The 72,089-nt window shown below is 36.2% G+C and overlaps 2 protein-coding genes, 1 long non-coding RNA gene and 1 pseudogene across 3 annotated transcripts; 2 read left to right on the forward strand and 2 right to left on the reverse strand.

The window, feature by feature from the left end:
- Window positions 1-26,969: 26,969 nt before the first annotated feature.
- On the reverse strand, window positions 26,970-30,618 carry LOC116130353 (annotated as a pseudogene).
- Window positions 30,619-30,864: 246 nt separating this feature from the next.
- On the forward strand, window positions 30,865-33,027 carry LOC116130407. Its single transcript, XR_004128041.1, has 3 exons — window positions 30,865-31,014; window positions 31,889-31,956; window positions 32,397-33,027. It is a non-coding gene; the product is annotated as an uncharacterized LOC116130407 (long non-coding RNA).
- A 9,751-nt stretch (window positions 33,028-42,778) lies between these two features.
- LOC116130354 lies at window positions 42,779-46,033 on the forward strand. Its single transcript, XM_031416103.1, has 4 exons — window positions 42,779-43,057; window positions 43,139-44,128; window positions 44,233-44,253; window positions 45,734-46,033. Exons 1-4 carry the CDS (start codon window positions 42,779-42,781, stop codon window positions 46,031-46,033), a joined length of 1,590 nt encoding a protein of 529 aa, XP_031271963.1.
- Window positions 46,034-52,221: 6,188 nt separating this feature from the next.
- LOC116130405 lies at window positions 52,222-53,142 on the reverse strand. Its single transcript, XM_031416160.1, has 2 exons — window positions 52,940-53,142; window positions 52,222-52,835 (listed from the first exon to the last, which is right to left on the reverse strand). The coding sequence occupies exons 1-2, from the start codon at window positions 53,123-53,125 to the stop codon at window positions 52,269-52,271; spliced, it is 753 nt and encodes a 250-aa protein (XP_031272020.1). The 5' UTR covers window positions 53,126-53,142; the 3' UTR covers window positions 52,222-52,268.
- Between the last annotated feature and the right edge of the window lie 18,947 nt (window positions 53,143-72,089).

The raw sequence follows: 72,089 nt of genomic DNA on the forward strand, positions 1-72,089 counted from the left end.
TAACCATATCGTTGACAGGTAGCTACTTTGCTGAATCCGAATCTATCGGGTGGCCATGATGCCTTGCTAGGGGCCAATCTTGGTCTGTGTATTAGTGAGACGATTAATTGGTGTTAATCGCAATACTATACACTGCCGATATGATGAGGAGCCTAAGGGTCACACACATAGAAGACAATTTAAGATGCAAGAAGAAAGAAGGGCGTTTTCGTCTTTTAAGGCGAAAGGGTATTTTGGTAATTTCACAGTGCAATTAAATTTGCTGAGGTCGTAGCCTTTATTTAATTTGTTAGAAAAATTAAATAAGTGAAATTACGTTTAAATATGTGTTTGCACATATTTAAATATATTATCATTATTGTTAAATGTTAATATATATTAAATATATATTAATTGATTTTAATTGAGATAATGATGGAAAATAAAATATCAAATTGGGAGTGTTTGGTAACATGGGGTGTTTGGGTTGGAGCCCAAGCCTATTCCATATAGGAATAGGGCAACTTAATTTACTATAAAAAGAAAAGTGTGTGTTAATTGAAATGAAATTGATTTCTCTTTAAAATAAAAACACACAGCAGCCCCTCTCATTCTCTCCCACGGCAAAAACACTTTTTGCCTAAAATCAAATCAATTTGATTTCCTTTCTTCTTAGTCTTAAAGTCAAAGAGGATCTAGCAAATCCCTCTTTGGTTCTTTTGTGATTGTCTTCGTGTGGACTACGTGGGTTCGATCCTACGCTTGGGTCGGTAGCAAAACGTTCAAAGACAAACGTGGTGGAGCCTCCAAACGTGCGTATGGTTATAAACTCATAAATAACCTTTTGTGCAGATTTTACTTTAATATAAATTGTAAACTTATACCCTTGATCTTGGCTCATGTAAACGATCCTTATATTATATTTTGTTTCCGCTGCGTATATGGGACTGTTTACTAACAGACAATACTCAATCCAATTAGATCACATTCATCCATACAAAGAATATAGTACTAGTGATAATGTAAATGAGTATAAACGATCAATAAATTAATTAAATATCAATTTACGTAACTTATACCTTCTTTTTTATGGTTGTAGTAGCAGTGGTGCCCACACTCTTCTTAGCCTCGGTCTTCAAGTCAACTTTAAGATTCTCAAATACCTTAGTTAAAACAAAATAATTAGGTTATAATTTTATAATTTATCAAGAATATGTCATTTTCCTTATATGAAAAGAAATACCACAGTCTAAATTTTAAGTGAATGCATTACAAGTCAATTAAGTACATTATGGTTCTGATAGAAACCCAAGGTTTCCCCCCAAGTTCACTCACAGACCATCACTCAGAATACTACAGCAATCTTAAAGCTAAATGCTACACAATATTAAAACCAGAACCATGTTGAGGCAACCACAAAATCCTTTTTGGTTTAGTGTTCATCGTAGAAGATATATTTAAGAATAAAATTGGCATATTTTATAAAAATAAAGATGAACATAAGTGAAGGAAACATTCAGTGCTGAAAGCTAATGATTTGAGGTAAATTGGCAACATGCAATTACTGAAAAAAACCACTTACTCTAGAGAAGGGCACAGCTGAAATGAGATAATGGGCAAATAAAATAATCTGAGATATGGCATCTTTTGATGATGACTTAAAGTCCTTTACATATGTTAGCATGTGTGCCACTACCACATGTGGCAATAAATGAATTAGCAAGCAATGGCTAAAATTGAAGTCAAAGGTAGCCTAAAAACAAGCAACAGGGCTAAAAGATAAGGAAGATAAGTTTATAATTCAGAGGATATGGCCTTGGATTAACTTGACAGACACAACCACCAAAAACAAGAAAAAAGAAAGGACTTGGCAGTCTTGCAGCGAAACCAAGAATTCAATACAAGGCTTTAATGAAGTGGGCCGATAAATGGAGTAATAAGGGTGTAAAGATGATAGGATAGCAGAAAATAATCTAAAATGTGAAGTACATATTCAACTACAAACGTATATTTCTTGTATATTATAAAGGAGCCACAAAAGTTTTATCCTAAAACTGTGATCATCAATACAATTTGAAAGAAGAGCCAAAAATTGCCCAAAAATTAAGAAAAGCAAGAAGCCAATATCACTAAATTAAAGTCCTCTCAGATCAAATCCAACATTCATCTTGTTCTCAATGCCGCTAACAAAGCATGATGCCTTGGAATATATGTTCCATGCTATATGAATGTGGTTCGTTTAAAAGAGTTAAAACATAGCTCCATAACAGAAAACATGATGGGACCCTGTGCCTCACTCCATTTTGCTGACCAACCCACCCTGTCTTGCATTGAGTGTGTGACAAAATTTGGTATAAAACTCTTTTATGCAAGTAGGGAAGCGGTTTTCCCTTGACCGCTCCTAGCCTTTAAATAAATGACTAGCAAGTGCATGTGTGCTTTTGAGAGAGACATTGCCAAGATCAACAAGGAGTATGACTAGCCTTCAGCAACCAAAAGGAAATTAACTATAAAGTTGCAGAACATCAATCAACTTAGTAGCGCGTAGACCAAACTCAAAATGTTGCTAAAGTTGACACAATTGGAGGAAAAACCTTAATCAAATCTTAGTTTAGGAGCCCTATATATTCTCCTTAGAAAAATAGCAAAAGTGCCCCATTCATTCACATAACGGGAAACTCAACATTAATATTACCAAAAAAATTTAAAAAAAATGAAAAAAACTAATCAACTACACAAATTACTGTAAACAAGAAAACAGTATGAAAAGCACATCTTCTTTCTCAAAATCACCTATAATTGTACATTACTAGTTTCCTAACACAATACATACCAAGTCTGACATGGTCCATCAATCCATCAAACGAGCGCCAACTCAAACTTCTTCTATTGGAGAAATAGCTAGGGATTTGCATGGAGAAGAGAAGAGCTAGGTAAGGTTATGAGATTGAGAATTTGGGGAAATAGCTAGGGAACTAATAATTTGGGGGGAACATGAATTTTTCAACTTAAATTGGCAACTAAACCAAATTTAGTTTCTATATATAATTTTTTGCAACTATTGTTAATATGAACACAAACATTTATTGCTAAAAATACCTTGGGGCCCTTGTAATTATTGTCCAAATATGGGATATTTTGGTAATTTCATTTTTCTGTAACTAATCATAATAGTTACTAATAAATTCCTAATTATTTGCAACTAATTTAGCTACTAACGGGTAGTTGCAAAAAAAGTTTTTTTGTAACCAATAATGTAGATGCAAAATATAATATTTTAGATGCAAATTGTCAAATTATGGAGGGAAAAATTGCCCGCCAAAAATTGCAACTAAATTTATTAGTCATTAAAGCAACCTGTTCTGCGACTAACAAAATAGTCACTGAACATTAACTTTAGATGCCAAAAGTTGGAACATGTGGACCCTGAAATTTTAATCCTCTTTTTCTGACCACTGGCAATTTAGTTGGTAAATGTAGCAACTAAAAAAATTGGTTGCTAAAAAATTGGTTGTAGAATGTAGTTTTTCTTGTAGTGGATCAAAAGGTTAGATTCATTTACGCAAGAAAGAGTACTATATAATTAAGGATTTCTTACTCAACAATATAGTGCCACGTCAACCAACAAGGAGCTGACCCATGTTTGTCCAAATAAGGAAAGTATTCCTTCTTTTGGTTTGGACCACAAAACAAATTAGGAAATATAACTTTATTCCCTAAGACCACTTAAGGAAAATATGGCACATGTAAAAAGGTCCTAAATATTAACAGACAAAGATAAACATAATCTTTTTCTCTTTATCAGATATGCAACTTGTGTCAGGTTGCAAAAAGTCTAAAGCGAGAGTGTAAGCACAGACTGTTGTGCACACACACTCGAGATGAAATAAGCCAAGACACATGTCTTGCAAACTGTGTGCACTAAGAATTGATGTGCACACACACAACAGATGAGACAAGTCAAATAAAAAGATTAGTAGCAAGTGTGCACACATAACTATTGTGCACACACTCAATTCATAAGTTTGACAAAAATAAATATTCTACATTCTCCCCTTTTATCAAATTTATGAATAAAGAACATAATAAAAGAGATCAAGTGTAATCCTATCTAAATCAACCATTTAAGACCTATAGATTTGCACACACAAACATGAAAACAAGATAACCAAAACAACACAAATGTAAACACATGGTTAGTAAATAAAACTGATAAAAACATCAAAGCAAGATAATTAAGAAGTTTTAAAAGGTAACCAAAAAAAAAAAAAAAAAAATAATAACAAACTCCCCCATGGAGAGATAACACAAGATTCTAAAATTTTCCTATAGTCATAACAAGAACACAAAAACATAAATAAAACTATAAACTCTACCCCCCATGCTTCTTACTCCCTCTCTTTGTTCATAAGTCTTGACGACTTTCGGGAGGGCAGAGAAGAGCGACCAGCTTTTCTCTTGGTTCTGCGTTGTGGAGAGGCAATGATGGTGACATGTGAGTCCTCCACTTGAACTTCTGGAAAGACAGCAGGATCAGTGCACACAAGAGAATCTGTTTGAGCAGCTGCACCTTCAGGAGGTTCTTGATGATCATCATTAGCACATTTTTCTTGTTCTTCATCACCAACCTGTTCTTCTTCTTCATCAACAGCCTCATTTTGAACAGTTTTCTCTTTCTTCTTTTTCTTATTTTTCGTATCAGCCTCCATTTTGTCCATTCGTGAGCAGAGAGAAGTGTGATTTCCTTCACATATTGAAGGATAGACTCTAGACTCCATTGAAGTCTCCAAATCTTGCATGGCAACAAGAAGGTTGGATTGCCAAGTGTTAGTCCTAGCGTGATCAGTTGAGGAAGATGGTGACAAGTGCCCTGTAGGTTGTCTAAAAAACTTCTTGGTGACAGTCTTTATCTTCAAAACAGGTTCCATTCTATAGGATTTAGGCTTGTAAGTGGAAATGATTTTGTAAAGTAAGGAAGGAAAGCACAAAATCTATAGAGAGTGAGTTGATTGCGCTACAACTCTAATACTGGTGAAAATCAACTCAACCAAGTCAATATTTTTCCTTTAAGCAATTCCATAAAGGAGTTGTGCTCGTTTAGGTCTGACAGTCAAATTGTCCATTGAAGGGGACCATTTTGTCAGTGAGATTTTAAACAGTAATTTGTAAAACATTGTGAGCACATCAGGCTGAAAAACACCAGTTCTTGACCAAACAGCAACTGATCCACTAGTGATGACTTTGATAATTTTGTCTAAATGGAAGCATTTCAAATCAAAATTCTTTTTGCTCTTCTTCAAACCAAGAGCATCTCTCATTGCATTTTTCATAAACAAGACCCAATGTCCTCTAACATAAACTCTATCATCATGTTTTAATTTTTATTTTGAGGAAGCACTGTCAAACCCAAAATTTGCATAAAACTCTTGGACAAGAGTTTTTACAGATGCAGTCAAACTAGAGACAGTTCCTAACCAGTTTCTTTCTTTCATCAAAGCATGGAATTCATCAAAATCTTCTAGTCTAACTTTTGCTTCACTCACAATTGTCTTCTTGACAATGTGGCTCCTAAATCTATTCTCAGCAGCAGGTAAAACAAAAGGTGAGATTTTACTAGAAGAAGGTTCCTCTATGACGGCTTTTCCTTTCTTTTTTGCTAACTCTGCAGGAGTCGGAGACTTTGAAGACATGACCTTCGATGAACCTTCTATAACACCCACATCAAGGTACGTAGCTTTATTCATGCCCTAATACCATTAGTTGAATTTTGTTAAAGTTATCTTGAACAAGTGTGAAGAATATTTTTTAAAATGTTATTAGGGGTAAAATGGTCATTTCATTCATATTTGGATGAAAGAGTGGGAAGTGAAAAGAAATAGAATAACATGGAGAAGATAATAAAAGTGAGGGCATTCTTGTAATTGACTAAGGGACATAGATGGAAATTTTAGAAATGCAAGGGTAAAATGGGAAACTATATATATATTATGTAATAAGAGTTCAAGAGGAGAAACCCTAGCCACTCTACCCCTCCATTCATGCCATTTCTCTACCCAAATTCTCTCAAATTTCTTCACTAAATTTCCAAGGAAATTCATAGGATTTTGGCTAGATTTTGATAGATTTTCAATTCTAAGCATCCAAAGGTGAGATTCTTGCACCAAGAGGTGAGATTAAATTTTAAAGTTTTGAATTCTTGTGGTTGTATATGCTTAGGGTTTAAGAGGAAAGGGAATTCTACCAAAGAGAGATTATAATGTTGGAGTTGCTTAAATTCAAGGTAAGTAAATCCAACTTTAGCCTTGATTTAATCACAAATTGTGTAGAGAAATTTATTTTATGTTGTATGTGTGTTTGGATGATGAGAAATTATGGATTGAAAATTGAGGTTGTTTGATATGTGAATTTCATGACCATGAGAAGTAATTTATTAGTATATGATGGGAAGTGAATTAGTAGTATGTGATGAAAAATTGCTTCATTAGTATGTGTAGAGAATTGATTTATTAGTATGGGATGAGAATTGATTTATTAATATGTGATGAGAATTGATGTATTTGTATGTGTTGAGTTGACAGAATTTTGGATGAAAAATGAAAGTATGGATGTGGAAAGGTGGACGATGCATTTCAGCTAGGTTGATGGTTGGCTTTAGGGAGTTCTTACTCCTATTTTGGTGGCTTGAGAAAGATGTGGAAGTGTAGCCAACTTAGTATTTGCATGTGCATATGAATTGTTTGATGAAAATCCTAAAAGAAAACATGTTACCATGGTTTCCCTATCAAATCTGTGGCCTTCTGAGTAATTTTTTAGCATCTTACATATCTAACTGGGGTGAGACCTACATAAAAGTTGTAGCCCTTTCTCTAAGCTTTAAAATAAGACCAAGATCATAGAAATCTGATGTGTATAACTCGAGATATGCCTCCTTGAATAAGACCCATGCAGAGTGACTACCTCAAAAGTGCTTCCAATTTATTAGTTTATTTTTAGTCTAATAATCTATGATTGATTTCAAGTATGGGAATATTGTTGGTAGAGAATACTAGTTCCCTAATGATATCTTTATATGCCATAATGCATTCTCACATTCTTACATTTGCATTTAGAAAGAATAGCAAAGAATGAGCATATTTCCATGCAAATACACATGTAGGAGAATATTAAAGAATAAAGAGAAAGAAAACAAAAAAAATTGTAGAATCATCCTCTAAAGAATATAATTAAAGAAGTTCAAATCTGAAATTTTATTTAAAGAAATGTAAAAAGATAAGAGAAGAGAAGGTTGTTGTGATGGGAGCCCGTGAGTGACTGAGAAAAAGAATAGCCCACATGCACGCTGCCTTTAGTGAGCGGCCTCAGAATAAGAAAGAAGAATTTGTACAGTCCGTTAGAAGTGCATGTGGATGAGGACTGCACCCAGCAGAGCATAGCTACATGCACACCGCCTTAAGTGAGCGGCCAAGAGAGAAGAATTTGTACAGTCCGTTAGAAATGCATATAGATGAGGACTGTACCCGCTCGCACGGCCAAGGTTCTGAATCCATGCCTAAACCGAGTCCGATCGGCAAACAAGAATAGAAAAGAAAAGAAAGAAAAGAATAGAATAGAAAAGAAAAGAAAGAAAAGAATAGAAAAGAAAGAATAGAAAAGCAAGAAAAACATAAAAGAAAGAATAGAAACACAAAAGAAAGAAGAGAAACACAAAAGAAGAATAAAAACACACACAAAAAAAAGAAAGAAAACAGAATAAGAAAACAAAAAAACAAAAAAGAAAATGCAATGCATAGAAAAAGTTTATGCATTTGTGCATATGCATCATGCCATTTCGACTATCCCAAGTTAGTTTTCCTATTTGTGCTTACATATCGGTAAGTGAAAAACTAGAATCTTATAAAGGGCAGAGAAGAATTGAGAAGTTTTGTGTAAGGAAAGAAAATCCAGGATCTGAGTAACGGAGAAAGAATAGAAGTATTGTGGGTTTACTTATTAAGCAATCAGTGCTCACCCTATTGATTTCAGTGTTTTTTGCAAGTAGTACATGAGATGCGGTCGAATCAGATGTCAAGTAGCGGAGGAGAAAGGCAACACTGTCTGACTATATTTTGAGTTTATTTTTGTGACTATTGTTCTTGATGTAGAGATTTGTATATAAAAGTAATGCTATCTTATACTTATGTATATATATGTTTTCTATAACATATTTAGTGATTTCATAATATATTTTCCCAAATTATACTAGCTAGAGAGAGTTATTACACCTTCTTTGCGAGATTTCAGACCAGCAATTAGCATGTTTTCTAAGGAGTTGTTTGACTCCGAAGAGAATTTGTCAGACGTCTTCTTCGTTGAGGCAAAGGCAAACTCACTCTATGAGCGTTCCGAGGTTCGGTGGTCACTGGAAGTCGAACCAGAGGAGGTTGAGTGATTTGATTCATTCTATTGACTTCCCTCTTCAGAATCTGAATCGTTTGCTAGAGGAGAAAGGGTTTTTCGGTAGCATTTGACTCCGTAATCTAGCTTTCTTCATAGTCAGGAATCCCTTTCTCAATGATTCGTCTTTTCTTATAAGGTCTTCCATTGCTTTCTTCCTTGATTCCATGTGAGAACCAAAAAAAAAAAAAAAAAAAAAATGAAAAAAATTTTGAGAGAAAAATCGTAAGGAACAGAGGAAGTTGTTGGCGCTATTAGGGTTTTAGAAAAAAAAAAAAAAAGAAAAAAGAAAACTGACGCAATGAATAAAATGGGTAGCACAATTAAGGCAAGCGGTGATTTTGATATCCTGAAAAAGAATTTTACCAAAAATAGGACTCTATCCTAGATGAGTATACTTATGCAATCGTGTGAACACACAACATCCCAAAAGAACATTAGAAATTTTCAAAAGACTAGACTTTATTGAGAAAAAAAATAAAATTAAAGAGCATAAAATTAGAATTATGAAATGCTTCACATGAATTTTTGAAGGTCAAGACAGTCAATCTGTGTAATTCATCCTAATAAATCAAAATTTTCAATCTTAAAAAGGCACAAAAAAAGCACCAAAANGTTGGCGCTATTAGGGTTTTAGAAAAAAAAAAAAAAAAAAGAAAGAAAGAAAATTGACGCAATGAATAAAAGGGGTAGCACAATTAAGGCAAGCGGCGATTCTGATATCCTAAAAAAGAATTTTACCAAAAATAGGACTCTATCCTAGATGAGTATACTTATGCAATCGTGTGAGCACACAACATCCCAAAAGAACATTAGAAATTTTCAAAAGACTAGACTTTATTGAGAAAATAAATAATTAAAGAGCGTAAAATTAGAATTATGAAATGCTTCACATGAATTTTTGGAGGTCAAGATAGTCAATCTGTGCAATTCATCCTAATAAATCAAAATTTTCAATCTTAAAAAGGCACAAAAAAAGCACTAAAAAAAACAAAAAAACAAAAACTCATAAGGAAGTTGTCAACATTATACAATCAAATAACACTTCCTCAATCACACACAAGTGAGTTAAATTTCCAAGAGCTTTTTTTAGTGTGGGATAGTGTCCTCAAGGGGGTAAAATGACACATTAGTCAATTTTAGATTTTTGCAAGAGGAGCTCCCCCTTCCCTCATGCCTTACAATATTTTGTATTTTTCTTTATCAGCAAAGAAGATAAAGGTTTTTCTTTTCATTTTTGATTAAAGGGCAAATAACTCTCATAAACATAACCAAAATGTAGCTTTCACACTTGCATGAAGGTAGTCCTCTTAATGGTAGATGTTCCAAAATATAGGGATCTATACAAATTAGAAAATTACTCAAAACAACTTTCACACTTCATGCAAGGTAGCTCTTTCATGATGGTGACAAGAATGGACAATCAACTCATGATGCAATAAGGTCATGTTATAGAGAGAGTCTCAGTGGACACAACATACCAAAGTTAGGACACAGATAAGAGAAAATAAATGACAATTAGAATGCTAGCACAGATCAAGGAGACTTAACAAACAAAAATAAAAGTAGCATGTTCATGCTTTATTCATCAACTAAAATGAAAACTATTCAAGTTGAAGTAGTCCAATGCACTTCCTTAACAAAACAAAAGTATCATAGTCAAGTACTTTTGTAAATAAATCAGCCAATTGGGATTTCGTGTTCACATGAGCAAGTGCAATGATATTCTCCTGAACTAACTCTCTAATGAAATGATGTCTTATGTTAATGTGCTTAGTCCTAGAATGTTGGACTGGATTCTTAGAGATGTTAATGGCACTTGTGTTATCACAAAAAATAGTCACACAATCTTGATCAACACCATAATCATTCAACATTTGCTTTAACCATAAAACTTGAGTGCAATAACTCCCTACGGAAATGTACTCAACATCAATAGTGGATAAGGAGATTTCATTTTTCTTCTTGTTGTACCATGTGACCAGATTGTTTCCAAGATAGAAACATCCACCTAAAGTACTCTTCCTATCATCCAAACTTCCTGTCCAATCCGCATCAGTATATCCAACCAAACAACTGTTAGAATCAAATGAGTACCAAAGGCCCAAATCACACGTACCTGAAACATATTTCATGATTCTTTTCACTTCATTCAAGTGCAACTCAGATGGGTCACTTTGAAACCTAGCACAAACACCAACACTAAAACAAATATCATGCCGACTTGCAGTTAAGTATAGAAGACTTCCAATGATGCTTCAATACAACTTATTGTCTACCTTTTTACCATGTTCATCTTTTCACAACATAAGGGTAGCACTCATAGGAGTTCTAACATGCTTTGCATTCTCAAGACAGAATCTTTTTAACATGTTTCTAGCATACTTTGATTGGGAAACAAACATTCCATTATTCATTTGTTTAATTTGAAGACCAAGAAACATATTCAATTCCCCTACCATACTCATCTCAAACTCATTTTTCATTAGACTAATGAATTCAAGAGCATGTGAATGAGATGTAAAACCAAAAACAATATCGTCAAAGTAAATTTGTTCACATATGATTTCATTGTTAGCACGCTTAATGAAAAGGGTTTTGTCGGCATTACCTCGTTCATAGTTATGCTAAAGAAGGAAAGTTGTCAACCTTTCATACCAGGCCTGTGAGGCTTGTTTCAAACCATAGAGAGCTTTCTTCAATCTAAATACATAATCAGGTTTGTGGGGGTCTTCAAAGCCAATAGGTTGTTTAACATACATTTCTTCGGTGAACATTCCATTCAAGAAGGCGCTTTTGACATCCATTTGGAATAATTTGATCTTGACGTAGCAGGCAACAGAAAGTAGCAACTGGATTGATTCAAATCAAGCAACTGGGGCAAAGGTTTTATCAAAGTCTACTCCTTCAACTTGAGTGTATCCTTGAGCTACAAGCCTAGCTTTGTTCATAACAACATTACCAAACTCATCAGTTTTAGAGTAGGTACCCTAGAGCCAATCAATTATTGTAAGATTGACTCTATAATAAATGTTTATTCATCAATAAAAGGCATATTCTTCTATATCGTGTAAATCATAGTTATATGTAATGATATATGTCCTTAGGATGGTAGAACCGTGACGAGGGTATCAAGTGTTTCAAATCTTGATAGTGAGAACCATATGATCACGTATGGTGGCCATTCTCGAAACATCCATAGCCGCAGTATTATTCTGATCAAGGACACAAATAATACAATAAGGCTATCATAGCGTTGAACGACCTTGTCGAAAGGCAGTGATTGATTTCACTTGTAAAGGTTGTTTGCCAACAACCTAGTGCAACGCATGGGTGCTTGTTGGAGGCAAGTTCACTGGACAGACCTACCAGAGGATTCCATATGGATGGTAACCCTAGTGTCTATGGAATGATTCCTCTAACGAATGGTGGTGCATGTGATCCTTAAACTTGAGATCACCAGAGTGTCTTATGCACCAATTGGTGTAGTTTGACACTAGCCCAACGTAGTTCTATTCAGAGCTATCAATATGGTAGTGATTGGCTACATTGAGAAGTGTATCGAGACTATGGTAGATCAACAAAGGATTCATCACTTCCACGTACGGGAGAAGTTATCTCACTGGGTAATTTAGTAAATGGCAATGACACTAAATTTGTGGCCATAGTGGGATTGAGTTATTGTTCAATCCAATTTAATATTCTTGTCAGTGGTCCAATAACTGAATACAAACATGTCGAGGATATCTGAGGTTGACACTATTTTTGTACCTCAGCCTCGATGAGATAACGGATAATGAAAGGATTTGATTGCACAGTAACCATATTGTTGACAGGTTACGATTTTGCTGAATCCGAATCTATCGGGTGGCCATGATGCCTTGCTAGGGGCCAATCTTAACTGTGTGTAGTGAGACAATTAATTGGAGTTAATCGCGATACTACTTATTGTCGATATGATGAGGAGCCTACGGGTCACACACTTAGAAGACAATTTAAGAATCAGTCAATGAGAGGGGTATTTTAGTCTTTTGTAACAAAAGGGTATTTTGGTAATCTCACAGTGTAATTAAATTTGCTGAGTTGTTGCCTATGTTTAATTTTAATATCAATATTAAAATTAATGAGATTATATTTGAATGTATATTTAAATGAATTATTATTAATTAAATGTTAATGTGTGTGTGTGTGTGTGTGTGTGTGTGTGTATTAATTGATTTTAATGATAATAATTATTTAAATTTAAAATACTAATTATAGGGTGTTTGGTTGCAAGGGTGAGTTTGTGTTGGTGCACATGGCTATTCCTTAACGGAATACAGTTTAAATTAGTTGCACTATATAAGTGCAACTTAAATGAAAACATTATAAGAACTTTAAAAAAAAAAGAAAACCCTAGCCACCCAAAGCTCTCTCTCACGTTTTCACTCTTTAGTGGAAGAGAAAAAAATTCTTTTTCTCTTGATCTTCCTTGATTCTTGAAGCCCTTGGTTATTCTAGCAAAATAATCAAGGGTTCTACGGATTGTCTTTGTGTGGATAGCGTGAATGCGTTTCTATGTTGAATCAAGTAGCAAAATCAGATCCAAAGATATTTGGAGAAGCCTCCAAACATCCGTAAGTGCTCTAGATCCCTGTATGGGTTGTTTATTTTACACAGATTAGTTTTTATACGTTTTTAAGTTTATGTATGTAAACAATATAATATGTGCCTGGATTTTGGGATGTGTAAGTGATCTTTTTCATTTTAAAATATGTTTTTTCCACTATGCGAAGACGGTCACTTACCAACAGAAAATTCAAGAACTATGCCCTAGAATTCACAAAAATTAGCAAAACCAGCATTCTCAAATTCCTTTCCATGGTCCGAAAAGAAATTATTTAGCCTTGACAAGTCTTATTTGGCTGAGCTTGATCCTGATGCCACTTAGGAAGTAAAGGATACTTACCAAAAGTTCCTTGATGATGTTGAAATCGTTCAATGTCTCATGTTAGTATTAATGACACTTGAGCTACAAAAGCCGCATGAGAATATGGACACTACTGCTATAATTCTGCACCTCAATGAGCTTTTCGAAGGAAACGCTCGACATGAGAGGTATAAGGTGTCGAGTGCATTGTTTAGAAGTCATATGACTGAGGGAGCCCAAGTTGGTCCTCATGTGCTCAAGATGATAGGGTACATAGAGAGGCTTGAGACTTTGGGGTTTGGTGTGGATGCAGACTTACAAGTGCATTTAATTCTGCAGTCACTACCAGATTCTTTTTCATCGTTCATAATGAACTTCAATATGAACACAATGGTGAAATCCCTGTCAAAGCTTCTGAACATACTGAGGACTGTAAGCAGCAAATAAAAAAGTTCAAGCCTGTTTTACTGGTTGCTGCCAGTAAAGGAAAGGGTAAGGGCAAAGGAAAGGCCAAGGCCAATCCCAAGCCCAAGCCGAAAAGACAGGATGCTCTTAAGCTTGAGGGTGGCGTTAGGAAAGGTGGGAAGGTAGTCTGTTTCTATTGTGGCAAGCCTGGCCACAAGAGGAAACTCTGTAAGGCTTTCCTCGTGAACAAGTTAAAGTTAGACGCTTCAACTTTAGGCATGTACATGATTGAGATTAACTTCTTTCCTTCAACATCTTGGGTCATTGACACAACGTGTGGTAATCACATTTGTACTGATGTGTAGGGACTAAGGCAAAGTACATTACTCGCCAAGGGAGAAGTGGACCTATGAGTTGGAAATGGAGCACATGTGGCTGCATTAGCTGTAAGGAATTATTGTTTATCTTTGCCTACAGGCTTATTATTAGAACTCAAAGATTGTTATTTTGTACCTGCAATTTCTAGAAACATTATTTCAGTATCCGCTTTAGATAATATAGGATATCATTTTGAGATTTCTAATGGATTGTTGTCCTTTAGTTTGAATGGTATTCTATTTAGAATTGCAAGGTTATATAACAGATTATATGTTCTTGATTTAAACAATAAGGATATTCTCAACGTTGAAACTAAGAAAGCCAAACATAGCGATCAAAACCATACATACCTTTGGCATTGTAGATTGGGTCATGTTAATCAGACCCGCATTACAAAACTTCAGAGGGATGGAGTTTTGGACCCTTTGACTTTCTGTCATTTGAGGTATGCGAGTCATGCCTTTTAGGCAAGATGACCAAGTCGCCTTTCACAAGACAAAGTGAAAGGGCTACTAAACTGTCTGGCATCATCCATAGTGATGTATGTGGTTTACTAACAATTGAAGTCAGAGGTGGATATTCCTACTTCATCACATTTACTGTTGATTTCAGTAGATATGAATATGTTTATCTTATGAGATATAAATCTAAAGCCTTTGATAAATTCAAAGAATTCAGGAATGAAGTACATAATATGTTGGGCAAAAGTATTAAGGCTATTCGGTCAAATCGAGGAGGTGAATACTTGAGCTCAACGTTTTCTGAATACCTAAAGGAATGTGAGATAGTTTCACAACTCACCCCTCCGTACACACCCCAACACAATGGTGTGTCTGAAAGGAGGAATAGGATCTTACTTGATATGGTTAGGTCCATGATGAGTTTTAGTGATCTACCGGCATCATTCTGAGGTTATGCCCTAGAGACTGCGACTCACGTACTGAACTGTGTGTCATCAAAGTCTGTAGATAAGATTCCATATAAACTATGGAGTGGGCAAAAGCCCAACTTGTCTTATCTAAGGATTTGGGGTTGTGAAGCTTATGTCAAGAAGTTGACTTCGAACAAGCTAAGCCTGAAATCTGACAAATGTATCTTTGTGGGGTATCCTAAGGAGACCAAAGGGTACTATTTCTTCCATCTAGAAGAGTGCAAATTTTTTGTCGCTCGTACTGGTATCTTCTTAGAGAAGGAATTTCTTTTAAGAGGTACTAGTGGGAGAAAAGTATAACCCGATGAAGTTCTAGAACTGCAAGATACATTAGACCAAGGATGGGAAGATGTCCTACAAGAGGTGGTTGAACATCTTGATGAGGTTACTCCACAGTCCGTGGATCAAAGTGAACCACCTCAAGTAGCACAGAGCTGCGTAGGTCTGGGAGAGTACATCATGAGCCCGAGAGATATGGTTTTCTCGTAACTTAACATGGTAATGTACTGGTCTACCAAGACAATGAACCTAAAACCTATGAAGGCGTTATATCGGATCTAGATTCTGTTAAATGGCTTGAAGCCATGAAATCTAAGATGGACTCCATGTACCAGAACCAAGTATGGTCTTTGGTGGATCCACCTGAAGGGTAAAATCCATAGGGTGTAAATGGGTCTTCAAGAAGAAGACTAACCTGGATGGCAAGCTGTACACTTATAAGGCACGATTGGTTGCCAAAGGTTTCAAACAAATTCATGGTATAGACTATGAAGAAACCCTTTTGCCAGTTGCCATGATTAAGTCCGTCCAAATTATGCTTGCGATTGTTGCATATCATGACTATGAAATTTGGCAAATGGATGTCAAAACAGCTTTCCTGAATGGAAACCTTGAAGAGGATGTGTATATGATACAACCTGATGGTTTCGTTCTTGATGGTCAAGCTAACAAGGTATGCAAGTTGCAAAGGTCCATTTGTGGACTCAAGCAAGCTTCAAAGAGTTAGAACATTCGTTTTGATGAAGCTGTAAAAGAATTTGGTTTTATCAAGAATGAAGATGAGCCATGTGTTTACAAAAAGGTAAGGGGGAGCGCAGTGGCATTCCTAGTGTTATATGTCGACGACATACTTCTGATCGGGAATGATATACCGAACTTACAGTCAGTAAAGAATTGGTTTCCAAGTGCTTCTCCATGAAAGACTTAGGAGAAGCAGCCTACTTCTTCAAAATAAAGATCTACTGAGATAGATCACGTAGGTTGCTTAGCCTAAGTCAGAGTACATACATTAACAAGGTACTGAAGAGATTCAGTATGGAAGAATCCAAGAAAATATTTCTTTCGATGTCACATGGTGTCTATCTCTCTAAGGATATGTGTCCTAAAACACACAGTGAGAGAGATAGAATGAAAAAGATCACGTATGCATCAACAATTGGATCCATCATCTATGCCATGTTGTGTACTCAGATTGATGTCTCATGTGTGTTAAGCACTTGTAGTAGACATCAATCGGATCCAGGTGAGTGCACTAGATAGCTGTCAAGAACATCCTTAAGTACTTAAAGAGGACTAAGGACATGTTCTTGGTTTATAGAGGGGAAGATGAGCTCACTGCAAGAGGATACAATGATGCTAGTTTCCAAACAGACAAAGATGATTATCGTTTGCAATCTGGGTTTGTATTTTGTCTCAATGGTGCTGCGATGAGCTGGAAGAGCTCCAAGCAAAACACCGTAGCGAACTTTACAATGGAGGCTGAGTATATCGCATTATCAGATGTGGCCAAGGAGGCAGTCTAGATTAAGAAGTTCATCTCTAAACTTGGTGTGGTCTCCACGATTGTTGATCCAATAGATGTCTATTGCAACAACAATAGAGCAATAGCTCAAGCAAAGGAACCATAGTCTCACTAGAAGTCCAGACACATACTCAAACGGTTTCATCTCATCAGAGAAATAGTTGAGAGCAAAGATATACATATCAGTAAAGTGCATACTGATGATAATCTCGCCGATCCACTGACGAAGCCTCTGTCACAATAAAAGCATGAAAAACACTTAAGGTCATTCAGTAGTAAATACATGAATGATTGGCTATAGTGCAAGTGGGAGATTGTTAGAGTAGGTGCCCTAGAGCCAATCAATTATTGCAAGATTGACTCTATAATAAATGTTTATTCATCAATAAAAGACATATTCTTCTATATCGTGTAAATCATAGTTATATGTAATGATATATGTCCTTAGGATGGTAGAACCGTGACAAGAGTATCAAGTGTTTCAAATCTTGATAGTGAGAACCATATGATCACGTATAGTGGCCATTCTAGAAACGTCCATAGCCCCAGTATTATTTCAATCAAGGACACAGATAGTACTGTAAGGCTATCATAGCGTTGAACGACCCTGTCGAAAGGCAATGACTAATCTCATTTGTCAAGGTTGTTTGTTGACAACTTGATGCAACACATGGGTGCTTGTTGGAGGCAAGTTCACTGGACAAACCCACTAGAGGAATCCATATGGATGGTAACCCCAGTGTCTATGGAATAATTCGTCTAATGGATGGTGGTGCATGCGATCCTTAGACTTGAGATCACCAGAGTGCCTTGTGCACCAATTGGTGTAGTTTGACACTAGCCCAACGTAGTTCTATTCAGAGCTATTAATACGGTAGTGATTGGCTACATTGAGAAGTGTATCGAGACTATGGTGGATCGACAAAGGATTCATCACTCTTGGGTACGGGAGAAGTTATGTCACTGGGTAATTCAGTAAATGGCAATGACACTAAATCTGTGGCCACAGTAGGATTGAGTTGTTGCTCAATCCAATTTAATATTCCTGTCATTGGTCCAATAACTGAATACAAACATGTCGAGGATATCTGAGGTTGACACAATTTCTGTACCTCAGCCTCAATAAGATAACGAATGATGAAAGGATTTGATTGCATGGTAACCATACTATTGATAGGCTACGATTTCGCTAAATCTAAATCTATCAGGTGGCCATGATGCCTTGCTAAGAGCCAATCTTGGTTGTGTGTAGTGAGACAATTAATTGGAGTTAATCGTGATACTACTCACTGTCGATAGGATGAGGAGCCTACAGGTCACGCACTTAGAAGACAATTTAAGAATCAGTCTATGAGAGGGGTATTTTAGTCTTTTAGGATGAAAGGGTATTTTGGTAATCTCACAGTACAATTAAATTTGTTGAGGTTGTTGCCTATGTTTAATTTTAATATCAATATTAAAATTAGTGAGATTATATTTGAATGTATATTAATATGTATATTTAAATGAATTATTATTAATTAAATGTTAATGTGTGTGTGTGTGTGTGTGTGTGTGTGTGTGTGTGTGTGTGTGTGTGTATTAATTGATTTTAATAATAATTATTATTTAAATTTAAAATACCAATTATAGAGTGTTTGGTTGTGAGGGTGAGTTCGTGTTGGTGCACATGGCTATTCCTTAATGGAATATAGTTTTAATTAGTTTCACTATATAAGTGCAACTTAAATTAAAGCATTATAAGAACTTTTAAAAAAAGAGAAAACCCTAGCCACCCAAAGCTCTTTCACACATTTTCATTCTTTAGTGTAAGAGAAAAAAATTCTTTTTTTCTTGAGCTTCCTTGATTCTTGAAGCTCTTGGCTATTCTAGCAAAATAATCAAGGGTTCTACAGATTGTCTTTGTGTGGACAGTGTGAGTGCATTTCTAAGTTGAATCGAGTAGCGAAATCAGATCCAGAGATATTTGGAGATGCCTCCAAACATGCATAAGTGTTTTTGATCCCTGTATGGGTTGTTTATTTTATGCAGATCAGTTTTTATACGTTTTATGTTTATGCATGTAAACAATATAATATGTACCTGGATTTTGGGATGTGTAAGTGATCTTTTTCATTTTAAAATACATTTTTTCCGCTATGCGAAGACAGTAACTTACCAATAGAAAATTCATGAAATATGCCCTACAATTCACAAAAATTAGCAAAACCAACATTCTCAAATTCCTTTCCATGGTCACTCATAATTCTTACTATCTTTGTAGCTTTAGAACTCTTCTTAACAAGCAACTTTTTTGCCAACTTCTGAAATGCATTGAAAGAATCAAATTTCTCACGCAAAAATCAACCCAAGCATACCTTGAAAAATCATCAACACAAACAAACACATACCTCTTACCTCCCAAACTCTCCCCTTAGATCCATATGGAGCAACTCCAAAACACATGAGGTATTGAGATTTGACAAAGCTTTATGAGATATTTTGGTTTGCTTACCTTGGTGACATGGACCACACACATTAGCTTTTGGAAGTTCAAGTTTTGGTAGTCCTTTAACTACTTCTTTCTTTGAGAGTCTTACCAAGTCCTTGAAATTCATGTGACCAAGCTTCTCATGCCACAAGTTAGTGGAATTTATTTTTCAACTGAAAGATGACAGACGGTTAGAAAGCAAGTAACAATTGTCATTTGACCTTTTTCCCTCAAATAGAGAAACACTTTTACCATTCAAGATTTGACACTTGTTCTTTGAGAATTGAACCACAAAATCTTTGTCACAAATTTGGCTAATACTAATCAAATTAGCTTTCAAACCATCAACAAGTTAGACATCATTCAAAACTAGAAAATCAGGAAGCACAATTGATTCTTTGCCAAGAATTTTACCTTTCTTCCCATCTCCATAAGTGACATGTCCACTATCAACCGATTCAAGTTCAGTCAAGAGAGATTTATTACCTATCATATGCCTTGAACAACCACTATCTAGATACCAAAGATCATCTTGAAATGCAAGCAGAGAAGTATGAGACACGAAATAGTTCACATCAGCCTTAGGTTTCCAAACTTTCTTAGAAGAAAGACTATTGTTAGTATTATGATTTATACTAGCAACAAAACTATGGTTTTTAAAAACTTTCTTCAAATAAGCAATGAATCTAAAGCATTTGGGTCTGATGTGACCTGTCCTATTACAAAAATGGCATATAGGAATGAATTTTGATACCTTTGTAAGCTATCTCACAGTAGTTCCTTCAGTAGGGGTTTCGGTAACTTTCACAAACATGTTAGCACCGACTTTCGATGTGATAGCACCAAGACTGAAGCCCAAACTACACCGATCTCCAAAGGATATTCCTTGACCAAGCATTTCATCAAGCTTAAGAGAACCTGCATTCAACTTATCAATGATGGCCTTAACCTCAGTTAGTTTAGCAGTAAGCACAACAATTTTTTCAGACAAGACTTTTTTTTGTTTCAACAAGGAAGCATTCTCAATACCAAGAGATTGTAACTTTTTCACAGCCTTTAGCCATTGGTCATACATCTTATCATATGCTTCTTGTTGCCTAGCATAGATATCTTCAGTGTCGTCCGAAACTTCACTCTTACCATCTTCTTGATTCATAGTGAAAGCTAAAACATTCTCATCATCACTTGAATCATCATCATCACTCTTACCATGCTCACTCTTACTCAAAGTGACAGCCATGGCTTTACCTTTCTGCTTTTTCAATGTGTTAGCACACTCAGATTATATGTGCCAAAAACCCTCGCATTCAAAACACTTGATATCTTTATTTTTCTTTTCTTTATCTTTTGATGGTCATAAGGCTTTTTCACAAAAGGTTTTCAGCCATAATCACTATTATGAGACTTTTTCATGTTTTTCTTTAAAACCTTTGAAAAATTCTTTGCAAGTAAAGATCAATTTTCATCATCCAAAGAGCTTAAATCACAGTCATCAAAAGGATCAGAATCAATGTCATGTTTGAGAGCCAAACCTTTGCTCGGTTTCTGTTTTTCCTATCGTTGCATATTCAACTCATAAGTTTAGAGAGAGCCAATAAGTTCATCAATGTCCATAGCATCCAAATCTCGGCATTCTTCAATGGTAGTGACCTTTGACATAAATATTTAAAAGTGATAGTATACTGTTAAAGTAGAACACAGAGAAATAGTTCGCATTTATAATAAGATAATGAAAATAAATATATTGTTATTTTCAGATACTATGTTTAATAATAATACATACATACATACATACATTTCTCAAACTATAAGAACACGAGAACATTATGTTCAACGCTGGAAGCTTTCTTTCTATAGCAACAGCTTTGGAACTTCAAAACCTCAACATGCAAATTCTTAATGTTCTGCGTCTCCAGGAAATTTACTCTATAGATATGAAACAAATACCATATTCGAAGGAGTCCAGGTCCAAGTGGTCAGGGAGTTTGGTCTTGGCTAGCTTGAAGAAGAAAACATAAGTAAATCAGCACCCTGATCCTTAGACTTCCCAGAGGCATTGGAATCTTCAAAAAGCTAGGCAGTTGGAAGCAGCATCAGACAAATCCTTTGAGTACTTATCCCGCTTCAGAATCATCCGAGCCAGAGTAGAGCCTTTTGTTCATAGCTAAAAGCTTTTTACTCTGAAGCAATAGCTTGGTTCTTCAAAACCTCGTTCTTTACTTCCTTATGAATCAGTTCAGCCTCCAGGAATAGGGCCTTCTGTTCGGAGTTCGAAGCTTTTTTCTCTGAAGCAATAGCTTGGTTCTTCAAAGCCTCATTCTCTGTTTGCTTCTTGATCAGTTCAGCCTCCAAGAATAGAGCCTTCTATTGGGAGTTGGAAGCATTTTGCTTTGAAACAATAGCTTGGTTCTTCAAAACCTCAATCTCCGCTTCCTTATAGATCAGTTCAGCCTCTAGAGATTTAACTTTGGAGTTATGATCCACCTCTGATGATTCAGAACTCTTCAGTTTTGCCTCTGCTTCTACTAACTTACTAGAACATAAGGCAACTTCAGCGCTTAGATTGCATATAAGACTACCCTGTCCTGCGAAAAGGAGAGCATGAAATGGAAAGTTGAAAGAGAAGGGAAAAGACAGAAGAGAATGGACTAAGTATTAACTTGAACAACGGAAACTTCAGAAGGCATAGATGCCATCAACTTATCTAATGAATAATTTCTCAAATCCGTTATTCCTGGAGAGCAGAGCCTTTTAGATAGCTCTAAAGTAGCAGCTGGATTCTCCAATATGTTCTGCAAACCTATCAGTTCCACTTGATGATCAAAATTTTCCCCAAGCCTAATGAGACATATGATGACCTCACTGCGGGACTTGGTGGCCTCCTCAGCTCCCTTCTTTCCAGCAGGAGTTTCTTTTTCAGGTCCTTCAAGCTTCTGAGAGGAACCAAGTAGAGATTAAAATCTGTTTGCATGTTGAAGTAAATAATATTTTGCTGGAAATCTTTTTGCATGCTTGGTTTGAAAGTTTGGCGCTAGTTTTTGAACTAAAAGGGGATGTCTGTCAAGTGCAGTTCCTGTCCATTTTGGAAGTGTATTTGTGTGGTGTTTAGGTGGAGTCAGCCGGTGATTAAGGCCACAAAATCTCAGTGAAATTTGTGTTTGTTAAGGGTAGTTCAAATTGTAGTATATTTAAAGATTATTTATACTGAGAAGTAGTTATAACAGTGATGTATTAGGTCCATATATCTCTCAGTTAGTGAATGAAAAATACAGCCTGTTTTGCATCAGTTTTCACTCTTCTTGTTTAGCTCTCTCTTATGCACGAAAATCCTTCTCTCTTAGCTTTTGAACCCTAAAAAACCTACAATTGGTATCAAAGCTTCTTTGATCTTTCAGAACCAGAATACTAATGCAAGAAAAGCTTCTCCAGGCATCCAGTTCTGCTCCAATCTCTGCTCCAGTTTTCAATGGTGATCAGTACCATGTTTGGGCTGTCAAGATGAAAACATACCTGAGGGGCCATGATGTGTGGCAATATGTGGAGGAGGAGAAGCAAGTTCCCCAACTTGGACCAAACCCGACGTTGAACCAAATGAGAGTTCATGAAGAAGAATCAGCCAAAGCCCCAAGAGCACTGTCTTGTATACATTCAGCCGTGACAGATCAAGTCTTCTCCAGGATCATGGCGTGTGAGACCCCTAAACAAGCCTAGGACACTCTCAAGGATGAGTTTGGAGGGAGTAACCAGACAAGAAATATGCAAGTTCTAAACTTGAGAAGAGAATTTGAAGTACTCAAGATGTAGGAGGCAGAATCTGTCAAGGAATATGTGGACAGGCTTATGGCTGTGGTGAACAAAATCAAACTGCTAGAGGAAGAACTAACCAACTAGAGGGTAGTGGAGAAGGTCCTGGTCAGCTTACCTGAGAGGTTTGAAGCAAAAATTTCGTCCCTAGAAGACTCTAAAGATCTATCTTGAATCAGCTTGGTTGAGCTAGTTCATTCACTTCAAGCCCGGGAACAAAGGAGGCAGCTAAGGCAAGAATACTCAACTTAGGCAGCCATGTTTGTAGGACAAAAAGGAAGAGTACAAGGAAGGGAAGACAAGAAATACGTTGGTGAAAAGAAAGGAAAAGAGAAGAGCAATAATCAAGGAGGGAAATGTGGTGGACCAAGATCATTTCCTCCATGTGTGCACTACAAAAAGAAGAACCATCCAGAATATAAGTGTTGGTTCAGACCTGGCATACAATGCAAGTCATGCAAGCAGTATGGACACATAGAAAAAGTGTGTAAAAGTAAAGGAAATCAGCAGGAGCAGTAGACTGCAGTGGTGAAGGTCCAGCAACCAAATCCAGAAGCAGAACAGCTTTTCATGGCTTCATGCACAAACCACAACATATGTGATGATGTATGGCTGATTGACAGTGGTTGTACAAACCACATGACTCCAAACCTGTCAAGTTTTGTGAGCATTGATAAGCTTTTTCACTCCAAAGTCAAGATTGGTAATGGAGAATTTGTGGAAGTCAAAGGAAAAGGTAAGGTTGCTGTCCCAACTCCATTAGGCACTTAATATATTTCAAATGTCCTTTATGTACCCGAAATTAACCAAAGCTTGCTGAGTTGGGTCAAATGCTATAAAAGAACTACTCCTTGCATTTTCAAAACATGTCTTACATTGTAGTAGATAACTTAGGAAATGAGCTGATGAATGTAAGAATGCTTGGGAAAAGTTTTCTAATAGAATGGAAAAATTCAGCTTTACATGCCTTGTCTGCAAAATGTGTTGAAACTGAAGTTTGGCACAAAAGACTTGGGCATTTTCATTACTCAGGTCTTAAGGAAATGGGGAGGAGAGAACTTGTTCAAAACATGCCCGAAATTGAGGAGAAGGAAGGGGTGTGTCAAGTTTGCCAACTGGGGAAAATCAGTAAGCAACCATTTCCAGCAAATCAATCCTAGAGAGCTGCTGAAAAGCTTCAGCTTATACACACAGATGTGTGTGGTCCCATACAGGTTCCTTCTCTGAATGGCAGCAGGTATTTTCTGTTGTTTATAGACGACTTCACCAGGCTGTGCTGGGTTTACTTCCTAAAACAAAAAGGTAAGGTGGCTGCAATGTTTAATGGGTTTAAGCAAATGGTGGAGAATGAAACTGGTTTGAGTTTGAAGACCATCCGGAGTGACAATGGTTCAGAGTATACCTCAAACCAGTTTCAAGAATTTTGTGCAGGGTCCGGAATAAAGCACCAGCTGAGCACTCCTTACACACCACAACAAAATGGTGTGAGTGAAAGAAAAAACAGAACCGTAATATGGAAATGGCAAGATGTATGTTGTTTGAAAAAAGGCTGCCAAAATTTTTCTGGGCTGAAGCTGTGAATACAGCAATCTACCGTCTCAATAGGCTGCCAACTAAAACCTTGGATAACAAAACACCATTTGAGGCTTGGTATGGAGTAAAGCCAAGCATCAACCACCTTAAAGTATTTGGGAGCATTTGTTATCCTCATATTCCAGGCAACAAGAGGAGTAAGCTGGATGAGAAGGCTGAAACTAGAATTTTTGTTGGGTATAGCAGTGTGTCCAAAGCATATAGGATTTACAATCCTAAGACCAAAAAATTCCTGGTTAACTGAGATGTAAAAATAGATGAAGAAGGGCTGTGGAACTAGGACAGAAATGAAATTGAAGGGAGTAATATGCAGGAACAAGGAGAAGACTTAACAACTAATCATGATGCTTCAGATTGATTCTGAAGCTGATCCTCCAATCAGGGGAACTAGACCTTTGGCCAAAATTTATGACAGATGCAACTTGGCCTTGATGGAACCAACTTGTTATGCTGAAGCAGTCAAAGTTAAAGAATGGAGGACAGCAATGGAAGAAGAACTTGACATGATTGAGAAGAATGCAACCTGGGAATTGGTGACCAGACCTGCCGGAAGAAAGATCATTCAGGTGAAATGGATTTATAAGAAGAAATTGAATCCTGATGGTTCAGTTAATAGACACAAAACAAGGCTTGTAGTGAAGGGTTACAATTGCATCCTCCTTGCAATTGCAGCCCATTTCAAGTGGAAAGTCTTCCAAGTGGATGTAAAATCTGCTTTCTTAAATGGGTGGGTTAATGAAGAGATTTTTGTGGAGCAACCTGAAGGGTATACGGTTGAAGGGCAAGAGGATAAGGCGTATCTCCTTAGGAAGGCTCTTTATGGATTAAAACAGGCCCCTAGGGTCTGGTACAGCAGAATCAATGAGTTCTTGATGAGTTTGGGGTTTGAAAGAAGTCCAAATGAGCACACCTTATATGTTAGAGAAGGTGATGATTAAAGGATATTTGTATCCTTGTATGTTGATGATCTCCTGGTGATAGGGACTGATTCCACTAGGCTGCTGGATTTCAAGAAGGAGCTACATAAGGAATTTGAGATGACCAATTTAGGGGAGATGAGTTTCTTTTTGGGAATGGAGGTGTGGCAGTCCCCTTATGGCATATTTATCTCTCAAGAAAGGTATGTCAATGAATTACTAAAAAAATTTGCAATGGAAAACTGCAAACCTGTCAACACACCTCTGATGCAAAATCTGAAGTTGTGCAAAAATGATGGTGCTGCTAAGGTTGAAGAAACTAAATACAGAAGCATAGTTGGGTGCTTGTTATACTTGACTGCAACAAGGCCGGATATTATGTATGCAGCAAGCTTACTCTCTAGGTTCATGAATGAACCAAGTGAGCTGCATTTGCAAGCAGCAAAAAGAGTCCTTAGGTACATTAGAGGATGTCCAGACCTAGGAATATGGTTTAAAGAAGTTGAAGATTTTAGTTTACATGGCTTCACTGATAGTGATTGGGGTGGCTCCTTGGATGATATGAAAAGCACCTTCGGATATGTCTTCTTCTTTTTCTTTTTTTTTTTTTTTTTTTTTTTTTTTTTTTTTTTTTGTGAATGCAGGTACCATAAGCTGGAATTCAAAAAAGCAAGAGGTGGTAGCACAATCAACTGCTGAAGCTGAATATATTGTTGCTGCTGCTGCAGTAAGCCAGTTGATTTGGCTGAGAAAATTTTTGAAAGACTTAAGGCTGGAATAGATTCAAGGAAATGTGCTGCATTGTGACAACCAATCGGCAATTGGTATGTCCAAGAATCCAGTACTCCATGGTCGCACAAAGCATATCAGAATCAAATATCATGCAGTGAGAGAGGCAGAGCAAAATGGGGAGGTAAAGCTGATACATTGTAAGGGAGAAAAGCAAGTGGCTGACATAATGACTAAATCATTAGGCAGATCCAAGTTTGAAGAATTAAGATTCAGACTTGGAGTTTCCAGCAAAAATATCAAGGAGTGTTGAAGTAAATGATGCTTTGCTGGAAATCTTTTTGCATACTTGGTTTGAAAGTTTGGCGCTAGTTTTTGAACTAAATGGGGTTGTCTGTCAAGTGCAGTTCCTGTCTATTTTGGAAGTGTATTTGTGTGGTGTTTAGGTGGAGTCAGCCGGTGATTAAGGCCACAAAATCTCAGTGAAATTTGTGTTTGTTAAGGGTAGTTCAAATTGTAGTATATTTAAAGATTATTTATACTGAGAAGTAGTTGTAACAGTGATGTATTAGGTCCACATATCTCTCAGTTAGTGAATGAAAAATACAGCCTGTTTTGCATCAGTTTTCACTCTTCTTGTTCAGCTCTCTCTCATGCACGAAAATCCTTCTTTCTCTTAGCTTTTGAACCCTGAAAAACCTACATTGCACGAATAATACCTTGTAAATCTTATGATAGAAAACTTCTAGCAACCCGGGTTCTGCATAAGGATGAGACAACTCCACCTGCTCCAGAAATTTAGAATAAAGTAAAAATGTGAAGCACAAAGCCACAAACAGATTCCACCAAAAAGCAGGAAAAGGTTCAACATCTTTAACAGTAACTTAAGAAATTGATCAGCATACTCACTTCATCCTTGATAGCAGGATGAACTGCTACTTTGCTAGTTTTCAGACATTGTAATTCTGGCAGAGGAACGTCCAATACTTCATAGTACAATATATCAGAAGTCTGTCCAAGAACATGATGAGAAAAAGCATAATATTATATTTTCCATTAAATTTCAACATCCCAGATTAACTACGACCACGACTACTACCTGGTTGCAGTGAATCAGCATCTCCAGCAAATGATCAATGCCATGGTACTTATTAGGTTGAGGTTTGGTTGCTGAGAATAGCACTTACGTGATGTAAGCCTGATTTTGGATGAATCATCCAAATTCAATTTCTGAGCTACTCTTTCTACAATATCATCATACGTAAAAACCTTTGACCTTGACATTCAAAACACAATAGCATTAGATACAATTACCCGGTAATGTATATATACATAAAATAATGCACAATCAACAAAGATAAATCTGCAGTAAAATTACAGAATTCAACTTCATCTAATATTAAGCCTTTACATCTCTAGACAAAAATCATCTTCCTTCGGCTTTTCAAGAGATCGGAAGTGAACAACCACCTATCACACAAAATCATGCAAAATTTAGCGAGGTTAAATGACGAGTTGATGAATACCAGTTAATTATAAAAACCATAAACACAATGTGTAGGGATGACAAGGAAGATGCTCACTACAAAAAAGCAATAATAAAACAAAATGAATATCAAAGAAAAGCTTAGTTTTCTGAATACAATAGGAACCATGGAGGTGTACCCGTCGATTATGCACATAGTCCAAAAATGAAGGAACATCTGGATAGAGATTTTTGAAAGCAAACAATATCTCCATCTTGAAGCTGCAACAGAGACAGTGCCGGAGTTAAACATTATCATAGGGAAAACAAATCACACCATGTCTGCTATGCATAACATTTACCTAGCTAGCTCGAAATGTATATCTATAGTCAATGGGTTCGCACATCACACTGGGCTCAAACATAATTTCCTGAATATCAAAACATGAGTAAGTTACTATCCTCAAAATAATGCATAACCATGCAAATTTAAATATGACATGCTAACTGATTATCAAATAAGCCAACATTCCAATACAACCTCTAGAATGGACTTAAACCACAAAATCCTGTAACTAGAGATCTCAGCTCTCCGACAACTCAACTCTTCATGGTCCACACTTTTAAAGGACAATATTAAAAGTCAACCCTTAATACATCAGTCACACCAAATAACCAAGCATGGAGAGACAGATAAGTGGACCTCAAACGAGTTGCATACCAGCAAGTACCCTACACACTCTAGGGCAGAGAGCACCAAATTATCATAATTTCATGCTCACAGGCAAGGATGACATTGGCTTCAAGTCCAAGCATAACTAAAGGAAATCATCTCCAAAAAATAAGAAAAAATGTAAGTCTCTAAGGGGCCACAAACTATTAGCACACCCAAACTTTAAATTTCATAAAACGGTGTGATTAACTACTCCTAACATATATCATTTTAAGAAACACTGAAGTTGCTTTTTTTTTTTTTTTTAATATAAGGCCATTTTTTCTTGAGAGAATTTTGAGTGCTCGGATCCTTTTTCGTTCCAAATACAGTACTAAATAATTTTGCATTAACTATTGAATAAGTTAAATAGAAAATAAGTGTGAAATACTATAGCAATCCACTCCTTTGTCACAACAATTGAAGAGAAGCCTATCCTTTTTGCAGCTTTACTAATAGAGTAATGGACTAAGAAATTCTTAAACCACTCAGCTTGAGTTCGCCACCGTTCATTTAAGGCTGCTCATGAAAGATAAGCAACAGGAAACAGACCTCATAGAGTTTGATTTCTTCATCAGGATCATAGCCAACCATTTTATTTAGTTTTGCCAAATATTCCATCGGATTACCAGTACTCTTCACAAAAAGCCTCCCAGCATAGCTGTTATCATAGAAAAATAATCTCTAAATCAAATGGAGTTATTCCAGAAGAGAAAAAAAAGAATACACTCACAGACACAAATATACAATAGAAAGCAACAAAGTACCATAGCTCTTCTTTCTCAGGGTCATAAAGCTTGAAAAAAAGTAATATATCTTCCTTTGTCTTGCCAGGTGGAGCAATAGGCCGTAAATCCTGAACATAAAATACAAACGTAAAAAACATTTATTTTGATTGGTAAGCAACTCTAAATTAAATGTTTTTGAGGGCTGTTTAGCTTCAGGTATTTTTGGTATTATCATAACAGTACAGATAGATATAGAAATCAGCATATCGACTTTATACTAGTAGCCTCACAGAGGGATGTTACTATCCTGCTAGTGGACACCTGCCCACATGTATCCACTACTTTTTATCAATATAATTTCCATATTTCTTTAAAAGTAATAGAAATAACATTAATGAGATCACTTAAAATATGATGATAGTTCAAGGAAGAAACCAGAAAGCCTAAATAGGAAGGAAAGAATTACCAGTCCACGCTCTACTTCCAAGAACAACTTCAACTCCGCATTATGAACCTTATTTGATGCTCCCTCAGTTGCCCAACCTAAAATACCAAGATAAAAAAAAAAAAAATGATAACTGGGCAATGCATATCTTCACATCCTCAGGCACTAAAACCACTAAAACAAGTGCCCAATTTATATAGTAAAACCATTTGGAATAATGACCCCCAACGGCAAAATGGAAGGAGACATTGCCAGAGCTGATGACAATTCGATACAATATTGCAGAAATAAAACATAATGCTGGAGATAAGCAACATCAATTATCTCATAACAAATGCATAGCAAAATTAAAATCCATATTTTCATGTAGAAAACCTAAAACATAAAAACTATAGATTTGTGACAGCTACCACAATGTGTTGTACCATTAGCAAGAGCAGAAAAAAATACACTGGATGGGAATTAGCACATACACTGAAACGGATGGTCAAAATCATAATGCTGAATAAATGAAGAACAATGATCATAACAATTCACTGGTTCTTCCAAGGAAACATATGGATATTAATTCACAAGGAAATTACAAATCATAGAGGATTACATATTTGCCTAATATAGACAATTGCAAGCAACATATTAGCAATGGCCCAAAAGAAGAATGTTTGTTATAATTATTACATCACGAGGAGTCCCTTGAACAAACTTTGGCGTTGCCCGAAACTTAAAAAACCTACCAAAAAACTCTTGAAACAGTAACTATAGGCTAGTAATAGCAAGCAGAACTACTTATAGTTTGTGTTTCCTCCAAAGGTGTCAACGGCCGATTAGGGCGGTATGTATGGTTCTGGCGCTTTGCCCAAAGCCAAAACCGCTGAAGTTGCACTGGAATACCAAACTCTTTAGCACCTCTTGCTGCACACACAATCCATCACATCAAGTCTGTAATACCCCGTATTTTTTGTACATAATTTTATTAAATTTTATTTTGTGATTTTGGGGGGTAAAGTGTTATATTTTGAAAGTTTTAGGAGATCAAATAATAGCCGAAACAACTGAGGACTAAAGTGAAATTTATCAGATATTTTGATTAACAGTGATCAATCAAAGAAAAGAAGAAGGGAGAAGAAGGGAACGACGGGGAGAAGAAGAAGAGAAGAAAGAAAAGAGAGGGAAGAGAGAAAGAAGAAAGAAAGGAAGAAGGGAGAGAACGTAGAGAGAGAGGAGTAGAGAACAATGAAGGTGGCTGGAAAAGTGCCCTTCAGCCAACAAAACTCTGATGATCAGAAAGAGTGGAGGAAGATCAAGCATATGTGAGGTGAGTAAAGCTTAAAATTTTCCTCTTTAATGAGTTTTAGTTCAATTAATTTGTGTTGTTCATAATTGAGTATAATGGCATTAGATTGAATTAAAATAGGGAGATTGATTTCAATAATTTTATGTGGGTAGAAGGTACATGCTATTCCTAAACAAATATGGGTTAAAGATATGATTTTTGATATAAGGGTTTATTGTGCAAAATCTGTCCATCTAGGATTCCGAAAATTGTTTACATGTTTTGGGTTTTTGATTGGAGCTGAATTTTGGATATCATGTTGTAGGCTTCTTGAGGAGTGTTAAGAAATTTATTTCATTCAAAGACTCGAAGGATTAAATTTTATATGAATTTTTGAAGTTCTCTTGTCAATTCTGGAATTTTCGTTTTCTGCAGAGCGTGTATTTTCGGAAAATGATTTGATACAACTATTCTTGTCCAAATTGAGTGATTTTAAATTCTAGTGAATTATATATTTGTCTAGTTTAATTCTGGAGAGTTTCGTGAGGTTTATATTAAGGGTTGAATTGTTATTAATTTTACAAGTTAGTAACCTCAATTCTGGAAACAGTTGGCAGATTTGAATCAGTTGAAAGAAAATTGTGTTTTAAATAGTTACTGATTCTAGAATGACTTGAGAAAATTATGGGAATAACTTATGTGTCTCTCAAAGGCCCCATTAAAATTATGGCTTAAAATGATGAACATAATTTTTATGAAAAATCTGAGAGTGACCAATGTTTGATTATGAAACAGTTTTGTTAAAGAAGAAACTAGGTTAATCTTTTGGTGTGTGTGAAGTGTCCAATGAATTTAATAATAGGGTGTTACCTTGGGGGGACTTACGTATGGAGGATTTATTGGATTTTGTATCTAGGGAGGCAAGCGGGGGGCATTGTTAGAGGATTTCAATCTTTAGTGGCTTAAGGGTCAAGCTCCAAAATGGTGAGTAGAAAATCCAAACCCTAACTTTCATTTTTGAAATCATTGTTTGTTATAAACTTCAAATGAGTTGTTTTGGTTTACTATTTGCCATAATTTAGTGATTTACTTTATATAAATATGATTTATTGCTAATGTTATTGGTTTACATGAGAAATTGAGTATTTTTTTTTTTTGGAAAATTGTTGTTGATAATATAAAAATTGGGCTAAGGTGTTATTATGAAATCATGTTGAAAACTTGGATTTTAGCCTTATACTACACATGAGAATTTAATGTCATGTTATATTTTTTCTTGATGAATGAAGGTGTGAGATTTATGTAAAATGGTGAGTTAAAGATATGTATATTGATGAAAGTAGTTTTCAAACCACCAAATATAGTACTCAGCCCCCTCATGACATTGATTTGATTCTACACATACGTATGATATGATTTTACAGGCCCAAGTGGGTCGAAGGCCTGAGCGATGCAGATATCGCTACACAGGATTTTGCCTACCCAAGTGGGTCGAAAGCTCAAGTGAGACAGATATCGCTACACATGATTTTGTCGGCCCAAGTGGGTCGAAGGCCCGAGCGAGGTAGATATTGCTAGACATGATTTTGCCAACCCAAGTGAGTCAAAGGCCTCAACGAGGCAGATATCATTAGACATGATTTTGTCGGCCCAAGTGGGTTGAAGGCTCGAGCGAGATATATATCGCTAGACATGATTTTGCGTGGGTTGAAGGCCTGAGCAAGGCATATATCGCTAAACATAATTTTGCCAGCCCAAGTGGGTCGAAGGCCCGAGTAAAGCAGGTATCGTTAGACAGGATATGATTGTACCGACCCGAGCGATGCATGGTCTCGCTGGGTTGAAGGCTTGAGCGGTGACCGATTCTGCCTAGTAGGATGGATATAGTGGTTCAAACGGTGCGATGTTAGATCTTGTCAGGTTGGACAGATTTATGTCTAGGTACTAGTTGGATAAGAGTTTTCACATGTGATTGAGAAATGGTTTGGGTATGTATATGTATATCATGAATTTATAAATGCAAGTGCTATCTGTATATGAAAACGGTTTTCAGAAAGAAGGTATATTTTTTTATTTTTTTATTTTTTTGCAGTGAGAGATTTTAGCATTGGTTATGAAAGATGGTTTATATTATAAAATGTGTTTATGGAAATGAGATTTTATGAGCATGAATGTTTTATTGTATATTGAAATATTTTATTTCATACTAACATATTCTCCACTCACTGAGCATTATAGCTTACCCCTTGTTTTTAAATGTTTCTTTTCCACCCGCACCAAGCCAAAAGGAGTGAACCTCACTCAAGGTTGAGTCACACGACTTCATTTCATCATATGTGTCATAATTTTGTTTTATTTTCCACTGCAAAGTTTATGTTTCTTTATCATATATTTATTTCATGTTTTGGATGGTAAAAGATATATATAAAAAATATATATATATATGATACTATACATTTTATTTTGTAAAAATTCAGTTGTACTTGTTTATTTACAAATGATGTTATAATTATTTGTGAGAAACAAAAAGGAGTGCTTGTAATTTTTTTTAACTAGCAGAGTTTTATGATGTTTTAATTCATAAATAAGTTTTATAGTTTTCTCACATGCTACGTCTCGATCACCCGAGTCTCATAGGTGTGCCCGAAGCCTTTGGGATAGGGAGGGTCAGGACGGGTCGTGTCAAAGTCACTGATTCAATACATTGAAAAACCACACTAATGCAACATATAGAGATGAGAGAGGTAGAAATGGAGGAGTGTAAATTCACCGAAATAAAAACATCACAATTGCTAGTAGAAACACATTAGATACTCCAAAATGATGGTACCTTGAAGAGGTAAAAATGTATCTGCTTTTGAATACGAAAACTCCTGACTTTGTCATGGTCCACAAGTTCAAAATATATATGCCTTCCAATTTGTTCCACAAGGTCCTCATCTCGTGCTACCTAGAGATATCATATAACTACTAGGAAGATATGCTCAACTAGGTGTTGATTTTAACTATAATCAATAAATTTAGCAGTAACTAAAACAAAGATTGAGAGGACCAACCTTTATAATTCTATAAAGGTGTGCCTCCGCCTTTTCTTTCTTCAACCTCTCCTGGGAAAAATCCATAATGTATGGCAACGTGTTTCGCAGCCGAGACAATGAATTGAAACCAAAAGGAGTAGTTAATTAGATTACACTGAGAGAGAGCAAAGGAGATCACCAGAAGGTGGTCGAAAAATCACGAGACACAAAGAGGTGGAGTCTTTTATTATATTAGTTGGTTCTCATTTAAAAAATGCAGTTGCACCTGGCTGGACGTGCTAATGTTAATGGCCAGCAGTAAATATTAATTGCCTTGGAGAAGAAAATGGTGGCATGAAAGAAACACACAATGATTAGCCATAATAAGTACACTTAAATTATGCCTGATCTCTTATTGCTTCGTAATTTAGATAAATCATGAAATGTTAAAATAATGATCTAATTTTGCTTCGCAAGCTTGGTTTGAAACTGGAGCCCTGCCAAACACTACAATCTTTGAGAAGTGAAAAACAATGGTCTTTGGTCATGTAGGTGACCGTGAGGAGGCTCAATCCCCAAATCTATGAGAACAAATCATATGAACGATCCAGCTAAGCCCTCATGGGTGTCAAGGACTCAACCACAAGCACTATATTTCATTTAAATGGGACTGGAAAATCCATAGCATAGCAGGGTAGATCTTTTAATGTTTCTTATGGTCTATTGCTTATCTGATTTAACACATTCCACTGCTAAGATGAAAAGGAATGATCAAAAAAATTCATGTCTTACAAGAAATAAAAACAGAAATCATAATGAAATTTATGTATGTACATGCGCACAATCTTATTAAAGTTTGAAAGGCAAGAAAGTGAAAATCTCAGTTGAGGAAAATGAACAAATAATTTAATCTTAACAATATATGCAATTGTTTCAATTAATAAAACAAACATATATATAAGAGAGAGTATTTGCATAATTACAATTTCAAGCTGCACATCCAACCTTCAGAATTTTTGTTGCTGCATTACATTCATAGACCAAATATAAAAGCTGAACGAGTCTAATGGTTGAAGCTACAATAACTCTGTTTACTTAAAGTGCCAGCAAACAAATGATTCAACTTACATAGAATTTAAAATGAAATTCTTGAAGAAGATGCTTAAGAATAAAGCATTAATATTCATAAATTGACCCCAACACAAGCAAATAGATCTATATCTAAACTAAAGGTAAATATTCCTAAAGACTAAAGCAATTAATAAAATTCCTGGCAAGAAGGAAAGTATATAATATTCTTAAACCTCTTCTCCACCAAAACATGTATTATTGATCATAAAAGAAAACTTATGCCATATGAATAACTCTTTCAACATTTTGGTATCAATAAATGATAGAAATCTATACATGCTTTCTGTAGGACACAAATGCTGCCTGTATTAAAGTGAATACAAGTAGGAGAAGAATGACAGCAAAACTTGCAGAAATTGCAGTCCATGGGTCTATTGCAATACGCATTCAGATCTTCAACAAGAGAAGAAAACTAGAAATAATAAGAATCAAAAGTAGCATGTTCCACAAGTTTATGAAAAAAGAGTTGACACTCGTTTCACTATCCCCAAGTAGATTTTCAATAATTTCTTGTCGAACAAGCAATTCCACATCCTTGGGAGTGTTAACAAGATAATTCATTAAGATAATATAGTCACATAAGAGATTATCATTACATATGTCATTGGGCTACATATACTGAGTTGTGGAATTTCCAAATATTCCATCACAGAATTTATTAATTTATTTTTAGTTTTTGTAATAAATTTTCAATAAGTATTTATGGAAATTTAGTTATTCATTTTAAAAATTAATTTTAACATAAATTTAAATTTGAGATTAAAAAATTAAACATTAATGAAAAAGAAGCATTTATTAACACTAAGAATATTTAAAAAATAATGTATTCCATGATATTTTGGACTCTTTCTTAAGCACAACCATAATCTTTTTTAAATTTTAGTCCTCTCCTTATGTTTGGCTCTTCTTTTGGGAGAACCTAAAATTTGTCCAACTGCACTCTCCTAAAATTGATAGTTCTTATTTCTTAAAAATATTTTTGTATGATGAAATAAAATTACAAAAAATAATATAAGCGTAAAATTGTTTGAAATATTTAAATTAATTTTCTTGGATTTGTGCATATTATTAATCATATAAATGTTTATATTGAAAAAATGAAGATTATTATAAACACTTACAGGGTCATTTATCTTTTGTTTCTTTGACTTTGGCATGTTGGTGTTTTCACATCCTCCTTTATTATTGTTCGTTTTTTGTGATGCTGGTTATTCAAAGAAGAAGAGAGATAAAACGCAAAAAGCGGATATATATTTTCTTAGACAAAACCTGCATATAACATACTTCAACAAATGTTTAACAACCAGCCGAAACTTTTCCTTATTAAGCTAAGCCACACAAAAGGCTAACAACTCCATTACAAGAGTTGAGTCATTAAACAGAGGATTAACATAAACTACAATATATCTTAAGTTACAAAGAAGAGAAGCACTCCATGCGCTCCATGCAGAGTAGAAAACTTTCCAGGTTTCACAAGCATTTGCCAATCTACTTCCAGCACAGCATCAACCTCAACACTCCACCTTGGTGCTTTGGCTGGAAACACCAAGTTTTAGCCCAAGGCTTCAAACTGGATTTAATAATGCCTTTGTCATGATATCTGCAACCTGGTCTTCTCCTCGGCAATGAACTAAGTTCACTTCTCCATCTTGTTCAGTTCCCTAACAGCATTATTTGATTTTAATATGCTTTGTTCTGCCGTGAAGCACACGGTTTCTTTGCCATTGCTATAGCCGACTGGTTGTCACACAAAAATCAAGGTAGGATCCATTTGTATTTGCGTAAGTCATCAAGCATTCCTAAGCCACACAGCCTGATTCACAGCTGCTGCGGCAGACACATATTCAGCTTCAGCAGTGGACTGAGCCACTGTTTCCTGCTTCCTTGACAGCCAACTAATAGCACCCTCATTCAGGTAGAACACGTAACCAGAGGTGCTCTTGCATCATCTACGGATCACCCCAGTCACTGTCAGGGTACCCCATCAGCTTCAGACTTTCGGATTTCCTGAACAAATGCCTAACATGCAGGTTCCTTTTACATACCTAACACACGTTTGGCAGCTTGGAAGTGCAATTCACTTGGGTTGCTCAAAACCTTGAGAGGTAGCTTGCTGTAAAAATTAGATCAGGTTGGTGGCTGTATAATACAGCAGACTTCCCACAAGGCTTCTGTATTTCCTTCCCACTCTCTCTGCAACATCGTTTTGCTTAACTTCGGGTTGGGAATCAGAGGGGTATTTACTGGTTTGCAATTTCCATTCAAACCTTGAAAGTAGCTCAATTGCATACCTTTGTTGACTAACAAAAATCTTCCCAACACCTTGAGTTATCTCCATGCCAGGAAGTACTTCATCAGTCCCAGTCTGTCATTTCAAATTCAGCTTGCATGTCCAACTTGAACTGGTCCAATTCAACAGGATTACTCCTGTCACCAACAAGTCATCAACGTAACAGGACACCACAGCCTCCTTTTTCAGACTTCCTATGTAGAGAGTGTGGTCATTAGGACTTCTAACATATCCTAGGTGCATATATGGTCATATTCGGCTGTACCAGGCTTAGGCCTGCTTCAATCCGTATAATGTTCCTCAGAAGGTACACATGACCTCCTTTCCTTCAACTGGTAGCTTCGGGTTGTTACATACAAATCCTCTGCAATCCATCCATTCAAGAATGCAGACTTGACATCCAATTGGAAAATTTCCCAGTTGAACTGAGCTGCAAGAGCCACAGAAGTCTGATTGGTCTTGCCTAGCAAAGGGCGAAATGTTTCTGAAAAACAATGCCTGGTTGCTGTGCAAATCCCTTCACACCAGCCTGCTTATGCTTGTAAATTGAGCCATCAGGGTTGATTTTCAGTTTGAAAATCCATTTAACTGAATGACTTTTCTTGTTTCAGGTCTAGGTACCAGTTTCCAGGTTTGGTTCTTATTGATATGCTCAATTCTCTGATGGCAATCCTCCACAACTCAGACTTTGCAGCATCAAAATAGCATCTTGGCTCCACCACTGGTATTACACCTTTCATACACATCAGCCAATGTCTAGTTCCCCTCACAGCATGCTCTTCTTCCTCATCTGAATCTGCCTCTTGAATTAGTGCCTCACTTCCCTCATTCTGACTTGATTCAACCTGCACATCAACTCTTTGTTCTTCCCAATTCCAATACACATTCATCAACCTTAATGGCCCTTGTGATACAATCCTTTTGGACTTAGGAATATAATTCTATAGGCTTTAGAGCTGGCTATAGCCTATAATATCCAATTTCTGCCTTGTCATCTAACTAGACCTTTTGCTGGCTGGGATCATTACATGGTTATACTTCCAAACTCTTTTAGGTTCCCTACTGTTGGCTTGATTCCAGTCCAGCCTCAATTGGTGTTTGATGTTTGACAGCCTTGGTGGGCAGCCTATTTAGCAGGAAAGCTGCTGTATTAACAGCTTCTGCCCAGAACACTTTAGGAAGGCCTTTTCCAGTCATCATGCACTGGCCATTTCCATAAGGTTCGATTTCTTCTCTCAGAGACACCATTTTGTTGAGGGGTGTATGGTGCTGTGAACTGTTGCTGTATTCCAGCTAGGCTGGATATCAACTTGAACTCATTTGAGGTGTAATCAGCCCAGTGCTGCCTCACTGCCTTGATCAAGGTTCCAGCTTCATTCTCCACCATCAACTTGAATTGTTTGAACACAGCAGCCCATCACTTTTCTGTTTCAAGAAATACACCAAGCCACTCTTGAAAATACATCATGAAGAGTACAAAATACCTGCTGCCATTTAGAGATTCTGTCCATAGGGCCACACACATCCGAGTGGATCAATTGCAACGTGTTGACTTGCTTCTAGGCTTGACCGAAGGGAATGGTGGCCTACAAGTTTGCCAAGTTGGCAGGCTGTGCACAAGTTTCTTTCTCTTCTATTCGGGCAGGTCTAATACCATGTCCCTTGTCTTGAGTTCTTTGATTCCAGGGTAATGAAATGTCCTAATCTTCTATGCCATAAATCAGACTCTTCAGCCTTGGTGATTAATGCTAAATTTTCAGGTTTTTTCCAGTCCAACGGAAAGCTTTTGCAAGCATCCTTACACTTAAAAACTCTTTTCCTTTAGTTTTTTATTATGCAAGAATGGTTTTGGAAATGTAAGGTAAAATTTCTCTCTAGCATTTGACCTACACTTAGCAAGTTTTGTGCAATTTCAGGTACATACAAAACATTGGAGATAACTTTAGTACCTGCCTTGGTTTGGACTGCCACATCTCCATCCTCTGCTTCAACATAGTCACCATTTCCAATCCTCACTTTGGAGTGTATGATCTGTCCAGCCTCACAAAGTTCTCCACATTCGCAGCCATGTGGTTAGTACATCCGCTGTCTATCAACCAAACTTCTCCAAAGGTCTGCATTGAGAAGCATGAGGCTACAAATAGTTGTTCTGTCTCATTGGACGGCTGCTGTCATCTGCACTTTGTGCTTGCTGTGGTGGTGTGCAGCCTTGTTCCTGCACACTTCTCAATGTGGCCGAATTGTTTGCATCCCTACATTGAATCCCAGGCCTGAACAGCACTTGCTGTCCGGATGTCCTTTCTTTTTGCAGTGGGAACATGGTGGATAACTTCTTCTCACTCTGTTTTTCCCACTGTACCAGCTCTCTCTTTTCTCTCTTATCCCAGCATACTTTCTATACTCCCCTGCATATTCACTCCCTTTTGAGCAGCCTATAGCACCTTCATTTGAGGCTCCTGTCATCAACCTTCTTTGTTCTTGGGCCTGCAGGGCATGTACCAATTCGTAAGGCTGATTTGGGAGAGGTCCTTTGAGTCTTCTAAAGAAGATATCTTGGACTCAAATCTTCCGGAAGGCTTACTAACACCTTTTCAACTATCATCTTGTCACTCATCTAACCCCCAACAATCTGATTTTGTTCACCACACTCATGAGTCTATCCACATACTCCTTGACCTTCTCAACCTCTTGCATTCTTAGCATTTCAAACTCCCTGCGCAGATTCATAACTTGCATGTTTCGGGTTGTATCACTTCCCATGAATCTCTCTTAGTCTATCCCAAGCCTCCTTCGAAGTTTCAAGCCATTATCCTTGTAAATACAAGGTCTGTTACTGCCGAATGTATATGAGAGAGAGCTTTGGAGCCTTGGACATTTCCTCTTCGTACATTTCATTGGTTCAAGGTTGGGTTTGGACCAAGTTGGGGTGCTGTCTCTTTCCACTACTGCCACAACCCTTGTCCTCTCAGGTAGGCTCTCATTCTAACAGCCCAAATGTGGTACTGGTCCCCATTGAACACTGGAGGTGAGAGTGATGCAGATTGGGAAGCCAGCGAGAACTGGTTGCAGTTTGAAAAGCTTCGGTTTTTCTTGCGTAAGAGTGAAGTTTGATGGTGATTGGATGAGTTTTTGAGTGATCTTTTAGACGTTAGTTAGTTGATTCAGCTCTGATACCATGTTCGTTTTTTGTGATGCTGGTTATTCAAAGAAGAAGAATATACAACGCAAAAGCTGGATATATATTTTCATTAGACAAAACCTGCATATAACATACTTCAACAATTGTTTCAACAACCAGCCGAAACTTTTCCTTAATCTAAGCTAAGCCACACAAAAGGCTAACAACTCCATTACAAGAGTTGAGTCATTAAACAGAGGATTAACATAAACTACAATATATCTTAAGTTACAAAGAAGAGAAGCACTCCCATGCAGTCCATGCAGAGTAGAAACTCTTCCAGGTTTCACACGCATTTGCCAATCTACTTCCAGCACAGCATCAACCTTCAACAATTATGACCCAATTTTCCATATATTCCACTAGTGGTTGTCAATTTCTTTCCTTCATCTTTGTCCTTCTTCAACCATCTACTACCTTTGTCGATCACCCTTTGTACACTATGAGGTATCGAAGTGTTCCATTTTTCAGCCTCAACTCTTCTATCATCAATCCTTTGCATAGTCATGGTCCCTATCATCTCAAGCATGCTCATAATTGGTAAGGTCCTGGATTCATTGAGCCTAGCATTCCAAGATTCTGACATATTGTTAGTCATGTGATCGACCTTCAATTCAGGATTGAATGCATGCTTGGATCACTGTCTTATTGGGATCTTCCTGAGGTAGTTAAATGCATTGATGTTAATGGTCCTTATCCATGGCTTTGTTGAAGTTCAGCATCTAAGGTAGCTGGGGCCACCGTAGCCGGGAGCCTTCTCGTACCATCTTTAGAAGTCGATGAATCCATCTCTGCAGAATACTATGGGGTCGAGATGTTAGTTCAAAAATAAAGAGTTCCTCCGCTGAATACAAGGAGCCTTACCTAATTCTTAACAGTTGAAACAAAATTATCTCAAATCGTTGTTTTAACATTTAACTCACATGGACCAGATAGATAAAACCAAGAGATGGGCAAAGTGAAGTGACTAGAACCAAGATAGATAATCAGATATAAGCTGCATCACACATATAGCATGTGAAGTTACCACTTGACCAAAAAGCATAATCTGATATGTAAGAGTTCGACATTAATATTTAAGTCTAACAAAAACAAATTTAGTATTCTCAACTTCTGAGACTTCCCTAGGAAACAAGCTTGGGATCTAAACTACGGAAAATTTACAAAAAGAAAAGAAGAAACTAAGAGGGATCAAGAAATAAAACAAACAGGAGTAGAACAGATGAATTTTGTTCTGTAAAGCAGAAAAGTGTAAACATCCAGGATTCCCCAAAAGCAAAGGGCCAGAGTACTCACACTTCCATCTCTATCCCAGAACAAACTTATTTTTTCATTAACCCTTGACAAAATTTGAACATTTAATTCCCCAAAATGAGTACCAATCTATGCTCTCTCTAGTCAAAACAGAAGGCCTGCTCCTCATAAAAAGAATTGAAACAAAAAATCTACTCTTAATATGTAAAAATATTCCACTCCATACCCACCCAAAAAAAAAAAAAAAAAAAAAATTGCATTCAACATAGTAATATCTCAAGTTTCTAAAATAAAAGTTAATATCCAAAGCTGGGAAGAGCAAAATCTCTAAAACAAATTATATTCCTAAGAAAGCAAGAACACAAACACCTTAGCTAGAAAGCTAAATTGTAACACTTAACACCTGAGATGTTACATGCACTTGCAACAAATTAATAACTCGTAAATGTTACAAAACATTGCATTGTTACAAAAATGAAAGCACTGAAGAGAGGCAGATAAACCAAAGCTATAATATTTGATGCAGATACCAAAAGCAAACTCAAAAGGCATCAACTTTAAACTAATAATATTGGACAATAATAAACTTGAAAATGAAGATCACATGCAGCTGCAAATCACCACAACGTTACAAAAGGGCCCTCGGCACATTTCAGATGAGAAGGGGTAGTCATGGTCTGCATTGTAATTTAATAGTCAGTTATTTTGTTGCTGAGTTGTACAAAGATTAGTGGTAGAGTTAGTTATTCTTTGTTTCTTCGAGAATCATCTGTACAGAACGCATATTTAGGCTATTTTTTTGTACTCGTTTTACAATACAATACAATATACTCAATTGAGGAATTCTTTAGCCAAACACTGGTATTCTCCTTTCCTGAAGATTTTCTTGTGCCCTATTTTCAATTGTAACATGGTATCAGAGTAGTGAATCCATCCATGGCTTCCGATGATTTTGCTGTTTGCGGTCCACCACCTCCTCCACCAAACCGATTTCTTAATGACCCAACCAACCCTTTTCAACTTGACCATGGGGACAATCCCTCTGTTTCTCTCGTCCCCGACCTCCTCACTATCAACAATTACACCACTTGGTCTGGTGCAATGCAACATGCTCTTCGAGCCAATAACAAATTAGGGTTCGTTAACGGTGAACTCACCAAACCCACAAACCCATCTGACCCTTTACTTCAACCATGGGAACGTTGCAACGACATGGTTACTTCTTGGCTCCAAAACTCGATCTCTTCCTCCATCAAATCCAGCATTGCGCTCGTCGATGGTGCCTCTGTTGTCTAGCTTGAACTACGAGAGCGTTTCACTCAACAAAATGGCTCTCGAATCCACCTCAAGAAAACACTCGCTGGACTTCATCAAGATCAAGATCTGGTAAGCGTTTACTTTGGAAAATTGAAACCTATTTGGGATGAACTCAACCTATTCGACCCATTGCCTGACTGTACTTGCGGTCAATTGAAAATCCTTTCGGATCGATATCACAGAGATTGCGTTATTCAATTTCTAATGGGCCTAAATGACTCATACACCAATTCTCATGACCAGATTATGCTTCTTGATCCGCTCCCCTCTATTGGCAAAGCCTTTTCCCTAATCCAGCAGCAAGAACACCAACACCTCATGCTCAACAACAACCCTTCCCCTGATTCCATGGCTCTTGCTATCAAGAAGTTTTATCCCACCTCCAAACCACCCAACAAATCTGGCCAAACACAAAAACCTCGCCCCAATTGTACTCACTGCCATTTATCTAGGCACACTTTTGAGAATTACTTCAAAGGAGGCAACGCTGAGCCTCCCACTTGTACTCATTGCCACATGAGTGACCATGTTGCTGAAAAGTGCTATAAACTCCACATTTATCCCCCAGGGCACAAACTATTCAACAAAGCTAAATCCTCACTAGTGTTTGCAAACTCTACTTCAACTGAACCAGATGAAGACTCTTCTGCCACGGTTGCCTTTATAAAGGACCAGTATCATCAATTCCTTAATTTGTTGCAACATAAAGAGCATCCTCTGATGCCTTCTCCCTCCACCAACTCATCCAAGACAACTTTTCATCCCCATGCTAACTCTGCTACTACTCCAACTATGTCTGGTATTTTGGCTTCATACCCCTTATCATTGTCTGTTTCTTCTCAGCACTCACATACTCCTTGGATCATTGATATGTGTGCTACAGACCATATGGTCTATATCACCTCCCTTCTCACCACAAACACTCACAATGTCTCATACTCTGTCAAAATGCTTGATAAGAGCTTGAAAGTATATATTTTATTAGTGATTTAATTGGATTATTTATGGAAAAATGTGTTTAAATTGTGGAATTTGAATTAATTATTTCATGAATGCCTTTTTCTGGATCACAGGTGTATCTTGAGTATTTTCAGGTTCAAACCAATATGTGAAGGAAAAAGAATGATGTCAATGGAATTCATAATGAGTAGGAACAAACAGTGCAAGAATCAGAGTTGAAACGAGAAAGTTGTGACACGTTGAAGATACAACGTAAAATCTGGAAATTCTTCAAGATGAGCATGCTTCGCTGTTTTGATCATAACTTGAGCTGTAGAAATCAGAATTCGACGATTCTTATGGTGTTGGAAAGCTTATTCAGAGAGCTACAAAGTTTGTGTTGATGACTTTACCAAATTCGGAAGATCATGGACTCATTGGACAGAAAGAATGATCGCTGCAGTGACGGTTATTATCACTGCAGCGATAGGTCACAGGCTTGTTTAAGTTATTACATTCTCCTAGTCCGAATCTGAATGGGTGAAGACATTTACTTATTTCCTAAGTAACATCCAAACCCTAGTACTATAAATAAGGGTCTTTAAGTAGTTTTAAAGGAGATTTGAAGGAGGAGAAAGGACGGCTAGCTACTACTTTGGAGATCGGAATTCTTGCGATTCTCGTTCACAAATTAGAAAAGTTTTTCTATTTTTATTTCTTGAACTCATGTTATTAAATACAATTGTTGTTTTTATTACTGTAATTATGAACTAAATCTCTTTTCTAGGGCTAAGATGTAGCCCAATTTATGAATATGTGTTGACTTAAATTGATGTTAATTCTTATTGAGCTTTTAATTCTAAGTTCTATTATTGTGCATAATGCTTTCAATTCTTAAGGGCCTGAGAGTTGAATGATTTTATGGGTTGGGTTGAGATCGAGAGATGAAACCTGATTAGTCTAAGGTAATAAAACCATAGATTGAGCGAACGCTAGAAATAGGTTACCGCGATCTGTGAGGCTCTAGTAAATTCCATAGAACTTAATGATCTCTTAGCTTCTAAATTCAACTTAGAGATATTTTGGGTTGTTGCTTAAGGGTTAATTCGCTAATTGTTTGAGAGGAAGTTAGTGGAATATTAAGGAGTTTGGCCTTTAGAATAAGCTTAATTAGGTTAGCAATAATTGTCAATGCATAGGATTAAATTGGTGTGAAATCTATGTCCTAGGTTTAGTCATATTGATTTCTCTACCAAAGTATTTATAAAATTATGCTTTTATTTAGTTTTTAGTTTATATTCTTTTTCATTAAATTCATTCTTAAAATTATGTTTCATCAAATAGCAATAAGATATACTAGTTTGATACTTGGTAAGTAGTTCTCTTGGGATTCGACACTCGTTTACTCGAGCTTTATTACTTGCACGATTTCGTACACTTACGAATAACCTGTCAATGCTAAATGGAGCTCAAGCACCCATCACTCATATAGGCACTATTCATCTAGGACAACACATTTCTCTTCATCATGTTCTCTGTATCCCCTCTTTTAATTTCAATTTAATTTCAGCTAAACGACTAACCACCTCCCTTGCTTGTTGCATTCGTTTCTTCTCTAATTTTTGTTTTCTTCAGGACCTTTCATCTTGGACAACGATTTGGAAGGGTAAACTGAGGCGAGGACTTTATCACTTGTTGCATATTGCAGTGCCTTCCATAACTCTTGTCGACCACCTTTCCACTCTTTCAAATAAACATGACTTTGTCTCAACTTCAATACTTACCAATACACAAATATCTGATACCTGGCACTATAGGCTAGGCCATACCTCTTACTCCACAATTTCTTTAATCAAAGATCCTATTGTAACCTTTCATATTTCTAATACAAATGATGTTCCTTGTTGCATAAGTCCATTGGCTAAACAACACTGATTGCCTTTTTCCATTAGCACACATTCCACTTCTCGTTTATTTGAAATTATTGCTTGTGATATATGGGGTCCATACTCAGTCACTGCCCATGATGGCTCAAAATATTTCTTATTTATTGTTGATCATTTCTCCCGCAGCACATGGGTTCATTTTCTCAAAAATAAGTCCTAAACTCGATCAGCATTGAATCTTTTTGTAACCTTGTGGAAACACAATTCAATCTCAAAGTTCAAATATTAATAAGTGATAATGGTGCTGAATTCAATATGACCTCATTCTTTAATAAAAAAATAAAAAAAAAAGGCATCATCCATCAAACTAGTTGCATTGAAACACCCCAACAAAATGCTCTTGTGGAATAGAAACATCAGCATTTACTAAACATGGCACGAGCTCTAAGATTTCAAGTTGGACTGCCATTAACATTTTAGAATGAATGTGTGTTAATCGTTGCCTATATCATCAATAGAATTCCCTCCCCCTTACTACGCAATAAAAGTCCATTCGAAATCCTTTTTCATAAACCTCCAACCTACTACCATATAAGAACTTTCGGTTGGTTGCCTATGCTTTGCTTCAAGCATTTCAAATGGCCAAACAAAATTTGCTCCATGAGCTAGGCAAGCCATTTTCATTGGCTACCTATTTGCTGTCAAAGGATACAAGCTTCTTGATATGCAAAATCACATTGTTTTCATCTCCTGGAATTTCATTTTTCATGAAACAATTTTTCCCTACCTTCATCAACAATCTCCTCCACATAACTTTCAGTCCCACTCCCTTCCCCTACCCATTCAAAATCCTCAACCAGTCCACACAGTTACTTCACCTCCTATTTGCCCTTTAGATTTACCCCAAACAAAAAGCATTATAACCCAAACTAACCCTCATCCCTCTTCCCCATCTCTCACACATAACCATTCCCCAACATCACCACAGCTCCCCAAGTCCACAAGAACTCGGAAAGTATCCTAGTATCTATAGGATTATCACTGTAATCAGACTCATTCCACCTTTTCACAAGCATTAGACAAGATGTCTACAACAGGTACTGTTTTTCCTTTACACAAAACACTTTCATACATCATTTATCACCTGTTTTTCATGCCTTTTCCACTTCCATCTCCTCTCATCTTGACCCACAAACTTAAAAACAAGCTGTTAAGGACCTGAGATGGTGTGAGGCAATGTAGGCTGAACTGGAAGCTCTCGAGCTAAACAAAACCTTGGTGTTGACTGATCTTCCTCAAAGGATCCAACCTATTTCTTGTAAATATGTTTGTAAGACAAAATACCATTCGGATGGCACGATAGAAAGATTAAAAGTCAGGCTTGTTGCTAAAGGCTATACTCAACAAGAAGGGATCGATTATCACGAGACTTTTTCTCCTGTGGCCAAGATTGTCACTGTTCAATGTCTCCTAGCTATTGTAGCCATTAAGGGCTAGCATTTGTAGCAATTCGACGTAAAATAATGCTTTCCTTCACGGGGATTTGGATGAAGACATATATATGGTAAACCCCCATGGATATACAAAAGGCAAACCTGGTCAAGTATGCAAACTCCTCAAAAGTTTATATGGACTCAATCAAGTTTCACGTCAATGGCATGCAAAATTTTCCAACTCTCTCATTCACTATGGTTTTACACAGTCAACTTCCGATTATAGTTTATTTACCATGGTGACTAAAGATTCATTTACAGCTTTGTTAGTGTACGTTGATGACATTGTTGTTGTTTCCAATTCCATTGCTTACATTGAGTCTCTCAAGAACTTTCTGAACACTTCCATCAAAATTAAGGATTTGGGTCCACTTCGATATTTTCTCAGCATTGAGGTAGCAAGATCTACCAAAGGAATTCATTTGTGTCAACAAAAATACACACTGGATATACTCTCAAACTCTGGTACTCTCGGCTCCAAACCTGCCAAACTACCTATGGATCAAAATCTCAAGCTGCATAAAGACTCCAGCACTCCACTCCAAGATAGTAGCTCTTTCAGGAGACTCATTGGCAGGCTTCTATACTTGACAATCACAAGGCCAGATATCAGTTATTTAGTCCAACTTCTCAGCCAATTCATGTCTTGGCCAAGTGATTTTCACCTACAAGTTGCACACAAGATTTTAAAGTATCTCAAAAGCAATCCAGGTCAGGGTCTTCTCCTCTCGGCTAACTCCCCTCTTCAATTACATGGTTATTGTGATTCTGACTAGGCTTCATGCCCTAATACTTGAAAATCAGCCACTGGTTTTTGCCTCTTCATTAGACAATCCCTTGTCTCTTGGAAATCCAAAAAGCAATCCGTTGTATCTCGTTCTTCTGCCAAGGCTGAGTACCAAGCTATGGCAACCACTTGTTGCGAGTTTACATGGATTTGTCAAATATTTCATGACTTGCACATTCCACATCCTAATCTTGCCATTCTCCATTGCAACAATCAAGCAGCTTTACATATTGCTGCAAAGCCTATTTTCCACAAACATACCAAGTACATAGAAGTGGATTGTCACATCATTCGAAACAAAAATCAAGAGGGAAGCAATGCCACTGCCCATGTCCCTAGCCACTCACAGTTAGCCGATATATTCACTAAAGCACTCTCTTCTAATGTGCTTAATACTCTTCTTTCCAAGATGGGAATAGTTAATCACCACTACTTTAGAAAAGGGCCCTCGACACATTTCAGATGAGAAGGGGTAGTCATGGTTTGCATTGTAATTTAATATTCAGTTATTTTGTTGCTGAGTTGTACAAAGATTAGTGGTAGAGTTAGTTATTCTTTTTTCTTCGAGAATCATCTGTACAGAATGCATATTTAGGCTATTTTTGTACTCGTTTTACAATACAATACAATATACTCAATTGAGGAATTCTTCAACCAAACATTGGTATTCTCCTTTCCCGAAGCTTTTCTTATGCCCTATTTTCAATTGTAACAAATAAAACTATTTGTAACCTCAAAGAACAAGAAGAGACACCAAGATATGAAGAAACAAGCAAGAATGAACATAAAGTAAATCAAAGATAGGCATACCAGTTCATATTACAAAACCCAAATGAAAGAAAATACCAAAAAAAAAAAAAAAAAAACTAGAAGCTAGAGCAACTAACCTTAATGCTAGCACAGTCAAAGCCTATGTGGCTAAAAGATCGAAACTTTCAATGACCCTCTAGTTTCTTTCCACTAAAAACCCTGGTAATGTCGCTTTGCTAAAGGAAATGAAGTTTATTTTTGCGTGTTGCGAAAGACAAACAGTCAAACACAGAGCCAAGGTATTATATAAGGTTTTTTTTTTTTTTTTTAATGAAAATAAGAAGTTATTAAGTATATTTTTTATCTGAAAATAAAAACAAAAATAATAATAATAATAAAAAGTTGTAAAAATTATTAAAAATGTACACTAAAATTTACCGTTTTCCAGTAATCTTTATTATTATTACATCTTTTTAATTTTCCTTTAACCTTGTATTGTATTACAATTTTTTCTCAATTTTTTCTCAATTTTTTCTCAATTTTTTCCCATAACCTTATTGTTAAGATTTTGGGAGCTTATATGAGCAAAGATTACATAAAAAAAAAAAAAAAAAGACGTTGTAAACCATTGAATGTTATAAACTTTTATTTACAAAAAAAAAAAAAAATGATTAAATATTAATTTAGATTCCATAAATAATGAAATAACATTTATTTTATTTACCATTTTAAACCATCCAAAAAGAGCTTTTAATCCCTAGTAAGAAAACTTTTACTATCTAAAAATAGTTTTTATATCAAATACATAATATAGAGATATTTACTTATCGTTTAGGTACTAGTAATTTCGCAAAACCTTCTATCGTCTGTCAGTCGTTAACAAAATTGACAATTGCTCTTAGTTTTCTCTTTTTGCCATACCAAACTAGAAAATAAAAAAATGGGTTTTAGATGACATTTCCCTAAAAATAAACATATTATTCAAATTTAACAAAATAGCTTATTCAAGTGCAAAGGTGTCTTCCACTTCAGGCAGGTAGAACAAAAAAGTATATAATAACTTTTATTATTCATACATTTACTATTTAGTTCACAATCAAATAGATGGTTAAATTCAAAATAAATATTTAAGGGTGTGTTTATTTTGTTATTTTGGGTAGGATTTTTGAAATAATATTGTGGAGTTAAGTTGGGTTATTATTACGAGAATAGGATTTGAATAAAATGTGTTTGGTAAAGTATTTTGACCTTATTATTTGAGTTGAATAAATTGTTAAATATTTGTTTGGTATAGTTTTTAAAATAATTTATTAATACAATATTTTGGTGCATTTTGTTAAAATAATTTATTATTATAACCCAAAAACTTATCAATTTACATTTTAATAATATTAAACATTTGATTGGTAATTTCATAACCACTAAATTAAAAAAAAAAAAATCTCATATTAATTTCAAGTACTAGTCCAACTATTTGAAAACACCATATTAATACATATATGACAAAGCTACTAATTATCAACCCTTAGAATAGTTTGTACACCTATACTCTATTAAAAACTACGACATGGTCATATGTGCTGCCCACATTTCAGTTGTTATGTTATCTCGTAGAGTCGTTATGTCGTCTATAATACCTTGCTGCGGTTGACTCGATCCATCTCCATTTTCGCCATCTTCTGCCCGTTTTGGCCATGAAAATATACTTGCTCATTACCCGTATTTTCAATATACCATTGGAAGATAGGGTCCTCTGTATTGTACATTCTGATAAAATTATGAAGTACACAACATGCCATAACAATCTTCCCTTGTTTGTCCAATAGGTAATTGTTTATTCCATTGAGAATACATAACCTTTTTTTTTAAAACACCAAAGGTTCTCTTGACAACATTGCAGAGTGATGCATGTCTGTAATTAAACAACTCTTGTGGCCCCCTCCGGTTACGGTAGTGATCATGAATATGGAAAGCCACTCGCCTATGAAGAGCGAGGAACCCTTCTCTATTTGGATAAGCCGCATCAACCAAATAGTATTTTCCTGTAATAAAAGCACACATGTTACTTGAATTCCAGGGCCTCAAGAATGGAGTCAATACGCTATAATAAGTAAAGAAGATACTTATATCTGGTGGAGAATGTGGGAATCCAGAATTATGATCATCAAGAACTGAATTTAAAACTCTCGAATCATGCACAGATCCTTCCCACCCAGTGACGACATAAGTGAACATCATCCTAAAGTCGCACACAACCATTACATTCTATGCCAACATTCCTTTGCAATTTCGGTACCTATCACCAAACTCCTGTGGAACTGAAGCATAAACATGTGTGCCATCAATGGCTCAAATACAATCCTATCATCAAAATTGAATTTTAGTAATATTAACCGGCTATTAACATTAATAACACAATGAAATTAACTACCCACTAATATAAAACATAACGAAGAAGTACCTTAAAGAAAGGGTAATTTTTTCGATTGGTCGATATTTCCAGTGGAACATCACTGAAGTTGGGTTGCCTGATAAACTCTGTCTTCAACTCACATATTGCCTCGCAAACTTAGCCAATATATCTAGAGATTGTCTCACCTGAATGTTGGAAATCCTCTATCATCGTTCTAATTGTCTCCTTTTTACCTATGATTGTCAAAAACATCATGACTTGTTCTTCAATAATCATCCTCCTGGTTGCTCGCAATTTCCTTTGTTGTGCCAAAATGTAACATAAGTTTGGAAAACAGTCTTTGTCCATGCGGTACTTTTCAAAGATTTTTTCATCATGACCATTTAGTACTTCCAACATGTAATCATGACCAGTTAATATGGATGTATGTCGTAAGTGACGCCCATCTGTTTCCAATGCAACAACAGTGCATAGTCCAACTATTATATCTGTCAGTATTTCTTCTTCGTCATCTGCAGTACTTCGTCTTCTTCCTATACACCTAGACAACGCCATTTAAACCTGTATATTTGTAAAACATTAATTATTATTTAACAGTTGTTGTAGTACTTAACAAAATATAACATTCAATTTTTAATTCTAATTACAATCCCAAACTCATATGAAACATGTTATCTCACATAAAACAATAACACAATGAATAAGTTCATACAGTAGCAGACATTTGGGTACATTTTTCAAATCAAGGTCCTGAAAAAAAGTTTGGGTTAGCCGTTAAAGGAATAAGTGCCCACTGGTGCATATAAAAATGTGGCCAAACACTTAAGACATATAGGGTCATCTACAAATTGCGAAAGTCGTTATAAATCCAATTAGTCTTTTCATCGGGCGGCAGTTTTATGAATACCTCCTGCCACCCTGGATTTTGATATAAGTACTTGACAGTTGTCATGTAAAACTCTGTGGGTACTTGCATGGCTGTCAAAACGTCAATACAATGGCTCATGGAAAATAGATCAGATGGAGCACTGGTGTTCTCTTCGTCCCCCTCATCTCTACTACGATTGCTAGCCCTCGATCCTATACTCCTCTCCACAAGCACGTTCGTCAATTTGCCAATGACATCCACAAGTACTTGTCTTGGGCCCCTTCTCTTCCTCCTATTTGTCGATCTTGCATGACCAGATGTGTTTGACTGTTTTTCCCCTATCGTCTGATCCGAATCACGTTTGAAGTCACTATCATCAATGTCAACTGGTCCTTGATCGAAAGAAGTGAAGTTCTCCATAGGTTGAGACGTAGATGTGTACGCATATCTCCTTGTGGTAGTTTGCTTCTCAAATATGACTTCATAAAGCTCCTTGTGAGGAAGTCCCTTGTGGAAGAATTGTTGCGCATGTGGGTTTTGCTGGTAATGAAAAATAAACATATATTAATATTTGTCAATCCCAAAAAAAATTTGTAAAAGTACGGTGTCGTAGATTAATATGAATTTAAAATTTTGAAATTTACCTTGATATATTCTTGCCAAACCTGTAAGGGACACGTTGGAGTTTGCGACTCATGATCCCAACCAAAGCCCGTGTGTTGAAACAATTTCCGCCATGCTTGATATACTTTTCTCAGGTGAAAGTACTTAGAGGCTAGTTGTGTCACATTAAGTCTCCTTCCAGCCAATGATGATAAGTCATCTAACATATCCTAGTAATTTGTTGTTTTTATTGAAGTACCGTGGGAAATTTTCGCATGCTCAGACAACAGAACCAGAAATTTGTGGGTCATCTCAACGAACCAGATGACATTATCACTCATCTAATAACAGTACGGTGAGAACGACAACCAAGATTGGGACACCATAGCAAACACATTACCAACACACATATGCACATTTAAACCTCATAAACTAAACACAAATAAATTGTTACCTCATTCGATCCAACACTACTTGAAGTCGTCAATGCAGGGGAAGCTAGGGGCAATGTTGACCAACAGGGTGTATGATGAACTCCAAGTCTGGAAAAATGTCGAAACTTCCTCTTTTGTTGAAAGTAGTAATTGATCCTACGACGGCAGGCCAAATTATACTGACTTTTGTTCATATGATTGTAATTTGTTCTTACAATCAAATAACGATGCCAAACCTGCCCAAAATTTCTAGTAACTATGGTTAACTAACTATAGTTGACAGTAACTATAGTAACCAATTCAACTAACTAAACTAATTACTCCTAACCATATATAGTCATATTAACTACAACCTAACCAACTACAAATAAAACACAAACAACTAATGAAATTCATACATTGCATTGTGTACAAGTAAAACATAAACAAATATAATACAAATGCAAAATAAAACAATTATAAAATAAACCCTAACCAAAGATTAAACTAATATGAAACAAATGGCTCCTAAAACATAAACCAAATCAGGGACCTAAACCAAATCAGCATGCTGCATTGTTTGGGTTACCTCTTAACAATCATTCAGATTGGCGGTGTGGGGTTGGAGGAGGGTGGTCGACGGTGGGTTAATGAAGTAGTTAAACAACGCCGTTGATTCTTAAAGAATGTGGTGGCTTCGGGTTCGACAAGCTCTCGCTGACGATGGTGGTGGAATTGGTGCTCATTAAAGAAGCTACTAGACTTGGGTTAGGGGAGGTTTCACCGATGATGGTGGTAGATCTGGGCTCGTGTGCGCCAGTGGTGGCGCTCAAACGTGGTGGCTGTCGAAGGTGGTAGCGATCGAAGGTGGTGGATAATGATGGTGAAATGATTTGCTTTGGGTTCTTAGTTTGTTACTATGGTGTGGAAATGTTATCTGTAATTGTTTCTTTTTCCTTAGTAGATCGTGAATGTGTTTATGTCCAGTCAGGGGGTGCTTTGGATATGGGCTGGTGTTTGTTGTTGGTAGGCAGGGTGTGTGGATTTTGGCTTCAATTTTTCAATCTGTCGAGGTTGGCAGTGGGATGTTTTGTTGTTGTCCTCTTCCGCTAGTGGTTGGTTTTTTTTTTTTTTTTTGCTAAATATCGTTGTAGGAGTTTCAAGTTCTTTGGGTGTTAAGTTTGAGTGCAAGTGGAAGATGATCTAGCTTTCGTTGTAACGTGGAAGATGGTGACTGTTGGGGATGACGATTTGGATTTCCTGACGCCGATGGTGGTTTAAAGTTAAGGGTGGGTTTCTGAATGCCTTAAAATGTGTTAGCATAGTGAAGGAAGAAGAAGAAAATAAGGAAGAGAGAGGAAAAGCAGAAAAAAACCGCTGACCTTTTGTCAAAATGGTCATTTTGTGCGTTAGGAATCAATTTTTTAGAATTTGGTTCTCTGAGCACTGAAACACGTTTTTTCGCTAAATCCAATTCCAAATACAAATACAAATAGGGAACCAAACGCAAGTGTCAAAGTGATAGTATACTGTTAAAGTAGAATATAGATAAATATTTCGCATTTGTAATAAGATAATGAAAATAAATATATTGTTATTTTCAGATACTATGTTTAAAAAATAAAAAACATACATACATTTTCAAACCATAACACAAGAGCATATGTTCAACGCTGGAAGCTTTCTTTCTAAAGCAACCGCTTTGGAATTCAAACCTCGACATGTAAATTCTTAAGTTCTGCGTACTCTGTAGATATGAAACAATACCACATTCAAAGGAGTCCAGGTCCAAGTGATCCGGAGCTTGGTTTGGCTAGCTGAAGAAGGGAACGGAAGTGGATCAGCACCCTGATCCTTAGACTCCAGAGCCACTGGAATCTTCAATGAGCTGGAAGCAGCATCAGACAAATCCTTTGAGTACATCTCCGCTTCAGAATCGTCCGCGCCAGGAGTAGAGCTTTTGTTCAGACCTAGAAGCTTTTTGCTCTAAAGCAATAGCTTGGTTCTTCAAAACTCATTCTTGCCTCATACGGATCAGTTCAGCCTCCAGGAATAGAGCCTTCTGTTCGGAGTGGAAGCTTTTTGTCTGAAGCAATAGCTTGGTTCTTCAAAGCTATTCTCTGCTTGCTTCTTGATCAGTTCAGCCTCTAGGAATAGAGCCTCTGTGGGGGCTGGAAGCTTTTTGCTCTGAAAAAATAGCTTGGTTCTTCAAAGCCTCATTCTCTGCTTGGTTTTCAAAGCCTCATTTCTGCTTGCTTCCTGCTCAGTTCAGCCTCCAGGAATGCAGCCTTCTGTTGGGAGCTGGAAGCTTTTTGCTCTGAAACAATAGCTTGGTTCTTCAAAGTCTCATTCTCTGCTTGCTTCTTGATCACTTCAGCCTCCAGGGATTCAACTCTAGAGTTATGCCACCTCAGATGATTCATAACTCAGCTTTGCCTCTGCTTCTGTAACTTACTAGAACTAAGGTAACCTCCGCGCTCAGATTGGACATTCTGCTCTCTAACATCTTCAAAAAAAGCATATAAGACTACCTTGTCCTGGGAAAAGGAGGATATGAAATGGAAAGTTGAAAGGAAAGAATACAGAAGAAAATGGACTAAGTAAACCCGAACAACGGAAACTTCAGAAGGCACTGATGCCATCAAACTCATCTGATAAAACATTTTTCAAATCCTTCATTCCTGTAGAGCGGAGCCTTTTAGATAGCTCTAAAGCAGCAGCTGGATTCTCCAATATGTTCTGAAAACCTATCTGTTCCACTTGAAGATTAAAATTTCCCCAAGCCTAGGAGAGACATGATGACCTCACTGGTGGCCTCCTCAGCTCCCTTCTTTCAGCAGGAGTTTCTTTTTCAATTCTTCAAGGTTCTGAGAGGAATCAAGTAGAATTTAAATCTCTTCGCCCGAATAAGACGTTTTAAATCATTATAGAAAACTTCAGACCTGTATATCTTACGATAGAAAACTTCTAGCAACCGGAGTTCTGATCAGGATGAGACAGCCCACCTACTCCAGAAATTTAGATTTAAGTAAAAAAGTGAAGCACAAACAGATTCTGCCTAAAAGCAGGAAAAAGGCTCAACATCTTTTAAGAGTAACTTAAGAAATTGATCAGCATACTCACTTCACCCTTCATATCATGATGAAAGCTACTTTAAGAAATTCAGACTTTCTAATCTGGCAGAGGAAGTCCCATAATTCATAGTACAATATATCGGAAGTCTGTCCAAGAACATGATGAGAAAAAGCATAATATTACATTTTCCATTAAATTTCAACATGCCACATAACTAGGACCATGAGTACTACCGGTCGTGTGAATCAGCATATCCGCCAATTGATCAACGCCACGGTACTTAATAGGTTGAGGTTTGGGTTGCTGAGAGGTAGGAGTTATGTGATGTAAGCCTGATTTGGATGGATCATCCAAATTCAATATCTGAGCTACTCTTTCTACAACAACATCATACGTAAAAAGCTTTGACCTTGACTTTCAAAACACAATAGCATCAGTACAATTACTCGGAAATAAACATATACATAAAAATAAGCACAATCAAAAAGATAAATCTGCAGTGAAATAACAGAGTTCAAGTTCATCTAATATTAAGCCCTTACATCTCTAGACAAAAATCATCTCCTTCGGCTTTTCAAGAGATCGGAAGGGAACAACCACCTACCACAAAATCATGTAAATTTAGCAACGGAAATGATGAGTTGATGATACCAGATAATTAAAAAAATAAACCCAATGTCTAGGGATGACAAGGAAGATGTCACTACAAAAAAGCAAAGAGTAAATCATAAATGTAGGGAGATTGTAAACCAATAATAAAACAAAATGAATATCAAAGAAAAAGTTAGTTTTCTGAATACAATAGGAACCATGGAGGTGTACCTGTTGATTATGCACATAGTCCAAAAATGAAGGAAACATTGGATAGCGATATGTTCAGCACTTTCAACTGTATGAGATTTTTGAAAGCCACAATACTCCATCTATAAGCTGCAACAGAGACAATGCCGGAGTTAGCATTATCATAGGGAAAACAAATCACACCATGTTTGTTATACCTAACATTTACCTGGCTAGCTCGAAATGTATTTTTCTTTTCAATGGGTGTGCATATCACAATGGGCTCAAACCAAGTTCCTGAATATCAAAACATGAGTAAGCTACATCCTCAAAATAATGCATACAACCATGCAAATTTAAATATGACATGCTAATTCTATCAAATAAACCTACGTTCCAATACAACCTCTAGAAGGACTTAAACCCAAAAATCCAGTCACGAAGATCTTAGCTCTCAGACAATATAAAAGTCAACCTTTAATTCACCAGTCAATCCAAATAACCAAAGCATGGGAGAGTAGACAAGTGGACCTGAGACAAGTTGCATACCAGCAAGTACCCTACACACTCTATGGCAGAGAGCACCTAATTATCAAATTTTATTCTCACAGGCAAGGATGACATTGGGTTCAACTCAAGCATAACTAAAGGAATCATCTCCAAAAAATAAGAAACAATGTAAGTCTCTAAGGGGCCACAAACTATTAACACACCCAAACTTTAAATTCATAAACGGTGTGATTAACTATTAATTTTTTTTTTTTTTTTAAAAAAAATTTAAGACCATTTTTCTTGAGAGAATTTTGAGTGCTCGGATCCTTTTTCTTTCCAAATACATACATAATTTTGCATTAACTATTGATTACGTAAAATAGAAATAAGTGTGAAATACTATAGCAATCCACTCCTTAGTAAACAAATGAAGAGAAAACTATCTTTTGCAGCTTTACTAATAAGTAATGGACTAAGAAATTCTTAAACTACTCAGCTTGAGTTCGCCACCATTCTCATGAAGATAAGCAACAGGAAACAAACCTCATAGAGTTCGATTTCTTCATCAGGATCATAGCCAGCCATTTATTTAGTTTTGCCAAATATTCCATCGGATAAAAGTACTCTTCACAAAAAGCCTTCCAACATAGCTGTTATCATAGAAAAATAATCTCTAAATCAAAGGTTTATTCCAGAAGAGAAAAAAAAAAAAAAAAAAAAAAAAAAAAAACACTCCCAGAACAAAATAACAATAGAAAACAACAAAGACCATAGCTTTTCCGCAGGGTCATAAAGCTTGAAGAAAAGTAATATTCTTCTTTGTCTTGTCAGGTGGACCAATAGGCCGTAATCCTGAACAGAAAATACAAACGTAATAAAACATTTATTTTGATAGGTAAGCAACTCTAAATTAAATATTTTTTAGGGGTGTTTAGCTTCAGGTAATTTGGTATTATCATAACTGTACAGATAGCTAAGAAATCAGCATATCGACTTTATAGAGTAGCCTACTGAGGGATGCTTCTATTCTGTAGTGGACACTTGCCCACATGTATCCATTACTTTTTTCAATATAATTTCCATGTTTCTTTAAAAATAATAGAAATAACATTAATAACTTAAAAATGATGATAGTTCAAGGAACAAACCAGAAAGCCTAATAGGAAGGAAAGGATTACCAGTCCACGCTCTCACAGAACAAATTCAACGCTCTCTTATGCACTATCTATGTCCACCTCAGCTGCCCAACCTAAAATACCAAAAAAAAAAAAAAAAAAAAAAAAAATGAAACTAGGAAATCATCTTCACATCTCAGGCACTAAAACCACTAAAGAAGTGCCCAATTTATATAGTAAAACCATTTGGATAATGACCCCCTACGGAATGGAAGAAGACATTGCCAAAGCTGATGACAATTGGATACAAACTTGCAGAAATAAAACATAATGCTGGAGATAAGCAACATCAATTATCTCATACAAATGCATAGCAAAATTGAAATGTATATTCAATAGAAAACCTAAAAACATAAAAACTATAGATTTGTGACAACTACCACAAAGTGTTGTACCATTAGCAAGGGCAGAAAAGAAATACAGTGGATGGAATTAGCACATACACTGAAACAAATGATCAAAATCATAATCCTGAATAAATGAAGAACAATGATCAGAAAAATTCACTGGTTCTTCCAAGGAAACATATGGATATTAATTCACAAGGAAATTACAAATCATACAGGATTGCATATTCGCCTAATATAGACAATTGCAAGCAACATATTAGCAATGGCCCAAAAGAAGAATGTTAGTTATAATTATTACATCACAAGGAGTCCCTCGAACAAATTTGGCGTTGCCCGAAACTAAACAAACCTACCACAAAACTCTTGAAACAGTAACTATAGGGTAGTAATAGCAAGCAGAACTACTTACAGTTTGTGTTTCCTCTAAAGGTGTCATCGGCCTATTAGGGCGGTATGTATGGTTCTGGCGCTTTGCCCACAGCCAAAACCGCTGAAGTTGCACTGGAATACCAAACTCTTTAGCAACCTCTTCCGCCACACACCATCCATCACATCAAGTCACTGATTCAATACATTGAAAAACCATCACAATTGCTGGTAGAAACACGTTAGATACTCCAAAAAGATGGTACCTTGAAGAGGTAAAAATGTATCTGCTTTTGAATACGGAAACTCCTGACTTTGTCATGATCCACAAGATCAAAATATATATGCCTTCCAATTTGTTCCACAAGGTCCTCATCTCGTGCAACCTAGAGATATCATATAACTACTAAGAAGATATGCTCAACTAGGTGTCGATTTTAACTATAATCAATAAATTTAGTAGTAACTAAAACAAAGATTGAGAGGACCAACCTTTATAATTCTATAAAGGTGGGCTTCCGCCTTTTCTTTCTTCAACCTCTCCTGGGAAAAATCCATAATGTACGGCAACGTGTTTCACAATAGAGACAATGAATTGAAACCTACAAGAGTAGTTAATTAGATTATATTGAGAGAGAGAGAGCAAAGGAGATCACCGGAAGGTGGTCGAAAAATCACGAGACACGAAGAGGTGGAGTCTTTTATTATATTAATTGGTTCTCATTTGAAAAATGCAGTTGCACCTGGATGGATGTGCTAATGTTACTGGCCAGTGGTAAATATTAATTGCCTTGGAGAAGAAAATGGTGGCATGAAAGAAACACACAGTGATTAGCCATAATAAGTACACTTAAATTATGCCTGTTCTCTTACTGCTTCGTAATTTAGATAAATTGATCTAATTTTGCTTCGCAAGCTTGGCTTGAAACTGGAGCCCTGCCAAACACTACAATCTTTGAGAAGTGAGAAACAATGGTCTTCAGTCATGTAGGTGACCGTGAGGAGGCTCAATCCCCAAATCTATGGGAACAAATCATATGAACGATCTAGCTAAGCCCTCATGGGTGTCAAGAACTCAACCACAAACACTATATTTCATTTAAATGGGAATGGAAAATCCATAGCATAGCAGTATAGATCTTTTAATATTTCTTATGGTCTGTTGCTTATCTGATTTAACACATTCCACTGCTAAGATGAAAAGGAATGATAAAAAAAATTCATGTCTTACAATAAATAAAAACAGAAATCAAAATGAAATTTATGTATGTACATGCGCACAATCTTATTAAAGTTTGAAAGGCAAGAAAGTGAAAATCCCTGCAGAGGAAAATGAACAAATCATGTAATCTTAACAATATATGATAATTGTTTCAATTAATAAAACAAACATATATATAAGAGAGAGTATTTGCATAATTACAATTTCAAGCTGCACATCCAACCTTCAGAATTTCTGTTGCTGCATTACATTCATAGACCAAATAAAAAAGCTGAGTAAGTCTGATGGTTGAAGCTACAATAACTCTATTTACTTAAAGTCCCAGCAAACAAATGATTCAACTTACATAGAATTTAACATTGAAATTCTTGAAGAAGACGCTTAAGAATAAAGCATTAATATTCTTATATTGACCCCAACACAAGTAAATAGATCTATATCTAAACTAAAAGTAAATATTCCTAAAGACTAAAGCAATTAATAAAATTCCTGGCAAGAAGGAAAGTATATAGTATTCTTAAACCTCTTCTCAACCAAAACATGTATTATAGATCACAAAAGAAAACTTATGCCATGGGAATAACTCTTTCAACATTTTGGTATCAATAAATGATAGAAATCTATATATACTTTCTGTAGGACACAAATGCAGCCTGTAGTAAAGTGAATACAAGTAGGAGAAGAATGACAGCAAAAATTGCAGAAATGGCAGTCCATGGAGTTCTCAAAATATCTTGCTTCAAATTTCCCTTTCACTTGTTCCAAGGTCTATTGTAATACACATTTAGATCTTCAACAAGAGAAAAAAACTGGAAATAATAAGAATCAAAAGTAGCCTGTTCCACAAGTTTATGAAAAAAGAGTTGACACTCGTTTCACTATCCCCAAGTAGATTTTCAATAATTTCTTGTCAAACAAGCAATTCCACATCCTTGGGAGTGTTAAAAAGATAATTTATTAAGATAACATAGTCACATAAGAGATTATCATTACATATGTCATTGGGCTACATATAGTGAGTTGTGGAATTTTCAAATATTCCATCACAGAATTTATTAATTTATTTTTAGTTTTTATAATAAATTTTTAATAAGTATTTATTGAAATTTAATAATTCATTTTCAAAATTAATTTTAACATAAATTTAAATTTGTGATTAAAAAATTAAAATTTTATGAAAAAGAAGCATTTATTAACACTAAGAATATTAAAAAGAATTTAAAAATTAATTTATTCCATGATATTTTGGACTCTTTCTTGAGCACAACCATAATCTTTTTTAATTTTAGTCCTCTTCTTATGTTTGGCTCTTCTTTTGGGAGAACTAGACTGTACTAAAATTTGTCCCACTGCACTCTCCTTGTTTAGTCTCAACCATAATTCTGAACTGATCGTTCTTATTTCTTTAAAAAAAAAAAAAAAATTGTATGATGAAATAAAATCATAAAAAATAATATAAACGTAAAATTGTTTGAAATATTTAAATTAATTTTCTTGTACAAAAATGAAAACACTGAAGAGAGGCAGATAAACCAAGGCTATAATTGTTGATGTAGACACCAAAAGCAAACTCAAAAGGCATCAACTTCAAACTAATAAAACTATTTGTAACCTGAAACAAGAAGAGACGCCAAGATATGAAGAAACAAGCAAGAATAAACATAAAGTTAATCAAAGTTGGGCATACCAATTCATATTACAAAACCCAGATGAAAGATGTGAGGATTTAAAGGAAGCAAAAATGAAATTGTCAATTGATTTGTATTGACAGTGTAGAAAATGAGTACAATCAAGATCTCTCTTATATATGAACGAGCGAATCAGTTAGAATTAGTAAAGTAGCTTAGAATCAGTAATGTAGCTCGTGTGAACTCAAACAATGTATAATTGATATCTGTAAACAATCTACTTAAAATAACATCATGTTGACCAATAGCTGTGTGATCCTTTGTGTTTTTCATAATTGCAGTCTTCACCCTTTGTATGGTCAACATTTCCCCTCAAACTGAACTACTCCTCATATTGTTGAAGGTCAACACTTCCCCTTAAACTGAACTGGTCCTCATATTGTTGAAGGTCAACACTTCCCCTCAAACCAAACTTCATTTCCTTGGCTATGTTTTGACAGCTAAGGGTCAGAACTCTGTTTCTTCTTGTCAACAGCCTGAATGACTTTTAAAACAACACCACAGCATATACTACTAATGATGAAATTGACACATACAATACTGATCATCAAAACAACACCTCAGCATAAACTACTCGTGGTGAAATTGACACACACAATATGGACCATCAACTGCATTTTTTTTAGCTGAACTATTGCTTCAATTAATGGCTTCTGAACTACATTTTTCTCAGCTGAACTGCTCCTTCAATTAATAGCTTCTTAACTGCATTTTTCTTAGCTGCTGCTGCTTCAATTAACTGAACTCTACTCCAGCTTTAGCTAAATCTGTTGCTTCAATTAATACTTTCTAAACTACATTTTATTTCTTAACTTAGGAACTACAGTCAACTAGCTGAATTGTTGAAGTAACAATTTTCCGAATTAGCTTGATATTTTAGCTTCTGCATCAGCTTCTGATAAGCACACAAATTCTATAGTACAACACTTTACTTCCTCTCTTTTTCCAGAATCAGGCATGGCTATAACAATCAATTTTTGCTTTAATTCAAGGAATTAAGCTGCTGATAAAGCTTTGGTAAGAACATCAACAATTTGTAACTGAGATGGAACTTATTGAACCATGATCTTTTTAGCTAAAACCTGATCCCTGATGTAATGAATATCAATCTCAATATGCTTGGTCCTGGAATGAAAAACAGGATTTGCAGCAAGGGGGCACCAGCACTGACATTATCGCACCAAATTACTAGAGGAGTGTTTAGAATCAAACCTAACTCAGAAAACATGCTTTGTAACCAAGCTATTTCAGTGGCTGTGTGTGCTAAGGCTCTATATTTAGCCTTTGTTAAAGAAAGGGCAACAAACATCTATTTTCATGAACTCCATCGTATAAGATTAGGTCCTAGATAAACACAATACGCACTTGTGGATCGTCGATCATCTAAATTGCTGCCCTAGTCTGCATCAGCATAGCATTCAACATTCAGAGATGCAGCTGGACTGAATTGCAACCCATGATACTATGTGCCTTTGATATACCTTAAAACTCTCTTACAAGCTTGCCATTGGAGCTCTGTTAGTGCTTATAGAAATTGACTCAGCTTATTAACAGTAAAGCTGATGTCAGGTCTGGTTAAAGTTAAGTATTGAAGGGCTTCGATGGTGCTTCTATATAGGCTGGGATCTTTGAACAACTCATTGTCAGTGGAAGAAGGTTTTGTGCCAACGGCCATAGGTGTGGAGCATGCATGAGCATCCATCATCTTAGTTTTGGATAGCAAATCAATGATGTATTTTGTTTGCTTCAAATGAATGCCAATAGAGGTCCTTGTGGCTTCCAAACCAAGAAAATACTTAATAAACCCAAGAGTTTTTAAGGCAAACTGATCATTGAGATCTTGAACAAGCTGATGTATGGATGAGACATTAGATCTAGTAATCAATATATCATCAATGTACATAAGGACATAGATGATGTAGGAACCAGTTTTGAGAATGAATAGGCTAGAGTTAGATATAAAGTTTTTAAAACCTCTATCCAGAAGAGCAAACTTCAATTTGTCAAACTGGGCTCTTGGAGCATGTTTAAGGCCATAAAAGGCTTTGTTCAACTTGCAAACATGAGTAGGACATTGAGATTTTCAAATCTTCAGGCTGCCTCATATAGACTGTTTCATTAAGAGTGTTATTTAGGAAGACATTATTGACATCCGCTTGTTGGATGTCCCAACCATTGGTCACAGCAAGGGTTAGGATAATCTGATGGTTGAGGGCTTAATAACAGGTCTGAAAGTTTCAAAAAAATCCAGGCTAGGCGTTTGCTGAAACCCCTTGGCAACCAACCTTGCTTTGTACTTTTGTAGGGACCCATCAGCATGAAACTTTGTCCTGAAAACTCATTTGTTACCAACAATCTGCATATCATTCATCTTGGGAATAAAGGACCAAGTGTTGTTCTTTACTAATGCATCGTACTCAAGTTGCATGGCTTCTCTCCATTCGTTACTGACCAAGGCTTCGGCAACTGAATCAAGTTCTGGTAGGACAGGTTCTTAACCAGATATGATAAGGGCTGTTTTGTTTTGAAGACTGGTTTTTGCTCTAGTTAACATAGGATGTGTGTTTATAGATAGAGGAAAAGTTGTTGATGTTGAATGATCTATTTTAGGAAGGTTTGATGCAGTAGGCAAACTAGTTAACGAAGTAAAAAATTGTGATGGAGTCAAATCAATTACAAGAGGACAGTGAGAAGGTTCCTGATTTTGTAATTGGTGAGACTGAGATGTAGTAGGTTGATTTTGAATGGTGAGAGGGTATGATGTAGTAGGTTTATCAGTGGACGAAATGACCAATTGAGATGGTTAAGTCTACTATGAAGGACAAGAATGAGGTTCTTGGTAGTGAGAAGACTTCTGATTTTATAATCTATGAGGTTGTGATGTAGTAGGTTGATTTTGAATGGTGAAAGGGTGTAATGTTGTAGCGTTGGATTAGATTCAGTAACTGGTACGTGTGATTGGTGAGGTAAAATTGATGATGTTAAGGAACAACTTTCTAAAAGTAGAGTTGTGTTGGAGACAGGGTTGGATTGGTGGGAAGGTGATGTTGAGGAGGAATTTTGTGCACCAACTGTTGAAGTAGGAATGGATGTAGAACATGATACTACTAGAGATACTTTACTGTAGGGAGCTATTAATGATTGAGGAACTAAATCAGCAAGAGACACTGATGATGGTACTGACAAAAAAGGAAAGCTAAGACTAGAAGAGATGTTAGTTGATTGTGAAAAAGGTGGAACTTGAGAGGCAAGAAAATTTTGCACAAAAGGAAATTCATCTTCATTAAAAGTGACATTGGGTGTAATAAAAATTTTGCCCTAAGCACTTAAACACCTATAGCCTTTATGAACTAGACTATATCCTACCAATACACACATAGAAGAATGAAAAATAAATTTGTGCCTATTGTAATCTCTTAGGTAAGGAAAACATGCACATCCAAAAACCTTTAAAGATGAATAAAGAGGTAATCTACAAAACAGCAATTGATAAAGACATTGAAAATCAACATAGCATATGGCATCCTATTGATTAAAAACACTGCTATATCAAATGCAAGCCACCAAAAAGTCATTGGCATGGAGGCATGTGCAAGTAAGGTGAGACCAGTTTCAACTATATGTCTGTGTTTTCTCTCACTTTGTCCATTTTGTTGATGGACATAAGCACAAGAGTGCTTAAACTGAATGCCAGATTTGGTTAGGTAAGGAATTAAACCACTATATTCACTCCCTTGATCAGATCGTAGACACTTAAGTTTATGAGTAAACTGTCTCTCAACTAAATGATGAAATTTAACAAAAACAGAATGCACTTCAGCTTTGGTTCTTAAAGGAAAAGGCCAAGTAAATCTGCTAACATCGTCAAGAAAATGCACATAGAATTTAAAGCTTTCAATGGATGCCACTGGAGAAGGACCCCAAATGTCACTGTGAACTAATTGAAGAGGAGCAGTGGCTCTAGAATGAGAGATAGGAAAACTGTTTTTGTGCATTTTGTCAAGTTAGCATGCATCACAAAAAGAAATGGAAGGAATATGCTTTGAAGAGTTGTGATTAATTTGCAACATGATTTTCTAAAAAACTTATGAATGTGGATGCCCTAATCTTTTATGCCATAGTGATGAAATGCTTTGTTTGTGACTAGTAGCTTGAAGGGCTAAAGGTGAACTATTGGGCAGATATGTATGACACTGAGGAACCACATTATCATCAGTATTACTACTAGTACTAGAATCAATTTCAGCAGCATTGCAAGCATTATTATTAGTAGTGTAATTATGAACAACATCAATAGCATGGTGATCAGCAGCAAAATTAATACCAACAGCATCAAAATCAACAGGAACGTCATGATTAGTAGTTCTATTATGAGTATCATCAACAGCATGACTATTATCATTAGGATAAATACCATTAACATCAAACTAAACGTACTAGCAGTATTGTAACAACAAAAAATAAAATTAGCATTATTATCACTAACATGATCAACAATAGGAGTCTCATTGATATGATCAATCATATTACTCAGATTAGAAACATTATTATTAGAGAAAGAGTAATCAGAAACAAAGATGTTTTTATTTATTGAAGGAATATTACAACTATCCAGAACTGACTCTGTAGACTCATTATCAATATTAACATCAATTTTTGTGTAACTTGATGGGTTGACACTAGTTTGTAGCTCACTAAGACTCTTATGTGGGATCTTATTTCTTAAGGTAGATACAAACTTATGGGAATCAATGTCAGTAACACTAGGAAAATAATTTTGATATTGAGGTTTAGAGCTTGCGACAAAAACAAAACTTTGTGCATTAAGAGGGACAGAAGACTGAGCTAAAGTGTCATGAGAACTGACAGATGGAAGTCTTAATTGATATAGCCTAGCTTTAAGTTCTCCCTGTAGTAAAACTACTCTGGAAACCTTGTCCTTAACAATGCAATAGTTAGAGTTAAATTCAACCATAACATTATTGTCTTTAGTAAATTTGGATATACTAAGCAAGTTTTTTGTAATTCTTGGTACACACAAAACAATTTTTAGATGTAGACATTTATTTTGTAGAAAATTAGGTAAAGAACCAAAGCCAACATGAGATATATCAAGAAACTCACCACTGCCTACTTGTAATTGTTCAATTCCACTATAATTTCTGCTCACATTCAATTGACTAAGATCTGCAGTGACATGGTTAGTAGCACCAGAATCCATATACCAGGCAGGATCTGATGAGACAGAGGCACTAGCAGGAATAAAGGTTGATGAATGAGAGCTGACAAGTATGTTCGGATGAGAGGTTAGGAAGGATTGGTTAGGTGTTTGTTGTTATATGTTCTGATGAGAGGCTAGGTAGGCTTGGTTAGGTTTTTTGTTGCTGTTTGTTGGGTACTTGGAATCCTTGTTATGAATTTGTTAAGGGTTGTGGTTGATGAGAAGTTTCAGTAAAATGTCCTTGGTATTGTGATCCTTCATGCGAATAGGGAGACTAAACAGATTGTTGTGGCAGGATGCTATTATTGGGAATGTTGAGATAACTGCGTCCAGAAATGATAGGAGCTTGAGAACCAGAGGTGAGATACGATCCAGCACCTATTCCAAGACCTATTTGTTGTGCGAAAGGATTATACTGAGGTGAGTCCCAGTATAATTAGAGTTATACCTATGGTAACATTGCACCACAGTATGACCTATCTTGCTGCAGACTTGGCATATTGGCCTTCCTCTGCCATTACTCCTACCACGACCTCTTCCAGTATTGTGAAAGATAACAGGTCTATAGGTAGGTACTGAAGGACTATAGTAGGTTTGGGAAGGTTGAACATAATGTGGATTAGTTTGTTCAATGGGAATGGTAGCTGCTAGAGGATAATGTTGTGTGTAAGAGGGATTAGATAAGGTGTAAACTGTGTGAGAGGAGTTGGATTTCCAGTAGAGCTAAGTGAAGTATTAACAGTACTTGAATGAGTAGGTTTAAAAGGAGGATTACTGGAATTACTCACTGCAACTATATGTACTGAACTTGCCAGAAAATCAATAGAATTGAGTTTCTCCAGTCTTAATTCATATTTCTGTAAAAGATATTCTGCTTCTTGAATGCTTACAGATTCAAACCTAGACTCAAGTCTGGAGGTTAAATTGACTACAGCAGCATCAAATGCAGGACCTAACCCATCTAGAACATATTGAAGAACATCTTCATCAGAAACAAATTGTCCACTGGATGCCAAACTTTCAACTATCCCTTTCATTTTCTTGACGTGGTCACTAACACTAAGGTTGCCTTTTTGGGTATTTTGAAGTAAGTTTTTTAGGTGTAGTGCCCTAGCTTTAGAATCTGACAAGAATTCCTTTTCAAGTGTGAACCAAACATCGGTAGAGAGTTGGCACTTAGACACATAGCTAAACATACACTCGGATATTGATGCAAGTAACCAAGTAACAAGAAATTTATTAATGCGTCTCCAAGCAACATATTCAGGATTGATTTTTTCTTTAGCTAGGGTTTCTTTAGAGCTAATTATTCTCGATTCAGTTGAAATATCAATTGGTGAAGTAAGTAAAGGCTCAAGACAAAGGATCAAACCTGTCAAATGTTCTTTCAATCCATGAGCTCCAACTATGAACAGAACTTACAAACGCCAGAACCAATAGTTATCAAAGTAATTATCTCTCATTAGCTTTGGATTTATTACTCGAAGACTTGAAGGAACAATGGATGAATGAAGCTCAGACAGGCTATGAAGTTTATCCACGTTCTTTGCAGAACTGTCAAGACCAGAATGCTCAGCCATTGACGCGAGTCAGTGGCTATGATACCATGTGAAGATTTAAAGGAAGAAAAAATGAAATTGACAACTGATTTGTATTGACAGTGTAGAAAATGAGTACAATCAAGATCTCTCTTATATATGAAAGAAAGAATCAGTTAGAATTAGTAAATTAGCTTAGAATCAGTAAAGTAGCTCGTCTGAGCTCAAACAATGTACAACTGATATCTGCAAACAATCTACTTAAAACGACATCGTGTTGACAAATGGCTGTGTGATCCTTTGTATTTTTCAGAAGTGCAGTCTTCACCCTTTGTATGGTCAACAAAAGAAAATATCTACAAAAACAAAAACTAAAAAAAAAAAAAAAAACAAGAAGCCAGAGCAACTGACCTTAATGCTATCATAGTCAAAGCCTTTGGGTGGCTAAAAGATCGAAACTTTCAATGACCCTCTAGTTTCTTTCCAGAGTAAACGACATGTTCCCATCCGAGGTTTAGAAAAATACCAAGTTGGTACCCTTGGTTTCATTTATTCTAGATTACTACCCTTACATTAACACCGTTAACCATTGTTAGGCTCTGATACATGTGCATAGATTGCAATTACTAAACTGCCCTTGAACCTTTAACTTTTGATTATTTAGCAATAAAAAATTGAGTGAACATGTAAAAACCAAGAATTAATGCCCCCATAATTTATTATATATACCCATAATAAATTTATGAAATCACCATAATGCCCATTTATTTAATCTGTAAAATGTCAAATCTAATAAAAATCATAAAACCCATTAAAAAAAAAAAATTAAATCCTTCATCTTCCTGGTTCCTACTCCCTAACGCCACTGCAAGCTCTCAGGCCACTTTGGCCATTCCTGACATTGGAGAACAAAGGTGAGGGTCCCTGGATGATGACTAAGGCTTGAACAGCCCGATCATAGCGTGAATGTCGTAGGTGTCGTTGAGGTACCTTAGGCTAGGTGGCCGCCTCTAGCCAGCGCGCAACCACCTGGCCAGCCCCTTGAGCTGACCGTCCTACCTAACACCACCAACTGCTTCCCTTTGCCATCACTAGCAAAACCCTAACACTATCTGGCTGCGACGCTTACCCCCTGTCACCCAAGTCTTCTTTCTATCACATCGTACAGCTGTGCACTACGTAACCCCAAGCCACGACTCCATACTACAACTTTGCACCATCGCAAATCACCCCTATCAAGCCTACCGGTCGAACCCTGCTGCCAACCACCTATCGTGCGCCACTTGCAGTCGTGTTGCTTTGGTTTTTTATTGAATCAGAGTTTGATTGAGTTGATTGTGTGATTGAATGGGGTTTGGTTGAATTTGATTTCTAATTTGTCTGTTTGGTAGTGTGAAATTTTTTTTGGGGCAAAACTCCAATTGGAAGATCGCAAAAAAAAAAAAAGGAAGGCGGAGTTCTTTTTTTTTTTTTTTTTGGATAAAAGCCTTTCAGCTTTGCTTTAAGATTGGGAAAGGGGTTTCCCTGATGTTGTGCAGTGGAAATGTGAGATTTGGCTAGAGCTGGAGGTGGTGGAGGTGGAGGCTTTGGTAGTGGTAGTGGTGGTGGAGGTGGAGGCTTTGGTGGTGGTGGTGGGGGTGGTGGTGGAGGAGGAGATGTTAGATGTGATTTAGATGAAGGTGGAGGCTTTGGAGTTGGTGGCAGGGCTGGAGGTGGTATTGATGGTGATGGTGGAGTAAAAGGAGGAGGTGGAGCAAAAGGAGGAGGTGGAGTTGGTTGTTATTTTGGCCACAATGGAGGCTTTGGTGCTGGAGGAGGAGGTGTTGGTGAAGGGGTGGAGGTGGAGTAAATAACCATTTTAAACTTTCACTATTAAAATAAATGAAACGGCATTACTTTAAGGGTGGGGATCTAGAGTAAATAAAACCAGGGGTACAAACTTTGCTATTTCATTAAACCTCATGTGGGAACATGTCGTTTACTCTTCTTTCCACAAAAAACCCAAGTAACGCAGCTTTGCTAAAGGAAATGAAGTTTATTTTTTAGTGTTGTGAAAGACAAACAGTCAAACATAGAGCCAAGGTATTATATAAGGGTCTTTTTTCTTTTTTAATGAAAATAAGAAGTTATAAAGTATATTTTTTATCTGAAAATAAAAAAATAATAATAATAACAATAAAAAATAGTTGTAAAAATTATTAAAAACGTACACTAAAATTTACCTTTTTCAATAATTTTTATTATTATTACATCTTTTTAATTTTCCTTTAACCTTGTACTGTATTACAATATTTTCTCATTTTTTTCCATAACCTTATTGCAAAGATTTTGGAAGCTTATATAAGCAAAGATTACATAAAAAATAAAAAATTGTAAACCATTGAATGTTATAAACTTTTATTTACCAAAAAAAAAAAAATTATTAAATATTAATTCATATTCCATAAATAATGTGTTCACTTGTACAGAATTATGTTAGGATTAAGATATTGAGTTGTACACTATCACATTGGAGATAAGGATCAAACTCATTAGGAATAGGATGATTTCATTCCTTTTTTGCTGATTACTGGGTGCATATATAATGGTTGTACATTATCACAAAATATCAAGAAATAGTAGAAAACCCTCTTCTAATTTCACATGGTGTCAGGGCTCAAAAATCAAAAACCCTAAAATTATTATTATTATTTTTCGACGCTTTTTTTCGGCGAAGTTCAGGCAACCTCCATCTGGTGTTGATTCAAAAATCCAACCACACTAGCCTGATCGTCTCTCTATCGTCGGCAAAACCCTAAAAGCTTGTCGCTATTCTCTGCCACACGAGCCTCCATGCACCGTCGTCTTTCCAACAACTTCTTTTGGGATTTC

Source organism: Pistacia vera, unplaced genomic scaffold, assembly GCF_008641045.1.
Source record: "Pistacia vera cultivar Batoury unplaced genomic scaffold, PisVer_v2 Contig22, whole genome shotgun sequence".
NCBI classification, from domain to species: domain Eukaryota; kingdom Viridiplantae; phylum Streptophyta; class Magnoliopsida; order Sapindales; family Anacardiaceae; genus Pistacia; species Pistacia vera.

What these genes read in the sequence shown, in the direction of transcription:
- LOC116130354 (XM_031416103.1), top strand. Translation starts at nt 42,779, where the DNA reads ATGGCTTCCGATGATTTTGCTGTTTGCGGTCCACCACCTCCTCCACCA. An exon ending in GGGAACGTTGCAACGACATG is followed by an intron (nt 43,058 to 43,138) that starts GTTACTTCTTGG and finishes TCTGTTGTCTAG; the next exon opens with CTTGAACTACGAGAGCGTTT. An exon ending in TGCTTGATAAGAGCTTGAAA is followed by an intron (nt 44,129 to 44,232) that starts GTATATATTTTA and finishes TCTGGATCACAG; the next exon opens with GTGTATCTTGAGTATTTTCA.
- LOC116130405 (XM_031416160.1), bottom strand. Translation starts at nt 53,125, where the DNA reads ATGTTAGATGACTTATCATCATTGGCTGGAAGGAGACTTAATGTGACA. An exon ending in TTTGGCAAGAATATATCAAG is followed by an intron (nt 52,836 to 52,939) that starts GTAAATTTCAAA and finishes TTTCATTACCAG; the next exon opens with CAAAACCCACATGCGCAACA.